Source organism: Eschrichtius robustus, chromosome 3 (genome assembly GCF_028021215.1).
Source record: "Eschrichtius robustus isolate mEscRob2 chromosome 3, mEscRob2.pri, whole genome shotgun sequence".
Lineage (NCBI taxonomy): Eukaryota > Metazoa > Chordata > Mammalia > Artiodactyla > Eschrichtiidae > Eschrichtius > Eschrichtius robustus.
The window spans coordinates 75,065,390-75,137,478 of NC_090826.1; the positions used below are offsets into that span (position 1 = coordinate 75,065,390).

At 40.9% G+C, this 72,089-nt stretch overlaps 2 protein-coding genes across 3 annotated transcripts; both read right to left on the reverse strand.

The window, feature by feature from the left end:
* Nucleotides 1-16,054: 16,054 nt before the first annotated feature.
* On the reverse strand, nt 16,055-35,975 carry C3H1orf52 (chromosome 3 C1orf52 homolog). 2 transcript variants are annotated; one of them, XM_068540221.1, is made up of 4 exons: nt 35,674-35,975; nt 34,827-35,025; nt 18,699-18,822; nt 16,055-17,247 (listed from the first exon to the last, which is right to left on the reverse strand). In XM_068540221.1, exons 1-3 carry the CDS (start codon nt 35,947-35,949, stop codon nt 18,725-18,727), a joined length of 573 nt encoding a protein of 190 aa, XP_068396322.1. In that variant the 5' UTR covers nt 35,950-35,975; the 3' UTR covers nt 16,055-17,247; nt 18,699-18,724. The 2 variants fall into 2 exon arrangements, with proteins under 2 accessions (XP_068396322.1, XP_068396323.1); XM_068540222.1 differs by lacking the exons at nt 16,055-17,247; nt 18,699-18,822 and adding an exon at nt 24,250-28,318.
* Nucleotides 35,976-41,563: 5,588 nt separating this feature from the next.
* Nucleotides 41,564-51,657, reverse strand: BCL10 (BCL10 immune signaling adaptor). Its single transcript, XM_068538050.1, has 3 exons — nt 51,345-51,657; nt 44,549-44,837; nt 41,564-42,797 (listed from the first exon to the last, which is right to left on the reverse strand). The coding sequence occupies exons 1-3, from the start codon at nt 51,399-51,401 to the stop codon at nt 42,442-42,444; spliced, it is 702 nt and encodes a 233-aa protein (XP_068394151.1). The 5' UTR covers nt 51,402-51,657; the 3' UTR covers nt 41,564-42,441.
* Between the last annotated feature and the right edge of the window lie 20,432 nt (nt 51,658-72,089).

A 72,089-nucleotide genomic window follows, 5' to 3' on the forward strand; every position in this document is an offset into this window, starting at 1 on the left:
CAGGATCTGGCAGGTCTTACCAATGAGTTTACAGTCCAGGGATAGAACCAAAGAACATGCCTCCCTATTAAAAGGGAACAACTGCTTTCCCAGCTCAAGGAATGAAGAACTACAAAGAACCACCCCCTCTTCCTTGTCTCACCTTCCTCTTTTTTTTTGCCACCCTGCACAGGCATGCGGTCCCCCACCAGGGATCCAACCCACGCCCCATGCAGTGGAAGCACAGTCTTAACCTCTGAACCACCAGGGAAGTCCCTCATCTTCCTTTTTTTAACTGACTAAGGAGGTGAATTTAAAAAAAATACTATACAGGCTAACTGTGAGTGGATCATCCAAATACATGTACTGGTTTCCAGTTTTTGACCTCTTGCCTTCAAGGAATACACAAAAATTGTTTCCAGAAGAAAGGAAAGTTCAGTGCCATAATTTAAAATAACCTATTGTCAACCCCAGTATCCAATGGTCCAGTGTCTATGTTGATGATCAAATTTCCTTCTCCTGCCTTATTTCTCTCATTATAATCTCAGCATCAGCATAAGCTTCATGAATTTTATGGATAGTAAGTGGTTTTACTTCACCTCCTAGTCTGATTCTCACCCAAAGTCTTTGGGAGTAGGTAGAACAGAGACTGTCATAACCACATTCAGATGAGACCCCTGAGACCCAGGGGGAAGACATTTAATGATAGTTATTCAGGACCAAGGAGGATGCAAGCCCAGTTTTCCAAGCTTCTAACACAAATACCTTCATTTTTAAAAGCATATTTGAATCTGATGAGAATGATTATTTCTTTAAAACCATAGATAACTTGGAAAATATAGAAAAGCAAAGATAAGTGAAAAAAATCTCATGTAACCATCCCCCCCACGCACACATAACTGTTAAAGTGGAATTTAACTTCACATGGAGGATAGTTACTGCTGGGAAACCATGTTTTTCAATATTTCAACAACATCAATAGTAGTATTGAAATACTATTCTGGTAATACAGAACAATTATCTTAGAATGTGATGTTTTATTATAACAGCAGCATGGTACTAGCGAGTGTATTTGATCTAATATGTCTGAGGAAAGAAAAGGTAAAAACTTACTTTACAACAAGAATTTCAAATGACCCAATAGGGAATGTCATTTTTACCAGGATCTCTGTGAAATTACATTGAAAAAAAAAGTCTTTCTTTAAATGCAGAAGTTCACTAATCTGAAAACTTTTTTTTTTTTTACTCTGTACACCAGTCAGCAACCTCTTAATTCCATACCCAAAGATTGTTCAAATAAAAAGGGAACAAAACTGTGAAACAAAGTTCAATGCATAAGTCAAGACTGCCCAGAGGTATGAGAAGTTTTATGTCTCTGCTTACCCCAGGAGTGAATTAAATAAATGCATATTTAAAATATGAATCACAGTTATATTTGCTCCAAAAACTACACATGGGAGAAACAAGAGAATTCTTTCTCAGATATAATTTATTAATGAAAACTGAACGTACACCCACAGGTCTAGGTGGATCCCCCTAGAATGCAGTCGTGACAAGTACAATAAAATATCTGTGAAGCAAAAAGGCAAACTAGGGTCTTGGGTAAAATGTACACTCTTATCTCTTAATTATAAAGCATGAACAGAATGCATACAACACCTGTTTGAAAACTCTGAAGTGTAAATAGTAGCAGGTGGATTGGGGAAGATCAGAGTTCAAAGGACACCAAATTGGTGGTGAGTTTACCTTTTTTTTAAATTCCAGTACCCCTTGACCTGAATGCAATGTAACCTCACACCTGGAAGTGGGCACTGGGACCCAAAAAGGGAGACCTCCAGGAGAAGCCCTGTAGTCTGTCTCATGGAGGTGGAAGGGAACCCCAAATGCTCAGAGAAAGTATAGAAATCCCTGGGGTTTTTTTCTTCTTTCTGTTCTCTTGTGCTCCAGAAACCAAGCAGTCCTGTGGTAGTGATGGTAGAGGCCACAATGGCAGCTAAAGAAGCCAACACTGTAAGGGAGGGAAACTTTTCACTTTGAATGGTGGAGCTGTAACCCCCCAAGAAGGTGGGACAAACCCCCATTGCCTTTTTCTCTCTCTCCATCCTTCTGCTGCTTACCCTGGATGCAAGCACAGTCATAGAAGTAGCAGCAGAGAGATGTAACTAACGCCTCAGCTTGGTGGTGCACAGACCAAAAAGTGGAGCACCAAGGAAATGAAAAGGACCTGAGGGGTTGTGCCATAGAATGGATGTGTGTGAGTCCCCAAAATTCATATGTTCAAACCTAATGCCCAATGTGATGATATTAGGAATAGGCCCTCTGGGAGGTACTTAGGTCATGAGAGTGGAGCCTTCATGAATGGGATTAGTGCCCTTAAAAAAGTGACCCTAAAGAGCTCCCTCACCCCTTCCACCATGTGAGAATACACAGTGAGAAGACAGCCACCTATAAATCAGGAAGTGAGCCCTCATCAGACATCAAATCTGTTGGTGCCTTAATCTTGGACTTCCCAGCCTCCAGAATTGTAATAAATAAACTGTGAAAATAAATGTTTATTGTTTAAGTCACCTAGTCTGGTATTTTTGTTATAGCAGCCTGAACAGACTGAGACAGATTGTTCATGAACTCCTGGGCTCACCATGAGCTATGCATATGTGGATCTGATCCTAATCAGCATATCAAAGACTTTGAGAACTGAACTAACAGGTACATCACCACCCATGCCCCAAACTAACAGATGACCTACATGTGGGACAGATCTGAACAGTGTTGCGAAGTTTTGAAAAACTGACCTTACATTGGAAGCAGAACCCACAGAAAGTTGGTCGAAACTTGCAGCCTTAACCTAGCCAGATTGATTATCTGTTAAAAAAAAAAAAAAATCAACATTTTCTATAGGATTTTAACAAGACCCAGAGTTTCAGAACATAAAATTCAGTATGTGCAAGCTATAAGCCAAAATTACTAAGCGTACAAATAACCAAGAAAATCTTAACTTGCATAGGAAAAGATGATCAATAGATATAAATACCAACCTGACACAGATGTTGGTATTATCTGACAAAGACTTTAAAACAGCTATTACATAAATTCTTCAACAAACAATTGGAAACATTCTGAAGTAAAAAAATTAGAAAGTTTCAGCAAAAAAAATATAGAACACATAAAGAAGAACCAAGTGAAAATTTTATAATTGAAATATATAGCAATCAAAATTTAAAACTTCACTGGATAGGCTCAAGAGAATGGAGATGATGGAGAAAGAATCAATGAACTTAAAGATATATCAATATAAAATTTCCAATCTGAACAACATAGAAGAAAGATTTTTAGAAAAATGAACAGAGGCTCAGAGATCTATGAGTTAATAACAAAAGATCTAACATTCACATCATCAGAGCCCCAGAAGGAGAGGAGAATGTGATGATGAAAAAAATATTTGAGGATGAAATGACTGAAAACTTCCCAAGTTTGATGAAAGATATAAACATAGAGATTTAAGAAATTCAGCTAACTCCCCAAAAAAATAAATCTAAAGAAATCCATGCCCAGACATCATAATCAACCTACTGAAAACTACAAAGAAAAGAATCTTAAAAGCAGCCAGAGAAAAAATTATGCGTTATCTCATTACCTATCATTGGACAATGGTTCTAATGATTACAGATTTCTCATCAGAGCCATGGAGATGAGAAGAAAATAGCACAACATTTTTCAAGTGTCGAAAAAACTCTCAACTCAGAATTGTATACTGACCTAAGCCATCCTTCAGATTCCTAAAGGGAATGGTGACATAAAACATTCTTAGATGAAGAAAAACATTGCCAGTAGACTTGCTCTAAAGGAATTTTTCAAGTTCTTCAGACATAAGAGAAATAATACCAGAAAGAAACTTGATTAGAGTATTCATTCCATTTACATTTCATGAAATTATTTATGTATTTGGATTTAGTCTACCATTTTTTTCCTTATTTTTTGTGTTTCCTCTGTTTCCCATTTTTTCTCTTCTTTTAGGTTTTTTTTAACACTTTCTAGTATTCCATTTTAACTTATCTATGGTGATTTTGACTCTATCTCTTTGTAATGATTTTTGGTTGGTCTTTCTAAGGATATAATATATCTACTTAACTTTTCACAGTCCACTTAAAATTAATATTTTGCCACTTCAAGTGGAATGTGGAAGCAACCAACATATAGGCCCTCTTACCCTCTCCCTTTATATTATAATTGTCTTATCCCTTACATATACCTACATTGAAACCCCATTAGAAATGTTATAATTTTGACTTCAACCTTCAAATATATTTTGAAGAATTTAAGAGGAAAAGAATAGACTATTACATTTACCTAGACATACACGATTTCTGTTGCTCCTCCTTCATTCCTTCAGTGAAATGATCTGGTAGAATGAAGTGGATGTTTTCCCCTCAACAGGACTGACCTGGTTACCAACTGCTGCCTAATCTGCCATCAGCCTCATTCACACTGTCTTCAGTGTGGCAACGTTCCTACGGGGAGCGACCCAGCGCTTTGGTGGCAGATCGACTATGTTGAACAACTTCCGTCATGTCCTCCTTGATATGACAACCTTTGGCCTCCTAGAACACTTCGGCCAGCACCACCATCCATGGACTTACAGAAGGTCATCTTATTCTCTGTCATACCTTTGATTCCACATGAGGAATTCATGATACAAAAGCAGTGTGGCACAGGATATGTGCTCAGAGTTCATGGTCTTATCACTTATCCCATCACCCAGAGCAGGTAACTTTCTAGAATGGTGGAATGGCCTACTGAAGGCTCAGCTATGGTGCCAAGGGGAAGACAATGCCCTGTGAAAGGATGATGTTATAGGATGCAGTATATGCTTTTTATCAGCATCTGGGACTACTTATACAATAGCAAGAATATACGAGTCCTAGAATCAAAGGATAGTGTCTTAGTCAGCTCAGGCTGCTATAACAAAATACCATAGACTGGGTGGCTTAAACAACAGAATTTTATTTCCCACAGTTCTGGAGGCTAAAAGTCCAAGATCAAGGTGTGGCAGATTTGGTGTCTAGTTAGGGCCCACTTCCTGCCTGGTAGACAGTGTCTTCTTGCTGTTGTGCTCACATGGCCTTTCCTCAGTGCATGATCCTTGAGAGAGAGAAAACCCTTGTGTCTCTTCTTCTTCTAATGAGAACACTAATCCCATCAGGAAGGCACCACCCTTGTGACCTTATCTAGACCTCATTTCCGCCCAAAGGCTCTACCTCCAAATATCATCCCACTGGTGGTTAAAGATTCAACATATATGAATTTGGGGGGAAGACAAGCATGCAGTCCGTAATAGGTGGAAGTAGCAGGGAGAGATTTCCTCTCACTATTACGTCTAACAACCCACTCTGCCCCCCCTTCCCCAACACACACACACCATATTTGCTTTCTGTATCTGAAACTTTGAGCTCTGTTGGGGAGATCATAGTCCCCTTCAGAAGAATGCATCCATTTTGTGTCAAGGGACACAAAAATGTTTCCACTGAATTGTAATTTAAAACAACCACCTGGAAATTTGGGGCTCCTCATGCCACGGAACTAACAGATAAGAAGGATGGGGCTTCCCTGGTGGCCCAGTGGTTAAGAATCCGCCTGCCAATGCAGGGGACACGGGTTCGAGCCCTGGTCCGGGAGGATCCCACATGCCGCGGAGCAGCTAAGCCCGTGTGCCACAACTACTGAAGCCCATGTGCTACAGCTGCTGAGGCCCTCGCGCCTGGAGCCTGTGCTCCGCAACAAGAGAAGCCACCGCAATGAGAAGCCCATGCACCGCAACGAAAAGCGGCCCCCGCTCGCCGCAACTAGAGAAAGCCTGCGCACAGCAATGAAGACCGAACGTAGCCAAAAATAAATGAATTTAAGAAAAAAAAAAAAAAAAAAAAAGGATGGTGTATCAGTCAGCAACTGCTGCAATAACACTGCACAACAAACAACCATGAAATCTCAAGGGCATACGACAATTATTATTTACTTTTTGCTCATGGGTTTGCAAGTCAATTGGGGCAGCTCTGATAAGGCTACAGGTCAGTTTAGCTATACATGCCTCATTTTGCTGCCTGGCTGAAGGAGCAGTAGCTACCCCTGGCATGTCTCTTATGGCCTAGGCTTGGAGCTGACATTTTATTTCTGCTCACGTTCCATTGGTCAAAGAAAGTCACTAGGCCTAGCCCAAGGGTCCACATACTCCATTTTTCTAATCCCTGTGCTTTGAATTTCTAACTAGTTCCTACGGGCTGTCCTGATTTTAGTCTTCCTCAAACCCCGCTATCACACTTGATACCACCGGGTATTCCATTGCCTGGGATAGCTATTGACTTCCCTCCATAATCTGCAACTCGCAAGTCTCCTCACCCTTCTTCTAGTTGCCTATCTACTTTGTTCCCAACTTTGTACACACTGGAACCTCACCTGAGTTTCTACATGCTGGTAGGAATTCTAGACCAATCCCTTGCTTCTCTTCCACGTAGAACTTAATGGAGGAGAACTAGCATTTATGGAGATCCTACTCTGGCCAACAGTTAATCATGTACCTTTTCATTTACTCCTCATAACTCTGAGAAACAGGACTCACTACCCCCACTGCACAGACGAGAAGCCTGAAACTCAGGGAGGGAAAGTTACTTGCTCAAGGTCACAGAACTGGTAAGTAACTGTTAGAATCCACACCAAAAAAATTACATCTGATTCCAAAGCCTAAGCTTTCCCTCTATCATCTGTTTCTTTCCCAAATACCTGGCGGTTTTTCTCCCCATTCTAGCCACAGGCTTAACCCTTTGTTTGTCAAATGATTTCTTGGGTTCTAACTGTTGTTCTCAGGAAACCTGAACAGGTCATTGCATGGTCTTGGGAAAAATGCCCAATTAAAAGTCAAACAAAGTCTTGTGATTAAAGGGTTCTGAAAAGACTTGGTGAAGGAGGCAGGAACGAAAGTTGGCTGGCTAGAAATGAGTGGGGAGGGCATCCTTGCTAGAACTCTTTTTTTGCTCATGCCAACAGCATGAGCAGAGGCAAAGGGATGGGAAAGTTCAGCTTGTGCTTGGGAATGGCAAAGGGTCTGCTTCAGCAAGAATGTGAGATTAGCTGATAGATAAAAGGAAGAGAGACAAAAGGACATCCTATCAGGAGGAATGTCTGAGGCAGGGTTGTGTATGAAAAGAGAAGTGAGTGCTTTTTCTCCAAATGGAAACCACAACGAAATAAGTAGTAGTCACTGCCAAGTCCTGTCAGGGCTGAAGGGGAGCAGAGATTTCATTCCATAGCATTTATGTTAACAGAGAATGAGCCAAACTATAAACGAATCGAATTCTCCATGTAAATATTCCAAAACTGCCCTGGGAAAAAAAACAGGGAACTTGGCTTGCTAAAGGACACAAGAAAGTGCATGGATTAGGTCAATTACAGGTTAAGACAGAAAGGTAAAGGGGAATTAGGAAGAGGAGTTATAACTAAAAAGGCCACCAGTGAAGAGCCCACCAGAAATCCCCCTTTCGGATGCTATGGAGCAGGTATTCGCCAACATCAGCAAGATAAATAACAGCAAGTGCAAAGGCTGAACTTGAACTCATAGTTTAATGAAAGGTTCTTAGACAAACACAGCAGATTTATCTCCAAACACCTAAGCATCCTAGAAACATAAAACCCTATCCTGGGGTCTTCCCTGGTGGTTCAGTGGTTAAGAGTCCGCCTGCCAATGCAGGGGACATGGGTTCGAGCCCTGGTCCAGGAAGATCCCACATGCCGCGGAGCAGCTAAGCCCGTGTGCCACAACTACTGAGCCTGCCCTCTGGAGCCCGCGAGCCACAACTGCTGAGGCCCACGTGCCTAGGGCCTGTGCTCCGCAACAATAGAAGCCACTGCAATGAGAAGCCCGCGCACTGCAACGAAGAGTAGCCCCCGTTCACCGCAACTAGAGAAAGCCCGCGCGGGAGCAACGAAGACCCAACACAGTCAAAAATAAATAAATAAATAAAAATTAAAAAAACAAAAACAAAAAAACCCTATCCTGGTAATGCAATTTTGATACTCAGAAATGGGTGCTTTTGCCACAAGTTATCTCCTGTACCCTTTAAAGAGGCAGACATTTCTGAACCAATAAAAATAAGAAGGATCACTAATGATTTCTGATTACTTGTGGCCAGAGAAAAGGAAGGGAATGATATTGTTCTGTGTCCTCTGAAAGACTAGCCATGGATCCAAGTCACTCACTTGGTTCATTTAATATGTCCTCTGAGCATGATAAATTGATTTCAAAACTATGGGTTTGGTTTCACTGAGATAGTGCGGTGTTCCAAAGCGTTGGACTTATGGGGTTGTCAATTTTTTGACTAAGCTGCTTCACTTAGTCATCAGATCCACTTGCACACAAGATTCTAAATGTGGGGCTCTTTCCTGAATTTTAAAAGTTTTACCACACTTTTTCATATCTCCACATCTTTGCATGTGACTGTCCCTTCATCGTGAACACCCCTCCCCTCCACATTCACCTGACCCTCCCCTGCTTAAGCCCTTCAGGGTCTTACTGCTCATATAAGATATTCCAAACTTCTTCCCTCAGCCTATGAGGGCCTGTATGATGTGGCTTCTGCCTGCCTTTCCATCCTCACCTCATCCCACTCTCCCCACTCTTCAACCATGCTGACCACCTTTCTGTTTCTCAGACCCTCACAGCATTTCCTGCTCAGGCACTCTGTACAGGAATTCCTCTTTGCAGAGAATATATAGCTGGCTCTTGCTCATCCTTCAGGTCTCAGCTCAAACAGTACTGCAACAAAGAGTCTCTGATCATAACAAATATCACAAATTGTAATTATCTTTCTTACTGATATATTTTACTTGTTTACTGTCCGTCTCCCAGACTAGGATGTAAGCTCCATGGGGGTAGGGACCAAGCACAGATAGAACCCAAATTATTTTTCAAGTTTCAGCTCAAATATTGTTCTTTCTATCCTCAGAGCATGGTACATGCTCAATAGTTGGTGAATGAATGAATGAATGGATGGAAAAATGGAAAAGGAGTGAGGAAAAGGCAGTCGTCTTAACATAGAAACATAAATTAGACTGAGACTGTGAGAAAAAAGGACTTCCGAAATTGAGACAACACTCCAAGAAATCCTTGGTATCAATAATATGGTAACATTTATAAACCTTGTAGCTATTTATTGTAGGATAAACAGGGCACCTGTTGGTTCACTCTGTTACAAAATAAATTGTTTCAAAGTTGTTCATTTAACATTAAAAATTGTGGCCACTTAAAAAGAATCTGAAAACCTGACAATACTACTAGCCTCCTTCCCTCCATCACAGAGCTAATTATGAGAGCAAATAATTGTTAAGTCCTTCCAACTTAAATACAAACCTCTAAATAATCTCTTCAAAAAGACTGTCTTTAAAAAAAAGGATGGGTAAATATGTCATTGTTTAACATTGAATAATTAACGATTTTCCACCACAAGGGAGCCAGTTCTATTGAAGTATACCTCTAAAGAAGAGGGTGCCTTGCCATATATATTAAATACTAAATATTTTTAAAGTAACTTGTTAATATAACTTCTGTTTACTTTATAGAAATATTAACATTAATAAATAATCAGTGAAATGCACATTAGGGAAGATAATGTTTTAATAGTTTATATCATTCATGATAATTAGCTGAGACTTGATATGACAGAACAGAATGACCCTGTTGTTACTCTCCCCACTTCAAAAGAAGAATGCTATTCTGACAAGGGCTTTTGTTATTAGAAAGTGCTAACTGCTGGAAATATTTAAAATATTTATATTATTTGTTGAATGGAAGTCCTAATCTCTCTTCTGATTACTTTTTCCTGCAAATAACCTGCCAATGGCCTTCATAATAATGGCTTACATTTTCACAGCACTTTTCATTTGTTACCCAATTTGTCTCCATTTTCGGAATAAAAAAAACAAATCTTAGGGCTTCCCCGGTGGCGCGGTGGTTGAGAATCTGCCTGCCAATGCAGGGGACAAGGGTTCGAGCCCTGCTCTGGGAAGATCCCACATGCCGCGGAGCAACTGGGCCCGTGAGCCACAACTGCTGAGCCTGCGCGTCTGGAGCCTGTGCTCCGCAACAAGAGAGGCCGCGACAGTGAGAGGCCCGCGCACCGCGATGAAGAGCGGCCCCCGCTTGCCACAACTAGAGAAAGCCCTCGCACAGAAACGAAGACCCAACACAGCCAAAAATAAATAAAATAAATAAATTAAAACAAAAACAAAAACAAACAAACAAAAAACACAAATCTTAGCTAGGAATTTACTTCCCAACTGTGAATATCAGAGATTACTCCAATTTTAGAGAGTGGTGTTTTTTTTTCACAAATTGAAAACTGTTCTCTGAACTATCAAGAAAACATTAAAAATTAAAATAGGTTTTAATGGAAGCATTAAGATCACAAATCATGGTGGGTAGAATTGGTAAAAGTCATCTCAAATGAGTGAAACGCAATCCCCAAGAACAGAACACTTGGGCTCAGCCTAAAGGGCATGTACCTAGTACACGTGTTGGTTTGTTATTTTAGGGCTGCTCTTGAGACCTGGGGTTATAGGAAGGGACTTGTTCTCATTGGCTACTAAAAATAACTTTGAATCATTATATCATCTCTTAGGAGGGTTTTATAGAAATACCAGGCATAGTTTCAAGTATAGCAATTTATACAGGTACCTTTCTAAATATGTGTCTTGGGATTGTTGCTAAGCCAGGTAATAAGGGGCATTACCACTTTTGCTAAGGCATATTTGTGTGACAGATTAGACCCTGTGTAGGCACCTATTTACAGGTCAAAGCCTGCAGACCTTGAAAGGAGAAAGCTGGGAGCTCACCCAGCCTGGCCTCCAGCTCCCAGGCAGCTGTGTAATCCCACTGAACCTGTTTGGCAGCTCGATCAGCCACTGCTGCAGCTTGCAGATAAGACCCTCTCGGAAAGCCTGATAGCCCTTGTCAATAAGGAAACTGCAGAAAGCGACTGGAATTTTCCAAAGCATCAAAACAGATTCTCCAATTTGAAAAAGCATTGACATCCAGTCATTACAGAGAGCCCTTTGAATAAGATTTTTGTTATGGAAAGATAGATGACAATTCTTTGCTTCTTTAGGTCATATGCAAACCTCAAACTTATCTTGATCATCAGCAACGATTGTATTTTTACCTGTTGCATCACTGAAACAAAATGAGTCACAGTAGCGGTAGAAACAAGACTAACGTTGGATTTCCGCAACTCTTTCAGCAATGGGTTGGAAAATGCTACAAAAACATGGCTTAAGTTTTACAACTTCCCTATTGGATAAGTATTGCAGATCCCATTTTTCACATCAGCATGAGTTTTCTTGCCTCTAGAAAGGCAGAACGGGCCTAAGTCAGGGAGCAAAGGAGTGCCCTACCCACAACTCATAATAACGTGAGGCTTCCTGCTAGCGAGGAGTGGAGCTGTCTAGCGCTGACCTGATCCATGGTTTCATACTAACACTTCCCTCCAGGGACCAGAGAACGTTTGAGAAATTCAGCTGTGCTTATACTTTTTGCTTTTCAATACACTGGTCACTAAAGAGAGAACACATTTATTAAAATTAGATACCAATAAGCTTCTCATTGTGAAAGAAAATTTACTGGAACATAATACTCAAGAAAACCATGAAGATGTTTCAGTCAAAGAAGAAAGAAAAAGACTGAGTGGGTAGACAATGGTGAGAGGGCTGGAATGTAGAAGCCCAAGGGAGCCAGAAAAGAGAAAAATGTGGTGTATGTGTCTAGTTAAGCTGTTTGAAACAGTGCCCGTATCTCACCGGTCTAATCGCTCGCGGGTTTATTCTGATAGTGCTTTTGCTGCCTACTGTTCTTTCCCTATAATACCGCTTTTTTTTTCCTTTTAAAAAAATGATTTATTTATTTAAGTTTTACCGAAGTGTAGTTACTATAATATTATATTATATGTTACTATAATACCACTTTTTAACGTAAGGGGTAGAGGTCCTTTCAGGATTATAATTTAGCTTTTCATTTATAAACAGCTTTTCAACTGTTTCATATACATATGAATGGACTCACAAGATAAGAACTGAAAACACTATAAATCCTTTGTGTTGAGACCATAAAGAGACAAAGTGTGCTAATAACAAGCTTGCTATAGTAATTTGATTACCACAAAGTATACAGTCCAATTTAAGGAAGCAGGGTGGGGGGAATGAAACCATTAAATTAACAGGTCTCCAGAAATGAGGAAAACACCAGGATACAAGGAAGTGACCCATTAAAGAAAGAAAATTAAAGGATTTCATTAAAAGTATGAAAAGAAAACTTTTAACAAAATCTTTTAACAAAAGTTCTTTTGAATCATGATGAAAAATTTCTCTCTGAATAACAAAAACTCAGGTCAAATGACCTGAGGTTTTTGCTACATTTTATTATCTAAGGGAGAAAACTAGAACAAAATCTTTAAAAGATACTTAAATATTTTTATTGTTTTAAATCAAATTTAAATATATTAGGAGATTATTCAATATTACTTAGGTGTTTCTATGATAACATTTCAAGTTTCTCCCTAAATTAATACTTAATTTAACTAGAAGTTTGCTGAGGATTTTCATTCCTTTATTTATTTCCCAAATAATGAAAATAGTTTTATGTTTTTCTGATTGTGTAAGTAATACATTTTAAAAATCAAAAAACAATATACAAACATGAAAGGAAGAAAGTAAAAATGACCTGAAGTCTCATCACCCTGTCTGAGATAACCACAGTTAATATTTTGGTGCTCATCCTTTTATGCATCTCACTTATCTGTATATAAATTTACGTAAATGGAATCCCATATGCACATGCTATTTTTATTATGGCACTTAAAATTCTTTTTTAAAAAATTGCTTCTTTGGTTGTATTCTCTTCTCAGGGAATCAATATAAAAATACGGTATGGATATGTCCTTTTCTTTCCCCACATTCATATGATCAGATACATTTATGTTGTGCTTGTATGCTTGTGTGTGTTTACAACAGGCATTTCTCTGTATTTCATCTGTCTTATCTAAACTATACCATGGAGATCCCTTCAAGAAAACTGGTATAGCCCTAAACACATTCTTTTTAATGACTGCATTATTCTTCCATTGAATGGATGAACCTAATGCCTAATTTTTACTTTTTTTCCTAATGGCAAACAAGGATGCGATAAACATTCTTGTACATATACCCTTTCACACTGGTGCTTCTATTTAAATGGAAAAATTCTTCATATGAATAGGATTGCTAGGAAAAAGGTATGTATATTTTTTATTTTAATTTTGCTTTCCAAAATACTCTAACACTTCACATTTCCACTAGTAATGTGTGAGTGTGCCCCTTTCCACATATTCCTGAAAGCAGTAGATATTATCTCTCTTTTTTATTGTTGCCAATCTGATGTCTGTAAAGGGATATTTCATGGTTACCTCAATTTGTAATCCCCTGACTCCTTATGAGGCAGACATCTTGCTATCTTTGTCTGTGTTTAGTGCCCATCTTGGTTTTGCTCTTACATGAATTGGCCTTTTTATATTTTGTCCATTTTCCATTAGGTTACCTTTTTTTTTTTTCTTCAGCTTTTGTATAATAAAACTCTTAACCCTTCGTTTGTCACATGCATTGTAAATATTTTTCCTAATCTATCGTTTGTCTACTGAATTTGTTTGTGGTATTTTTTTCCATACTATATATATATATATATATATATATTTTTTTTTTTTTTTTTTTTTTTAATATTTGAGTAGTTATCTGTCGCTACTTTTACAGCTTCTGGGTTTCCTACTAAAGGACTCTCCAACCAATGTTTAGAGCCAAATTTTCATTGTTACATTTTTACACTTAAATCTCAAATCTGTCTGATATGTACTTTTATATAATATAAGGTAATGGTCGTACTTTTTATTCGACCTTATATATAACGAGGTGTTTGTCAACAATATATGTGAAATTGGGACTTCCCTGGCGGTCCAGTGGCTGAGACTCCGCCTTCCAGTGCAGGGGGTGCGGGTTCCATCCCTGGTCAGGGAGCTGGGATCCCACATGCCTCTTGGCCAAAAAGCCAAAACATGAAACAGAGGCAATATTGTAACAAACTCAATAAAGACTTTAAAAATGGTCCACATCAAAAAAATATTTTTAAAAAACCGAACAATATGTGTGAAATAAATCATCCTTAATCACTGAAGTACAACATTTTGCGTGTACTAAATTTCCATATGCCATGGGACCAAGGGTGTATTCAAAATATAAACGATCAAAACTGCATGAACACAAGCCAGGCAGAACAGGCGCTATCTGTACTTCACTGCTACAGGGACACCATGCAAGCCAAGTGGATAGCAGTTGTGTCTTGCATCTATTTCTGGGTTCTCTATTGTGTTTCAATGACTTATTGGTCTATTCCTATGCCAGGATCATATGGCATGATTTCTAATTTCAGTAATCATTAGATTATTAGAAATAATCATCAGAATAATAGTTAACACATATAAGACTATGTGTCATGTGTAATCGAAGAACTATACATAAACTTGTTTAATCCCTATAACAACCTTTTAAGTGAGGTGCATTAAACCATTTTATAAATGAAGAAACTGAGGGCCAGAGAAGTTAAGGAATTTGCCCAAAATAAGAAATGAAGTCGGAATTCAAACCTAGGCAGTCTGACTCGAAAGTCAGACTTTCTATGTAATAAAATGCGTAAAAAATCATCTCAGTACAATCAGTCACAAACTATAATAGCTTTTCCCTACACTACCAGTGGCTCTAATCATGGAACCTCCATATTAATCAGTCCTGGAACTTTTTTATCTCTGTGTGTTTGTTAAAGCAATTATTAAAATTTCTATGTTTTAAATCACCTTTAGGAATTTTAGTCATGGAGATTTCAAGCAAGGGCCAGTCGTAGTAGACAGATGGTGGGCACATTGACATTTCAATTCAGTTCAAAGGCTAGGTATTTTGGATATTATGGTAACTTGGTCATTACCTGTTACATTAGAAAAGGATAGGTAATGTGATAGTGTATTCAGTGTCAATACAACAAGATTTATTTCTCATCCCATATGTCCAATGTGAGTAGTGGGAGGTCAAGGGTGGGAAGTGGACTTACTCTACATAATCACTCAAAGATCTAGGTCAGTGGGGGTTTCATCATTGTTTGATGCTGCCAGCTCAACTAGGGGCTTCAGGGGAAGAGAGACCAGGGAGAATTCACATTCACTCTGAAATACAATGCACCAGAAGTCATATACATTACTTTGACTCACTGCCCCTTAATGAGAACTAGTCATGAGGCCCTAATTGCAAGAGGGCTGGGAAGTATAGCCCTCCAGGGTTCCCAGGAAAGACAGGAGAACTACACAGGGCAAAGAGTAGAAGTTTCTCCCACATCCAATCCCTCACCCTTCACAGGGATTTCAATCTATTGTGATGTTTTTATCTGTTAATTCTTTAAAATGATGCTATAAAGCATATAGTCAGAATGTGGATAAAACTTGTTCATACAAATAGTATTAAAGTTGGGATTTATATTCTTTTTTTTAAATTTTTTTTATTTATTTGTTTATTTTTGGCTGCATTGGGTCTTGTTGCTGCACGCGGGCTTCCTCTAGTTGTGGCGAGTGGAGGCTACTCTTTGTTGTGGCGAGTGGAGGCTACTCTTTGTTGTGGTGCTTGGACTTCTCATTGTGGTGGTTTCTCTTGTTGCAGAGCATGGGATCTAGGCACGTGGGCTTCAGTAGTTGTGGCACACGGGCTCAGTACTTGTGGTTCGTGGGCTCTAGAGCACAGCCTCAGTAGTTGTGGCACACGGGCTTAGTTGCTCCGCGGCACGTGGGATCTTCCTGGACCAGGGCTCGAACCCGTGTCCCCTGCATTGGTAGGCGGATTCTAGACCACTGCGCCACCAGGGAAGCCCGGGATTTATATTCTTGACAAAGGTCATAATAACAATAACAACCACAATGATAAAAACTACCATTTATTGAGCATTTATTATTAGTCAAGAACTTCTCCTGGATTATCTCACTTTGCGAAAGATTTCCTAGTATTATCTGAATTTTATAGATAAGGAAGTGAGGCTCAGACAGCTTAAGCAATTCACCCAAGGTCACAGGTGGTGAGGAGCAGAGCCAGGAACTGAAGTTATGAGGGCTGAACCCAAAGTCCAGGTCTTATCCATTAGGCCACAGAGCAGCACATGCCTCACAGCTGTGCCCAATGGTATATGCTCTCTAAACGCAGCTTTGCTTCAAAGCCTCTATAACCCTTAAAGTAGCAAAATCAGGCTTTGATTCACATAAATTAACACTGGGGAGCTTCTTAGAGATTATCTAGAACAACCCTTTCGATTCTCTTGAAAAGAAACTGTGTTCATTAGGATAAAGTTAAGCCACCTAGTGGCTTAGAAAAGAAGTTTCTTTTTCTCTCATGTAACAGTCCCGGTGTGAATGTGCAGGTCCTCAGGGCAGCTCTGCTCCTCACTGTCACTCAGGGACCCAGGTTCCTTCGGCGCCTGTGCCTGCTCCCAGGGCTCATCAGCAAAGCCAGGCACCGCATCCCACTCCGGCCAGCAGTCCTTTGTTTTTGCAGTAGGAGGAGAGATTATGGGCTCAAAGTAGGGAATTTCATCAGCCAGGCATTAAAAAAGTATACATCAGAGGACAAAACTGCTTCCCGCCTTTTCCCTTTCTCTCCACTGCTGTCATTACTGAGTGTACTTACGAAGGAGGAAAGCCGGGAAAGTGTTAGAGAGCCAGCACTTCATCAGTCAGTAGAAAAGAAGACTGAAAAGTGGGACATGCTTCTATCCTGAAATTACTAACTGGGATGCTGGGACTGAGAGAGGCTGGTTAATGGAACTTTCAATTAGCCATTAGTTAATCAGAAATATCTTTTGCTTGTTTTGTATTTTTAATTAAATTAAAAATTTAAAAGCAGGTGATGCAGTCACATTGTTTGACAATCTAAATGATAGAAAAAGATTTATCCAGAGAACTCTCCCACCTCTATCTCCATGCCTATTGTGAAAATGCAGTGGACAATTAAAGACTTCATTCTGGCTATTATGATAGAGAGAATGTTCATTAATGAGGAATGCCTCAAAGAAAAGGAAGGTGGCAGGTAAACAAGGAGTCATCCACAGGAATCTCATGGGTGTTCCAAGGAAGGATGAAGATGGGCCTTATTTCAGACAGCAGGGCAGTCCTTTGCTGGTTCCTGGAACACAGGGCTCAGGTAAAGTTCAACATTGTCACTGTCTACCCCAAACTTTCCTTGCCCTCTTATAGGTGACTACTTTACAGGATTGGTATTAGTATTACCTTATACTAACACAGGCAAATATGAATATATATTCTTTTTTTCAAGACTTTTTTTTAAACAGAAGTTTTAGGTTCACAGTAAAATTGAGAAAAAGGTACATAGATTTCTCTTGGGCCCCGTGCCCCACCACACGCATAGCCTCCCCCATTATCAACATCCCCTACCAGAGGGGTGCATTTGTAACAACTGATGAACCTACACTGACACATCATAATCACCCAGAATCCATAGTTCACATTACAGTTCACTCTTGCTATTGTACATACTATGGATTTGGACAAATGTAAAATGACGTGTATCCATCATTACAGTATCATACAAAGTATTTTCACTGCCCTAAAAATCCTCTGTGCTCTATTCATCCTTTCCATTCACACCAACTCCTGGCAATCATTGATCTTTTTATTGTTCCCATAGTTTTGCCTTTTCCAGAATGTAATATAGTTGGAATCATACAGTTATTTTCAGATTGGCTTCTTTCATTTAGTAATAAGCACTTACGTTTGTTCCATGTCTTTTCATGGCTCATTTCTTTTTAGCACTGAATAATATTCCATTGTTTGGTGAAATATATATTCCTAACCTTCTCTTTCTTACACAAAAAGTAAAAAGTAGGATAGTATATATACCTTCTGCAAGTTCCTTTCTCAAATTTTACAGTGTATCCTGGATATCTTTCCATATCTATACAAAGAGCTTCTTTACTATCCTTATTTTTTCCCACTGTATACTATTCCACTGAGTGGATAAATCATAGGTATTTAACCAGTCCCCTATGACACTAATTTACTTCCAGTATTTTGCTATTATAAACAATGTTTCAATAAATAGTCATGGATATCATGTACATATTATACATGATATATATGTATGTATATATCATATTGCACATGTGTAGGCATATCTACAGAATCATTTCCAGAAGTGAGATTTCAGGGTCAATCAGTAAATATATTTGTAATTTCTATAGATTTTGCAAAATTGCTCTCCATAGAGTTTGGATCACTGTACCCTATTACCTGTGTTGTATGAGCATGCTGTGTCTCTGTGGCCTTTTTAACAGAGTGTGTTGTCAAGTGGAATTTTTCCAATCCCGTTGGTGAGAAATAATATCTCCTAGTAGTATTAATTTGCATTTATCTTAAAAATATCTTTTTGATTCAACAACGGTGTTGAAAATTAATTTAGAAATAGACTCTACTGAAGCTACTGACCGCTTGAGTAATCAATGATCAACCCCCGTCCCCGTCCCCGCTGGACCTCCTCACCAGGGTAAACGCAAATGAGTATTGTCATTCCACATGGTGGAGAGCAGCATGTCTTCAAGCTTATTCCGCAAAACTTACCAGCTGTCCTCGAAAGAGTTCTGCGCTCAGATAAGTTTGAGACACTCGGGCCAAGAAGGTGAAGAGGCTTCTTCATTGAATGGCCCCTCAATGGCTTTGTAACTGTCAGGTTCAGTGTGAATCTCTAGGAGGGAAGAATGATAGACTTTGTCAATGGAGCTCTTTTTTTTTTTTTCAGAGCACATGAAAGTAGTTTTCTTGGAACACACTTCTTGTTTAGGAGGTTGGGTTGTATTTATACCTAGTCAACGGCCAACTCTGAAAAGTGGTTTTAGTTGTTTTATAAAATAAAAAATTTCTATTCTTTTCTTACTATTTTTTTTTTCTAAAAATTGAGGAAGTGGGGGTGAGGATCTCAGTTAATTGAAGGTTGTTAATACTTGGATTAACTGAGATACAGGAATCAGAATGTGGACTTGGTGAGCTTCCCTCAGGGCCAGCCCAGGGAAATAAGGACCTTGGTAAACTGCTCTGTACTAGTCCTCTTTTCCCTTGGCTGCTTTGCTCAGCCCCCCATCGAAAATAGGCTGGCAGGAAAAGCCCTGAAAACTCATTTGCTCTGAGATGCTAAGAGTTTCTTTTTTATTATTCAATTACTCATTGAACAATTTCTAAATGTATTGCTTTGTGCCGGATCTTTGAATTTGCCCCACAAGAAATGTGAGGCCCTGCTGGCTTTGCAGCAGCCCCTAATCCAGTTAGGAAGATAAGATATGCCAGCAGTGAGGTAACAATGTAAGTGTGATTAAGTGACAAGATGAGAGGTAGGATAAGGTTACTTCTCCCAGGGAGCTCCTCTCTTGGGAGTCTGCTGTTTAACCCTCTGGTAAAGCTTCACTGGGAGCTCCCATTGTGGAATTTCCCCAATTCCACAAGTCACGATAAGGAGGCATTTTCTTTCTGCCCTTTTTTTGGGAGCTGCTCCCTGGCGCTCTCCCTTAGTTGGTTGGCTGCGGGTGCCTCCTGCAGTGGGGCAGGCCAGCTGCTGTGGGGAATCTGAGAAGCCTGGCCGGCCTGAAACCAGAGGGTATTTCTTCAGTAGCTTTTGGCTCCACTCAAGGTTTTTCTCTGTTAATTGCATTAATATTGTCAATAATGCAGAAGTGGGGGAGAAAAGCTGAGTCTGCTTTATTTTTTTCCCTCAGTCCTCTTTTCACTTCCACATTTGTTTTAATTCGTGTGGCCACCAGTTCCTTTTGCTGAAGGCAAAATAACCAGGTTCTCAGTTTGAACACTGGTAAGTAGCTTTTTAAAATCTGAATAGCTTTTTGGAGCATTCTAAAAGGAAACGTGGTTTTTCAGAGCACCTAAAAAGAGGATGTATTAGAAATGCCAAATTGCTATTACAAAAAGCTGGCTTCTGGCAAGGGACTTAACATTTAGGACTTTCAAGGAGATGTACAAAAATTTTGAAAACACTTGTTTAAATGTGGTCTCAAGAGTTTAGGAGCACAGTGGGGGAGGGATGGATTGGGAGTTTGGGATTAGCAGATGCAAACTACTGTATATAAAATGGATAAACAAGGTCCTACTGTATAGCATAGGGAATTATATTCAATACCCTGTGATAAATCATAATGGAAAAGAATATGAAAAAGAATGTATATATATATATATATATATATATATATATATATGTATAACTGAATCACTTTGCTATACAGCAGAAATTAACACAACATTGTAAATCAACTATACCTCAGTAAAATAAATTAAAAAAAAAACAACAACGAAAAAAATAAAGCAATAATGATAACAGAAAAAAAAGAGGTTAGGAACATTAAGTCAAGCAAACTGGATAACTTTACATATGACTCCATCTTGAGTTCTTACTCACAGAAGTAGTTCTACAGTCAAATACTACAACCAAATACTTAATTACAAAGATGTTCATCTTAGCATTATTTATAGTGCTGAAAAATATGGACATGATATTGTTATAACAATAAATAAAGATAAATAAAATAAAAATTAGGTTTTTGAGGAATTCTTAATGGAATTGATAATGCTTAATGTTAAGTAAAATATGAAATATCTATATTGTGTAGAATATGTACACATATGCATAGGAAAAGACTCTAAGAAAATACTGTATATCAAAATGTTGACAGTGGATTTCTCTACTAAAACGATTTCTCTTTTATTTTTGTTTTTTCCAGAACTTCTACAATGAGCATGTATCATTTTCATAATCAGAAAAATTTTAAATGAACATTACTATTATATAGAATTTATGTCTAACATTAATGTTATGAGAATGAATTAAAACAATGTGATAAATATAATGAATTGTTACTGTATTTTTGGTGTAAACATTGTTCCTGTCCTTGAAAAGACTAAATATATTTGTAGTAAAAAAAAAGCTTAAAAGTTTTTGTTTTCTGTGCTTATGAAACACATGGACTTTTTTTCCTTACTTTTGGCACTTATGCGAGGCAATTGAAAATCTATTCTCCAATTTCAACTCTTGTACAGACAACACATTCTCAAAATTTAGTGCAATAAAGTTGTAATTTCTCTTAGAACACTAAAAAAAAAAATCTGTTCTCCATCATTGTTTATCACATTTTCACAAATCCCTGTTGGAAAAATTAGCTGAAATCATGGTAAATGCTAAGAAAATCTAACCCTCCTTCAACTAATTCTCCTGGGCTTAAAAAAGAAAAAAATTAATACTAGGCTGGGTGATCTAAAAAAACCTTCAGGGCAAAAGATTAAATTAGGAACTTTAGTTTAGCTACCTAGCAAGACTGATATAGGATAGCCTTGCTACTGTTACAGTGGAAACAAAAGTGGAAAAAGAATAGAAAAACCTAAGCAGCTCATAATTAGCCAAAGTAACCAGATGAATTCAGCAACTTCTAAATAAGTTAAAAATACTCAGGGCCCTGGTCAAATTATCTAAAAAAAGCCACTTACTGTCTAAGGTTTGAAGTCAACATCTCCAAGTTGGCGCCAGAGGTACTACCTGGCAATCCTATTTCTTTAAAAAAGCATCAAAATCTTTTTTTTTTTTTTTTACAGTCCAAGCAGCAAGGCCGGGGGAGCCTCTTTCATGTTGTAGTAGTAAATTCCAAGTGCTTCAGTTCAGAATTAAGTCACTTACCTCCAGGGTTCCGGACAGTCTGGAACCCCCAAAGTAAACCCTTCTCCTGGGTGGCAGCTTGCTGTACAGAAAAAAGACCTTGAAAACGCAAAAGCACCCTACAAATGTAAGGGCTTATCTTTCTTCGACAACTATGGAGCAGTCTGGAGAAATTAACCCTCTCATTTGTTAACCTCAATAACGGGCTTTAACAGATCTGTAGCCCTGGATGGCTCAGATAATTGCTCTAATTAGTTTGGTATGGAGGGAGGCGGGGCAGGGGGATTTGGAGCTCAAGTAATTAAGCCTGAATTAAAAGAAAAACAATGAAGAGTTTATGCCTTAAGGATTTGACCTGTGGATTCCAGATGTTACGGAAGAAATTTTACTGCTATGCTAAGTCTTTTAGGCCACTTTTTGTAGTTAAGGAGAGGACCGGAGGGGAAGGCCTGAAGGCAGAACATGGTAAAAAGAGAAGGTCCCAATGACTCTCTGTGTGTGTGTGTGTTATGTGTGTCTCCAGATTGAAAACTAGCAAAAACTAGCACCAGGGTCTTAAAAAATCCCCCTGGTGTGGGAGTTATTTCTGAGTTGGCTTGCTTATAGCTTTGCTGGCAGACAAGTCACTTCCTTAGTTGGAAGTGATTGTTTTGTTATTTCATTGCAGTTTTTCTCAGGGATTCTAAATTCAAACTCCACAGTCAGCTGGGGAAGTTTGCTAGAATTTTGGTCCCGTTTAGAAATGGACACAGGTAATTATGCCAGGAATAGAGCTGCACTTTTACTTCAATGATAATGTACCAAATCCTCTGTTTCTTCTCCTTTTTCAGAAAATGGTAAACACAGGGAAAGGAACAGGAGGAGTTCCAGACCTCGGGTACCAAAATATTACAGACGCACAGGAAATGACCTTTCAAATCCAGCCTGTAAACCTCTCATTTCGTGGGCTTGCCTGTGAGCCTAGAAAAGAGAGGAAGGATCACAGAGAAGACATTCCTATGTTCTGGGAAGGCTGTACCAGAGGACCTCTGGAGGCCTTCCCATGCCCTGGTGCTATGACTCTAAACTCAAGCCATAATTTGAAACGTTAGAGAAAACAATGAAATTTGAGGCACAATTTGTGGCTTAAAGCTATCTCGCTTTGCTAAAAAAAAGTAGACTTTGAAAAACAAGTGAAAAGCTAAAATATATTTTTGAAGGGAGAGGTGTATATTCCCAGCCCTATTATTTTATTTTCAGGCTTTCAATTAAAAACACTCCAACTATGTGATAAATAAGCTACTAAATCACTGAAATAGGCAGCAGTCTTCCTAAAACATTTATGCACTGACTTTCCTTTTACATTAATCTGATCCATCTGAAAGATGTTTCTGGTGTATTAAACAAATGCTGGGCCTCCAGTTAGTGAACTGGTTTTGTATTCATTAATTCTCCAAGTATTTGTATTCTGAGTGCCTTCTAGGGCTAAGAAGAGTCCTTGAGTCAAATACACACCAATCTATTGACTCCAGGGCAGTGAGGAAGGAACCTGGAGCCACACGGCCTGCCTTTCCCAGCTCTCCCACCTTGAGCAAATCACTTAACCTTTCTGTACGTGTTTTCTCCCCTGAAAAGTAGGGTTAGCACCTACCTGATCAAATTAAATGAGTTAATACATGGAAAGCGCCGAGAACAATGCCTGCCTGGCACATAGTAAGTACTTAATAAACGTTGGCTATTTGTTTAGTACTGAGCATAGGGAAAACCAACTTTCAGGTGCAGATACAGAGATAAATAGAACAAGGTGAATAAAGGAGGGAATACTTGAACTGCTTCTTGGAGGGAAAAGGGGAGTTTCACTAAGCAGATGGAGAAGGGCCAGGCCAAGCAGATGGTACAAGTGAAGGCACAGAATGATTAAACTAAATGGTGTATCTGGGGAACTGTAAATAATTCATTAGAGCTGGATTAAGAAGTGTGTCAGAATGAGGGGAGAGAAGCCTCAGGATTTACTGACCAAACCGACATGATGGGAAGGAAGTAAGGCAGAAGGCAGGTTTCTGGGTTGACTGTGATGCCATTAACCTGAAACGAATTATAGGAGGGGATGTGGGTTTTGACTCGATGTGTTTGTTTGGTTTTGGACATACAGTATGTGAGGGGACTTTGAGACCCAAGCAGAAATGTACAATTGGATGCATAAATTTGGGGCTTTACAAGAGCATTCTGGTAAGCATACAATGAAGGGAACCATCAGGGTTACTGATTGTGGTAGCCATGAACTTGGCTGACACTGTCAAGAACCGGTGTAGAGAAGAGAACAACGTAGGGTACACTGGCATTTGAGGGCAGTTGGAAGAGAGGGGGCCAGAGAGAAGAAATAAAGAGAACCAGGAGAACACGGGACCCTGGAAGAAACCAAAGGAGAAAAAAGTTTCACATCAATTAGGATATTTTTGACGGAAAATGACACAGAACTTAAACTGGTTTAAATTCTCAAGATTTATTGGCCCATACAACTGAAAATACAAGCCTCAAGAGGATCACCCATAAGCCCGGGTGAGGAATTCTCCTTACCATCAACACTTTGCAGTTATACTGAGTGCTACTATGTGCTGGCACTGTTCTAGTCAATGAACAAAACAGGCAAAATCCCTCCTCTTTGGACTGTACATAACAAACGCTTCTTGGTATCTCTCTCTCTCTCTTTTTGCATTAAAATGCAAATGCGATACCTCAGATTAGGAAAACTGTGTGGAGGGAGATGAAGAGAGAAAACTTCAGAATATTATGCAAAGTTCAAAACATTTGCCGCGAGCATAACGCCTTTTTGTTGGAATGTCTGAACTTCTGCACTAAGTGATAATGGAGGTGTGAAAGCAGTTCACTACGGATATGAAACTCTAAAATCCAAAATACCACCAATGATATGTTTTAAAGCCCAGTGTGGATTTAAATGTCACCGTTTTTAACTTATCAAAGTTGCTGGGTTCACTCAGATACCTATAAAAATAATTACATTTTTCAAATATCCCCAGCGGGGCTTTGTTTCTAACTGAATTGTATAGCAATATGTTTTACATGTAGGTCATGTCCAAACCTGCATTGCTACATTCATATTTTAATTAAAAGTACATAGTTTGCAATAAAAGGTAACCTCACTCTCAGCCATTATATCCAACTAAGCACTATCCGTTTCTCAAATCAGTGTCTCTTCTCCAATGCCTTAGTTCACTCAGACACTTATCACTCTATTTAGACTACAGCAACTAGTCTTTCTGACTCGACTAGTAACCTACATATCCATCCTCCTCATGGCCGCCAATGTGATTTTGCCAAAATGAAGATGAGTCCTTTGTTCTTATCATAATGTCTTGCACCCAACAGGTTCTCCATAAATTTTGCGTGGAACGGGATGCAGATTCTAGCCTGAGCTCTGAAGCTAACTCTTGGTGTATCCGTGTATTGCTTCATCTTGCTGGGCCTATTTTCCATTCTCTAATTTGGAAATGATAAAACCTACCCCATTAGGTTTTTGGCAAATAAAATACTACTATATGATTGAACTCTGTGAATTCAAAAGCACTACACAGCATTAAGGGTTAAGATTAGAAGCAAGTCCAACTAATATTAGTATCTTAATGGCTACAAAGCAGGGTAAATTTTCTCAGTAACGTTCTTTGATTCCAGTTTTCCATAAAACTCTATAAAGTTATTTATACTTTGAATTTTAATACATGGCCCACGAATGCTTAGTTCTTTTCTCAAATTTTGTCTTTGCGCAGAAGTCCTTCATGCCTGATGCGACCTAACTTCCTTATCTTAAAGATGAGGAAACAATCAGAAATATCAAGTGACTTGATTCTCTAAAAAGGAAGCAACTTGGATAGAGGATTTTCCTAATCTTCATGGATTTTTAGAAGATCCTTCTCCACTGGGTTTTCACTATCTGAACCAAACAGCACCTTATCTACAGTACCCACATGGACACTTAGACATGTTCCCAGGACATCTCTGAAGGGGGAAAAAAAAATCCATTCTCTAATGTGGTGATAGATGTAGAGAGTGACATGAAAGTCCATTTTCCAACCAGGGATATTTCTGCAGAAGGTGAAGCAATCCATAAGCAAGTTCATTTCCCCTTCTGTTACTTGGCCATACTTTGAAAAGAAACCTGAGATACAAATGGCTGAGTCAGACTGCCCCAAAATATTTAGCCTCCTTCTTCCTAAATTCTCTCTCCCACGCCTAAATTAAAACTGGCTTCACCTGTACTCACATAGGTGCACATCTTCCAGCAGTTGCTTAATCTCACAAGTGTAGCAACTTCCTTTCCTGTTTAAAATACCAGAATATTTACCCCCTCCAAGGAAAAGTGGTATTTTGTTTCTCCCCTCCCCAGTTCTGCTACCGCCTAGAAAAGAGGCTCAAAGCACCACTAGAGACTGATCTAGTGATCTTTTGTTCTCTGTCACAAACTGATTGATACAAGATAGGAGTTGAAACAATGAGTGGTAAAAAGAGGTTAAAAAGATTTTCAGACAGTGGCTTGCTGGTGTTTTTTTTTTTTCTTGTATGAGGTTCATTTTCATGCTAGTTTTTTAAATCTTGCAATATTTCAGTAACTTCCGAGATATCTGTTCCACCAATACATTCATCCAGACTATAGATTTTTCCAGATTTGGGAATCACAACCTCATATTTCCATTTGTTTGTCACATTGGACTCATGCGTTACCAGTTGATGCCACTCCCTAGTACATGATACCACTGCCCTCCCAATTATTCATGTACAAAGATTTCAACCTTAAATTAAAAGTTTCTCATCAATTACTTCAACTTTGGGATTCAGATACCTGTAAACCTAGAGGATAAGCAGCTGTAGAACTGGATTTGTACGTTTAAGATATAGTGGAAGCCATCATACTCATGTCCCTTCCTCAATCCACAAAACACTATGACTGGCACACTTTTAATGACTTTTACAAACTTTAATCTACTTGATCCATGTTCTCAACAAATTTTATAGTTTTTCAAATGTTGGTTTCCAGTATGGGGAAAACAATCAGACTGGGGATTTTTAAAAACTGAATAATGTCCTGTAATTAACTCTTGTCTCTTAAAGGCATGTAAGAATCATGGAAAGACTGACGCAGTATATAACCTCTCTTTTTTATCTTTCAAAATGTTACAAATAACTTCACTGCATTTTGGACTGCAGAAGTCAAATCTAAGATTACAATCTTCCTAAATACCCCTTGTTGATTTTATCACTATGTGCAAAGCATTAAAACAGGAGCTGGATAGAGAAAACACATAGGAGTAGGGTTGCCAGACAAAATATAAGATGCTCAGTTAAATTTGAATTGCAGATAAATAAATTTTTACCATAAGTATTTCTCAAATATTGCATATACTAAAACATCATTTGTTGTTTATCTAAAATTCAAATTTAACTGGATATCCAGTAATTTCATTTGCTACATCTAGCAACTCTTTGTAGAAGATCCTTATCTTTGGCAAGCTTACTATTTAACAGGGAAATTAATGATCATAATATAAGGCATATATGATAAATGCAGTAATACAATCAGGGGAGAAGATCTCTACTGATTACCACAGAAGAGTACCTGGAAGAGATGGCAACTGCAGTTCCTAAAAGATGACTTTTTTTTTCAGTAATATTTTTAATGGTCTTCAGGACATATAGATCATTACAGAAATAAGGAGGGCAGAGGAGTTTCCTCCTGAGCGAAGAGGACTAAATTCTGATTGGCAGATAGGTGGTTTAGCGTGATATTTTTGGAGTTCAAGTGTCCTGAGTTAAATCTCAAATTCATTGCTCACTAGCTGTGTAACCGTGGATAAATTAATCTCTATTATAAAATGAGGCTATTAATACCTGCTTTATTAGGCTGAGGATCAGAGATAATATATGCACAAAGCACTTGGAACACAGGAGGCACTCCCTAAATGGTAATACCCACTATCAGAATGTCACATGGCAAAGAGGGTACTTGTCACAAATATTCAAATGTTAATGTTATGCAGTAATAGTAATATTGGTAATTTTATTTCTATGATCTATTTACACTGTACAAACACTGCTGAAAAGCACCCTACAAGTTCACAGTACAATATATTTACTTTAAAAATACACTCCTTTATAAAAGGTTCATAGAACATTGGCATGTCAACATGGGATGAAACTCAAAGCATGTCACCAATTCTGTGGTAGCAAGAATGCTTCCAAGTGTTGTCAATTTCACAATCACAAGTCACCATTTGAGTTTTAAATACATATAAGTTTTAAATAAAAAATGAATTCTACAGTGGAAGGTTCCTGCACCAATACTCATTAGCTAATTGACATATACTTTCATGGAGACGTTGTTTCATAATAATTTACAATATCAATTTAATCTGCCAAAAAAAATCATTTCAACAAAGTTTCACAGTCCAAAAATTCTTGTCATTTGTTTTCTATTTTTTCTTCTTTGTTGGTTCTCCCGGTTCTATTTTGCGCTTTTTAGAAGTATGCTCTTCTTTTTCATCATCTTTAAATAGGAAAGGAAGAGTTTCAATCAGTAATTTAAAAAAAAATGTTAAGCATTAAAATTTCATTGACTCTATACCAAAATCATTATCCTCAACTAATGTTTCTTTCAAAGTTTTCCAATAAAAAACACAAAAATAACTTACAGAACTCTGATTTTAAATTGCAAGTAAAAATAAGGAATTTTTTGAACTGTAGTGTCATACAAAATCTACAGCGATCCTTTAGTGCTATATTAAGGTAGCTTAAAATGAGAAAATCAAAATTTGTTCTGATAAAGCTATTCTCAAATATTCTACAGTATGTACATGGTGGATATTTAAATATATAATCTACACGTTAAGAATGGAACACATTCTGTTTTTTTTTTTTTTTTTTTTTTACAAAAAAAGATGTCAATTTAACCATGACATTATGTACATGTCTATCAGCTAGTCTTTCCCCTCCAATCTGCTTTCCCTCCCCCACAAACACCTCCCCCCATCTCATCCCCCCACCCCCACACATGCATTTTGAAGTTAAAAAGGCTCTCACAAGTAGATGTTTCACTGAAACTGTATTTTCAATTTTGTCCTATGTAGGTAGTTCTACTTTCTCCCCCATTCCTAGGATGGTCAGAATATTCCAATGGCAAGAGAAAAACAGACTTCTTCCCCCACTTCATATTATGGAGAATTTGGGCGGGAGGGGAGAAGAACCTCAAATTAAAACCATGTCCTTTATACTTTTCTAAAATATTATTAGTACCTGTATTCACAGAAAATTTCCAATTAATAAATAAAAATACTGTAAAACCTGAAACAGTGGGCCCTTTTATTCAATTGAAACAATCCAACTACATGTTTCAACAAAACACAGGGTAGCACAGAGCAGCTGCTAATTCCCATCTCTCTGAACAATCGCATGGCATTATTTTAAGAACTCCATGTAGATGGAATAAATAACATGTAGAAAATGTTATGATTTATAAAATACAAATTTATTTTAAGCACATTACTGAATTCATTGTACTTTATTTTCTCAATCAACAGATACTCAAAGTTCAATAACTACCATGTGGTGGCCTATAAAATATTTTGATGTTGAAAGGGGACTTCATATTAAAAAACTGGGGAAGCCATTGATATCAGAACATAAACTTTTTTTTTCTCATTTCAACTTCCCTTTTATTAACAGTCAAAAAAAAAACAATGCCAATTTTATTGTTATTACTTAACACTTCACATCACAAAAGGACTTTACAGTCATTTTTTACATGTTATTTCTCGATATTCCTCTTATAGAGACTGGGGAGCTCTGTCCTATTCTTTTTTTTATCGGATTATAATTGACACACAATATTAGTTTCAGGTGTATAAACATAGTGATTTGGTATTTTTATATATTATGGAATGATCACCACAATAAGTCTAGTTACCATCTGTCACCATACAGAGTTATCACAATCTTATTTACTATATTCCCTGTGCTGTATATTACATCCCTGTGCCTTACTTATTGTATAGCTGGAAGTTTGTACCTCTTAAACCCCTTCACCTACTTCACCGGTCCCCCAACTCCTTCCCCTCTGGCAACCACCAGTTTGTTCTATGTTATCAATGAGTCTATTTCTGTTTTGTTTTGTTTGTTCATATGTTTTGTTTTTCAGATCACAAACTCATTAGGGGAAAAATAAACTTAAAACCTTAATTAAGCCTTCAATTCCCTTCTGCTAACTACCATACTCAGAATATTTCCTTTGTTGATGTGGACAATAATTAGTATCAACAGCAGGTAATGCATCTTCAAACACAGCATGGTGATGTTATTCATATAGTTCATAGAGCACTACAGATTTATGTAGCTAGTACGATAAAATACAATTCAGATCAACGAATCATCCCAGGAATTTACAAAGCAAAGTTTTAAACATTAGTTTATCATGTATACAAAAATAATACTTGTTCTACAAACCAAATGATGAGGCACACAGTTTAAACAAGCCAAGGCCTTTTTTTTTAAATTGGTGCTTAATTATCATTATGCTTGACTTTTGAGATTATTTTCAGTAGTAATATAAAAATTGAAATTACTTTCTAACTCTACTAGAAAATGCACTGTTAACATATATTAAAAAGACCATCCTGAGACACTTCTGCTTTTCATCTGTCACTTATTACATTTACTGAATAACAACAAAAACACAAACTACTGAGGTTGGAAAAATAACTTCCTACCAGTCACTGAACAGAAGAGCTAATGCCATCTAGTGATATAACAAGGCATTGTCTTAAAAAAAAAAAAGATCTTGAAATGTCCGATCATCAACTTTACTGAGCTTCTTACCCTGTGCCATATACTACAGATGCACTTGTAAGGAAACAATTTTTCTATTATGGAATTCATGTCACTTGAGGTAAACAAGCTTAAATTATTAATAGAAACTAAGGTTCTAAATTCTTAAAAAAAAAAAGCATTAGCTACTTTAGTTAGATCTTCAGGATTAATTACATGTTAATTAAGCTACAATAAATATCTAAGCCTTAATCATCTACATTTTTTTTTAAAAATAAATTTATTTATTTATTTATTTTTAGATGTGTTGGGTCTTAGTTTCTGTGCAAGGGCTTTCTCCAGTTGCGGCGAGCGGGGGCCACTCTTCATCGCGGTGCACGGGCCTCTCACTGTCGCGGCCTCTCCTGTTGCGGAGCACAGGCTCCAGACGCTCAGGCTCAGTGGTTGTGGCTCACGGGCCTAGCCGCTCCGCGGCATGTGGGATCTTCCCGGACCGGGGCACGAACGCGTGTCCCCTGCATTGGCAGGCGGATTTCTAACCACTGCGCCACCAGGGAAGCCCAATCATCTACATTTTACAAACACTAAACAAGTGTTGATAAGTAGTAAGGATTTATGATGAGTTTTGAATTTTTCCCAGGTTCTTTTATCTGGAAGGAGTTAACTGGCAAAAAAAGGCCAAAGGGCAGAAAATGAGACGGAAAAATAAAAACAAAGTAATCTGATAATCTAAAAATGAGATTATTTAAGAGTGTGGAGCTTCTGTGACTTCCCTGGTGGCGCAGTGGTTAAGAATCCACTTGCCAATGCAGGGGACACGGGTTCGAGCCCTGGTCCGGGAAGATCCCACATGCCGCGGAGCAACTAAGCCTATGCGCCACAACTACTGAGCCTGCACTCTAGAGCCCGCGAGCCACAACTACTGAAGCCCGCGCGCCTAGAGCCTGTGCTCTGCAACCAGAGAAGCCACCGCAATGAGAAGCTCGCTTGCAGCAACTGGAGAAAGCCTGCGCACAGCAACGAAGACCCAGTGCAGCCAAAAATAAACAAACTAATTAATTAAAAAAAAAAGAGAGGGACTTCCCTGGTGGCGCGGTGGTTAGGAATCCGCCTGCCAAGGCAGGGGACACGGGTTCGAGCCCTGGTCCGGGAAGATCCCACATGCCGCGGAGCAACCAAGCCCATGTGCCACAACTACTGAGCCTGCGTGCCACAACTACTGAAGCCCACACGCCTAGAGCCTGTGCTCCACAACAAGAGAAGCCTCCGCAATGAGAAGCCTGCGCACCGCAACGAAGGGAAGCCCCCGTTCGCCGCAACTAGAGAAAGTTCTCGCGCAGCAATAAAGACCCAATACAGCCAAAAACAAATAAATAAATTTAAAAGATATATCCACCTGGAAAAAAAAAAAAAAAGAGAGCAGATTGCTCCATCTCATATTGAAAAGAAAAAAAAAGAATGTGGAGCTTCTAATACAAGATATTTTATGAATTAAAAAAAAAGAGGTAAAAAAAGATGTTGGGAAATCGATCTGTGAACATAGTATGGGAGTTTGAAATGGCAAAAATCACTTCTAAGAAGGAAAGTATTCACTACAAAAAGAAGATAGTTACATTCAACGACCAACATTAAAGTCAAAATTGAAGATTTCAGTATTATCTTTTAATCTTATGATCCAGCTTTAAGCTGGCTGAGCACGGGGGTCCTTTTGTTTTTTGATATTGCCAACATCCACTTTCTAATGGAGGACCATCGTATGATCAAAAGGTCAGAAATTACCTGTGGGAATAGCAGCATTCTCTCACGCATATTTCCTGCTATCCGAACTTAAAAGGCAAGCTGGAAAAAAAGATAATTCTTTCTACTTGCTTGTCCTGGTATATAAACCTTGCCTTTTCCACATAGGAACAAAGATAGGAGAGCACCAGCCTATGACACCCTAGATTGAACATCAACTCTAGTGGCCTTATTGCCATTCTTCCCACAGGACAGCTACTCCTCAAGCACTCTCGCTTGCAAAACATCAAGAGACTAAACCCCAGTTTAATATGGCATCATTTCCATTTAAAGATCTGAATTTGAATTCCTATTCTGCCTCTTCCTAGCTGTGTGAATTTGGGCAATTCTTTAATCTGAGATTGTCTTCTTGTCTACAAAACAGTAATAATGAATCATGTACCACTTCTGTACTAGGTTGCTAAGAGTAACAAATTAGAAAACTTGTGTGAAGGTACTATTTTAGAGCTCGGCATTTTCTAGTTTTGTGATCTTGGACAAGTCACATAAGCTCTCATTTTGACATTTCCCTATCTGGTTTCACAAGGTGTTGTAAGGATTAAATGTAATTTATGCAAGTGTTTTTTATTAATTATATAAAGATACTATAAAATATGAAGTACTTTTAATGTCCACTTCATTTGGCATGTCCAAAAAGATGCCATTTATTGAAGAGGTACCTTCACTAGTGACTTCTAATTCACACTGGGAAGTCAGGGAAAGAAATGGGAAAGCCAGGTAGAATCAAAACTGGAGAGTAATATCCTTTATAGCAAAAAAAGGATACACTTCAGAATGTGTATTGCATTTAATTGTCACATCTCTTTAGTGTCCTGTAGTCAAAAACGTTTCCTCCATCTTTCTTTGACTTTCATGACCTTGATACTTTTGAAGATTCAGCTAGTTATTTTGTGGAATATCCCTCAATTTGGGTGTGTTTGTGTTCGGCAGGAACATCACCAACGTGATGCTGTGTTCAAGTGACACTCAGTTTTGATTTGTCCTGTTATTTATGATGTTCACTTTAATCGCTTGATTAAAATGGTGTCTGCCAGGCTTCCCCACAATGAAGTAACTCCAAAATGAAGTTACTATTTTTTTCCCATTTGGAATTAACAAGCATTAATTTTGTGAAGAGATACTTTAGATCTGAATTAATATCCTATTCCTTAAAAAAAACACAAACAAAAAACCAAAAATTGGAGTAAGAACTCCTACCAGTTTGTTACCCTAAGCTAAGTAAGTAGCAGTTGTATTAGGGGAAGATCAGAAATTTGTTTAACAAAACCAGCACACTCTTTCATAAAAATGATAGTCAAAAATATTTAGTCCAATAATCCACTGAATACTCACAATATACTACAAACTGTATTACAAACATAAATGACACCTGGACCCTGCTGTTTAAGGAACTCATCTTCATAAAGCAGACAGACTTATGAACAAAAAATCACATAGAAGGTGGTAAGTGCCATCAATAGCATTAGCACATACAGGGTACAGAGGAGCAAATAATTAACTAGAGGAAGGTAATATTTGAGATTTAGATATTACCAACTCTCTTTTTCTTAGAGTTGGATTTTAAAGGATGAATGAGTTTACCAGCCAAAGAGGGAGGGAAAATCATTCCCGACTAAGGTGGAACATATATTAAAAGGCATGGAACCATAAAATAGCATGGTCTATTCAGTTTTGAAAGGGGGCCATCTGAAATGAGGGTGGAGAAAAAGGCAGGGCCTATCATAGAGGGCTCACTCTGCTGCTGGTGAAGGGTTTTAAGCAAGTGGGGTAAGGGGGTGGGTGGGTAAAAGTACGGAAGCAGAGATTACTGTGATTACTTACAGTCTAAGCCAGAGATGGAATTATGACATTATGAACTAAGGCAAGACAACTAAGTCATTATCTTATTACTATTTTTCATCACTATGTAGTAATACTCAGTTAAGTTCATTTTGTGACACTAATTTTGGCTCTAAAGCACAATTGCTTTAATATAAGATGAAGCCATCAGCACTTCACAACCGCAGTCACAACAAAGAGTTCATGAAATAACTCGTGCTGCTTTAATAATAAGGCATCCTAAATCACATATACTACTGGGTGAGACATCAAAGATTTCACTTGAAATCCTGAATACCTTATGACCCTTCTCAAAAACACTGCAAAAGGGAGGGTGGGAGGGAGGGAGACGCAAGAGGGAAGAGATACGGGGATAGATGTATGCATATGGCTGATTCACTTTGTTATACAGCAGAAGCTAACACACCACTGTAAAGCAATCATACTCCAATAAAGATGTTAAACACACACACACACACACACAGCAAAAGACATCCAAAGACCATCACAATCAGTTTGCTAGCTGACTAGATTTAAGTTTCATTCGTGAAACATCCCGTTCTCTTAAAACTCATCACAGGGACCAAAAGGCGTTGCCACTGGAGTCTGACTTTCCTTACCTGATTCCACCGTCTCCTCCCCTTCTGGGAGAAGCCTCGCTTTCTTGGCATTCTGCGGGGCATCATCACCATTGTCCTCATATATGTTAGACCATTTTATTGCCATATCCAGCTCTGGAGGGGGAGGTTTCTTCTCAGTAGAGCAGGTCTCCGGAGGTGGTACATAGCTTGACTTCCATATTTTGAATTCCTTCGGAGGCTGTTAAGCAAACACATTAAGAAACACTGTGACGAACCGAGGTTCCTATAATCGGTATGGGCACATGCACCTCCTTGCCCTTCGCTTATTGTTCAGGCTGACTTTTTTTTTTTTTTTTTTTTTTTTTAAGGTTTAAAGACATATTTTTCCATCAAAATCACAACACTGTTAAGTGAAAAGCCAAAGGGTTCCCTCTACGAATAAAGCTATTAACTTTTAGTTACCAAAGAAGAATCCAGTCTCAGAGATACTACGCCAAGGCTGACCCCTTCAGGAGGCTGCAGCAGACACTGTCTTGGAGGCAGCACCGCAGGCACTTCGGCATCAAAGGGAAGGGGTCTCGGGGAGAAGCTGCAGCAGGGGGGCGGGGGAGTCACCACCGTTAGTCCTCTCCGCGCGGGGTCAGGGCACCGAGCGCGGAGGTTTGGGTCTCCTCACAAGGGGGAGGGGCTGCGGATCCGGTCTGACACCCACCAGGCTGGGGGAGGGGGCCCGGGCTCCCCAGGGTTGGAGGTGGGAGAGGGTGGTGCGGCATCCCGCAGGGGGTGACTGCGTGTGGGGGGCGGACAGCTGGTCCCCAGGAGGGGGCTCAGGAGGAAGGGGGCGGAGGCCGGGGCCTAGATCGGGAAACGGGGTCGGGGACCTCACCTCCTCTGGCGCCTTGACGACGTGCCTCTCCCAGTCTATCTGTTTGTTGAGCGGATTGTAGAGAAAGGCCGGGCGAGTCACGCTCCGGAACAGCTCGTCGGGTCCAGGCAGCCGCTTCTCCGCCTTGTTCCCACAGCCTCCCGCCGACTTCGCCGGATCCGGGGTCTTACGACTTGTCTCCTCCGGCTCGCTGTTATCCTCCTCGTCCGAGGAGCCTGAGCTGCTGCTCCCGTAAGCCGCGAAATAGCTCAGGGGATCCTTCTCTTCCGCTGCCATGACGGCTGCGCGCGTCTACCGATGGCTCCGCCGGAAACCGGAAGCCGTGCCACGGCCCGCCCCGCAGTTGGCCCCGCCCCAAGTCTCGCTGATGGGCCCGGAGTCTGCACCCCCTGGCGGCTGCGCCGTGATCCTGCGGCCGGGCTGAAGGACTGAGGCTGGAGGCGGGGCCCCGCACGTCCTCAATCAGAGGTTTCTAATGCTCTTTTCTGAGGACCCCTGAGAAGAGACAGATCCTCAGGCAGTGGTCCAACCAAACTTTCAGATTCAGTTAAGAATTTATTAAAGGCACAGAAAAGCTAAAAATTTTGTCCTTTCACCGCCACCTTAAAGCCCTTGCCCAGAGAGACCAGGATTTCTTCCTGATCCTGCTGCATCTCTTCCTCGAAATAAAATTACTCTCAATGTGCTTCCCCTCAGTCGTCATGGAAGACCTCTATGGGTAAGTGGACTTACCAAGTCCCAGAGTGAACCCTCTCCTGCTTGACCTCATTCCAGTACACTCTGAGCAACCTCTTTTGATGGTACTTCTCTTGTATTGCATCACACCACTCTTGGGGGTCCTCCAAACTCTCTGGATTCTTACTTATTTACTTACTTACTTACTTACTTATTTATTTATGGCTGTGTTGGGTCTTCGTTTCTGTGCGAGGGCTTTCTCTAGTTGCGGCAAGTGGGGGCCACTCTTCATCGCGGTGCGCGGGCCTCTCATTATCGCAGCCTCTCTGGTGCGGAGCACAGGCTCCAGACGCGCAGGCTCAGTAATTGTGGCTCACGGGCCTAGTTGCTCTGCGGCATGTGGGATCTTCCCAGGCCAGGGCTCGAACCCGTGTCTCCTGCATTGGCAGGCAGATTCTCAACCACTGCGCCACCAGGGAAGGGAAGCCCTCTGGATTCTTAATGTCAGCCTCCTTCCATGCCTGCTTTGCTCTGTATGGCCCTTAAACGCTGGTGTTTCCCAACATATTATACCAGCTTTCAGCAACACTTACTAACAATCTGTAGAGGGTGTTACAAAGTTGCAAGTCAGACCATCCCTTTCCAGGGCATTAACTACCTTAATGCTTGTGACTCTCAAATCCGGGTCTCCAACTCCAGTCTCTCAAGTTCTGGATCAAACCTCCATTTGGCTCTTAAACTTTATGTATGGACATCGTGCTGGGGTCTCAAACACCCACTTAAAGACCAGTAACTTGTCTTTACGTATAACTTGCTTCTGCATTTGTGTTCCCTCCCTTAGTACAATAAATGACATAACCATGTGCCTAGCCACCAAGGGAAACTAGAAATCTTTGACTCCTCCTCGTGAACTCAGAGGGAATTATACCCAAGTGAAAGCAGTAAAGTTGGTATCAGTGTAAAGGTTCACAGGATGCCTGTTCATTTACACGATACACTCACCTCCAGGAGGCAGAAAAGATGTCTATCTTATTCACTCTTTCCCAGTCCCATAGCACAATGTCTGTGAGCTCCTTCAGGGGAGGAGTTGGAGTGTGCTTTGTTCATTTTTATATTCCTAGTACCTAGCTCAGTGCCTGTCACTGAGTAGATGATCAATAAGTATTGTGGATTATAATTTATGAGGGTGTAGATCTGTTTCTCAAAATTTTCCACCCAAGTACCTACATTGACAAAGGAAAATGATGGTCCCAAAGTGCAAAGTTTGGGAGCCTCCAAAACCATCCTCAGGCTTGGTAATTTGCTAGAAGCACTCACAGAACTCTCTGAAAGCTGTTTTACTCGTGATTATGGTTTATTGTAGCTAAAGGATACAGATTAAAATCAGCCAAGGGAAGAGGTGCAGGGTGCAGAGTGCTGGAGCTTTCCACATGCAGGGCTTCCGGCTGTCTTCTCCCAGTGGAGGTGTAGACAGTACTAACTTCTGCGGCAAAGACATGTGACAACATGCATGGGGCCATCTGGGGAGGCTCACCCTAAACTTAGCATCCACAGTCTTTACTGGGGATTGGTCATGTGGACATAGCCTCCAGCCCCTCCAGAGGTCAAGCTGATACAGTATGGCCCAACGCCCCTTGAGCATAACAGTTTTTTAGAATATAGTATAATACCCTGAAAATGTATGCAAATGTTATATACTAGTCCCTAATACAGCTCTTTTATTTCAATATACAAAAAAGAAAGAAGAAAATCCAAACTTCTCACAATGGTCTGTAAATGCTTCCGTATCTGATCCTCGCTATCTGTGAAACCTCATCTCAATCCAGGCTCCTGAGTTCCCTAGTCATCCCTCATACTTACGTTCCAGCCATACAGGCCTGTGTGGTCCTCACTAGCTCATTCTTGCCTCAAGGACTTTTGCACTCGATGTTACTTTTGCCTAAACTTCCTACCAGAACTTTACACAGCTGGCTCCTTCCTTCTTATGGTTTAGGTCTCAGCTCAAATGTTGCCTGCTTTGAGAGGAGTTCCCTCACAATGCTATAAACACTTTGGTCCAAGTTACTGTTTAGCTCATACATGCCCTATTTTGTATCCACAGCAACTAGAATTATCAGGGTTTCCTTGTTTATTTTCTAACTGTCTCCCCCAACTAGAATGTGAGTTCTCTATGAGAACATAGACATTGTCTGTTTTGTTTATCACTGTATCGCCAGCACCTAAAATGATAGGTAATCAATAAATATTGAATTATGAGTGAAAAAATACACAATCTCCACCCTTACCTTTCTGCCGTCTAGGAAATGTTAATAAGAGAGCATGGAGTTGTAGGAAGAACACTGATCTTGGAGTCAAACTGCCCTAGATTTTAATTCTAAAGAGCTGTGCCACATACTTTGAGCCATATACTTTATCCTGAGATTGTTTCTCATCTGTTAAAAAAAAGTAACAATAAAACCTTCCTTGCAGAGTTGTTATTAGGATTAAAAACAAGATCACACATGTGGAAACACCAACCACTGTATTTGGCACCCAGTAAGACTGTGGTTTCCAAACATTGTTGCACGTTGGAACCACCTAGAAATTTTTACTCACTTCTGATGACTGGCTTCCACAGCCTGGCATCCGGATCTTTAAAAGCTCTCCAGGTGATTCTGAAATAGGCAGCAAAGTTTGGGAACCACCACAGTAAAGGGCAACTGTCTGATAATTAAATAGAGTGGCAAAATCAGAGTAAGGCCTTTAGGAGCAGCACTCAAGTTGCCCACATATTGTTTGTGCTTAAATTTAGCTCTTCTTTCAGAAAGCCCTCAAAAGATTACATTTAACAACAAAGATGGAATCGCTGCTTGGTTAGCTATTTTTTTTTCCCTCCAAAATCAACAATGTACTTATTTATGCAGTGATACAAGATAAGGACAGAGCCTGAAACTTCCTGCTCCCTTTCACGCTGCTTAGGTAAAAGGACAGTAGCCCCAAGACTTAACTTCAACTTTATACTGTACACAAAATTACTTTGTAATGGATCATAGAGCTAATTGTGAAATGAAAACAACTAAGTTTCCAGAAGAAAACATAGGGGATTATCATCACAGCACGGGGATAGGCAAAGATTTTTTTAAACAGGAGACAAAAATCACTAACCACAAAAGAACTAATCATTAAACTAAATTAAATTTTAGAAAATGTTTATCAAGGGACTTCCCTGGTAGTCCAGTGGTTAAGACTCCACACTTCCAGTGCTTCCACTGCAGGGGGCACGGGTTCCATCCCTGGTCAAGGAAGTAAGATCCCACATGCCAAGTGGTAAGGCCGAAAAAGAAAAAAATGTTTATCAAAACAAACCAAAAACCTCCCAAATAAAATTTAAAAATTCGAAACAACAACAAAAAAAATTGAAAGCAAAAAAACTGCCATTATCCTGGTAAGTTCCAAATTTGCCAGTGTTTGCCCTTGCGCTAGGAATGACATGCTGACCAAAGATGGAATTAGCTCTTGAAAAAGTGACCATGAAAAGACATGCAGGAAATGTAAATGCATATTGCTAAGTGAAAGAAGCCAGTCTGAAAAAGCTACATATTGTATGATTCCAACCATTCAGTATATGACATTCTGGAAAAGACAGAGCAATATAAACAGATCAGTGGTTGCCAGGGCTGGATGGGAAGGGGTGGGGCGGGGGGCGGGGGGAAGAGGAAGGGATGAATAAGTGGAACACAGGGGATTTTTAGGGAAGTGAAACTATTCTGTGTGGTAATATAATGGTGGATGCATGTCACTATGCATTTGTCAAAACATGTAGAACTGTATAACACAAAGAATGAATCCTAATGTAAACTATTAACTTTAGTTAATAATAATGTATCAAGACTGGTTCATCAATTCTAATAAATGTACTAATGTGAGATGTTAATGTAGGAAACGGGGTATATGGGAACTCTGTACTTTCTGCTCAAGTTTTCTGTAAACCTAGAACTGCTCTAAAAAAGTCTCAATTTTTTTAAAAGCAATTTAAAAAAGTGAGCTCGAAGGTGTTATTTTTATATTAAGTGATAATTTTCACTGCTGCATTAATCAACCCAATAACCAATTGCACTATATCATGTCACACTGTCATTCAAATTTATACATTTTTGGCAACAGCTGGTTTTCAGTGTTTAAAGGAAAAATAAACTGATTTCATAGGATTCAGAAAACCAAAAGCCTAAGTTTGTTAAAACCTTAATTTTAGGGCTTCCCTGGTGGCGCAGTGGTTAAGAATCTGCCTGCCAAGGCAGGGGACACGGGTTTGAGCCCTGGGCTGGGAAGATCCCACATGCCGCGGAGCAATGAAGCCCGTGCGCCACAACTACTGAGCCTGCGCTCTAGAGCCCGCGAGCCACAACTACTGAGCCCACGCACCACAACTACTGAAGCCCGCGCGCCTGGAGCCCATGCTCCGCAACGAGAAGCCACCGCATGAGAAGCCCGCGCACTGCAACGAAGAGTAGCCCCCGCTCGCCGCAACCAGAGGAAAGCCCGCGTGCAGCAACAAAGACCCAACACAGCCAAAAATAAAATAAATTAAAAAAAAAACAAACCTTAATTTTATTGTCTACATAGTTAGTCAACAGTCTGAAAGAAAACTATAAATATAGGTGCTACACCATATCTAAATTATGATCTTTGATTCCAAATAAATCCTATTTAAATTTTTAAAAAAGTAACTGCATATCAAATTTTATTTTAATGAAATGAAAAGCTTGCTTCTGCTTTTGAAAAAGGTTTCTTTAAGTATTATGCCACTATTTTTTTTTCAATTGCCACTATTTTGTTATGCTACCCTGGAGGTGAAACATATTTCTCCATAATCATTAGAAAATGTTTATACTACAAAAATCACCCAGTCTTTAAAATTTTTTTAAAGTCAATATGCCAATCTTCTTCATGATTGATAATTTCATGAGTCCATCCAGAAGTGCAACTCCATCTCACAACCTGAATTAATGTTTCCTATTAAAATTGGTACATATAAAAAAAGTTTTAGGTATTTATTTCCTATTGAAAAATTTGAAACTTCCAAAACACAGCACTACAACTTAACATTTATTCTTAATAGCATATTTCCATCTCTGCTTTTTGCAAGTAGTGGAAATATATATGAGACAGATATCTAGAAATAGATATAGTTTAATGAAAACAATGAAAGATTTATAAATTTGTAAAATTAGTCAAACTTTGTCATAGAACAAAAAGACATATCTAGCTAATGGCCCGCTTGTTCCAAATAGTACTAAAAACAGAATTGTCACATATACACACACAAAAACCATTTTGTTCTAATTATTTCAACTGTACAGTGGTCCTCATTAAAAGGGAACAAAAAGTACAGAAAAAGTATTTTTAAAATCTCATTAAATTATATGTAATAACTGAAGTTTATGCCAAGATTTTTCTTTAGGAATGAAAATGATAAAGCAAAGAGTGTGAAAATCTTAAGAAAGTAGTATTAATTAGTAAGATTAATAAGAAATGTATTTTGGCAAATTGACACCATAGGTGGCTCAAACTCCATTAGATAGATATTCCTCTGAATCAGAAGGGGACTTTCTAAGTGCCTGTAAGCCCAGTTGAGTGGGAAAAAGATTCTTTTCTGTACGCTGGCAGTTTTCCCAGCAGTGATTGGCTTTACTACCGAATACGAACAGCTTAATTCTGAAAATGTACTGTTGAATGGCTGGAAAGGACTATTAGACTGTGAAACTTATTAGCACAAATGCACAGAGAAGAAACATTGTTCCCAGCCTAAGACTCTATTCTCAAATAGGGAAATGTTCTCTATTAAAATTAGTCTTAAAACATAAAACAAAAGTGAAAACACTAAATTACCTCAAAAATGAAGAGAAAATACTGGAGTACATGATCAACACGACTTACTTTAGCTATCTACAAGTATGCTTCTTTTATTCTAAAAAATTATATTTACAAAGTATGTTTACGTTGCATTTTAAGACATGTATCAAATGTTAATAAGTCATTACAGCAATTTTATAAGATTCATATCCTTTCAAATATTTTTTGTCATCATTAAAAAAATTAAAAGGCAGTAAACTGTCATTGCCGCAAAAGAGCACGTGATCTTAAGGGAAGAAACATCTCACTAGAGTTTCCACAAGTTCCTTCTTCTTCTAACTGCAGCTCTGGTGGCAAAGGAGGAGCCCCAGGGTCCCCAGGTCTAGGAAGCGTAGTTGAAGAGAAGGTGGGGTTTTCAGTTCTGCCTACTTCTAGGACAGGCAAATTCAGAGAAGAATCAGTAGAAAAAAAGGGGGCTGTGCTGGATTCTCCTTCTGGATGGTATATGACGGTGGATGCTCTCAGTTTTTCAGAGAAATTACTGTCATCTGAATTTGATCTGGAGATGTTGTTTGTGGCTCCATCTGGAAAAGGCTCACAGCTGCTACATTTCAGTCCTACAATAAAATTATTCAGATGTAAATGAAAAGTAACTAGAAAACTGAGTCCACACCCATCTTCGAACTTTTTAAAGATTACACAAATTTAAATAGCAGTTTATAAATTGTCATAATCCATTTCACATTTTATCTGCTTTTCCTGACAATCATGAAGCATACTATTATTTACATTTTCTAGATATAGAAATAATCTCAAGGAAGCTAAATGACATGCTACAATTCACATTTAATTTGTGTACTTATACTTAACCATTGAAGGACCTGGAAAAAATAAAGTAGTCCCTAAAATTATTCATAAAATAAGAAATAGCTTTCACAACTAAAAAATATTCTTTAGCACTCCAGCACAAAAAAAAAAAAAAAAAAAAAATTTACCCCAATTTTAAACTGGGTATATGCTAAAATTCTATGAGTTAATTACTTCCAATTCTTGAATCATGGGGTGTTACAAGTGGAAGGGATTCTACAGGTCATTCGGGATAGCCTCTCACTATTAGAGACGAGAAGACAGAGGCCTGGAACAGTCAAGTCATGCCCAACATTCCAGGACTACTTCATGCAAGGGGGACGGCTAGAACCCAGGTCTCCTCTTCACATTAAATAGAGAATGTCCTGGTTCTCAACCTAACAGTTTACTTAAATGACAGAGGTTGTTCTGAACAAAGAATTCTATCATATCCAAAGGGTATAGCCAACAATTAGCCTCAGCGTGGAAAGAATAAACACAAACACAGTTTATCTTTCTGTTAGGCTTAGCAAATATTCAACCCAATGGTCTACAGGCACAGAACTTCCTGAGTTGACAGATTTTAGGCAAAACCTGCAGAGTCTGTAAAGTACATTTGTACGTCAATTTTTTCCACTAGTTTTTCAACTTCACAATACAGTCAGCATTTCTGTCCCATGGAAGAGAAACTATTTTCTTAAATATGGCTCAAGGGGAAACTTCATCTGTGTTCCAGCATGGATTTATAGACTGAGTTCCTTAAGGGAAAAGCCCTAAATTACTAATTTCTGTTTCCCTTGCCTAGAACAGCTGGAATAGAGCTGTATCGCATGCACATTTATCTTAAGTGCTCTGTAGAGAGAGACAGAGAAAGATGGGGGTTTGGAGGGAGAGGGGGATTTAAATCGTGCAAACAATTCTACACAGCATTCCAATTTAGTGAGTGTGTGCTCTGGGGTGAGGGTGAAACGGAAGAGGTAAATCTGCTACTCCCTTAATCTCAGTTTTATGCCTCTCTCATTTTACAACACTGAGTGTGATTCTAGTGTTTAAAGTTACATATAACTTATACAAGATGATTCTTATCAACATAAGCCACTACTTCATCGTGTGATCAACTGGTGGGAGAAAAACTATCAGAGTTTATCAAAGGTAAAATACTTTACCTATACACTGTTCTTTATGCGTGATATGCATTTTCAGGGGTTACTTCTGACCAGATTAATCTTGCATTCTGCTGACTTTAGAAACAAACTCCTGTGTATACTGGGATTTCATTGTAGTTGTTTTCTATAAATGTGTTGTTAAACAAATATAAATACAGAACACTGAGTGATATTTCACTTTTGCAATGTAATGACATCAAATAAGGTAAAAAAATGCAAACTGAATGTAATTCTGAAGGTTGAACTTTTTGAATAAAAGCAAAATGATCACTTCTAGGTTTTTGTTTTGTTTTGCATTCTACTTATAAAAGCATTGTTACATTTAAATAAACTTTTGGATAACGAAGATATCTTACCTTTCAGATGTTCTAGTTTTATATTTCTAAGTTTTAGCACTTCATCTGTAATCTTCTGTATCAGGAAGTTCTGTGTTTTTTCTCGCCGAATAGATTCAACCAGGGTATCTAGTCCTTTGGGGTTTTCTTGTAAGTAGTCTAACAATTTTCCAGCCCTTTTTCTACTTGATGTTCGGCAAGAAATTTCTTCAGTGTCTTCTCTACTGAGTATTTTTTTTGCACGTAGATGATCAAAATGTCTCTCAGCTATGATTTTTTCACACAGGTATACACGCAAATTTTCTAAAGCCTAAAAGATATAAAAAATGCCTCAATGTATTTTTTTTTTTTAACACCTAAGGAAATCACAAAGGTGACTGATTAGTTAGGAATCTGACTGGTGAGAGAAAACATCCTGAAGTCAGGAGGCTCAGCCCTACTAAAGGCATGCTATTAAAATGAAGGTCCGGTTAGACAGAAGTAGGTCCCTGACTAGATATTCCTCACTGCTTCTGAACTGCTCTGATCTCATCTTCACATCTATAAACCAAGACCAAACTGTTGTGAGGAGGGGGCCAGTCTAATCTAGGGGGCTTGGGTCTGTGGAAATAGGGAGGTCTGCTGAGGGCCTTCAGAGGTAAAGTTGAGAGCAGAGGTTACTGTACATTTTAGTTTCCATTTAGCAAGGAATCCAGGATTAGTCAGGACCAGAGAGGATAACTCACAGTTTGTAACTTTCTCATGTTATTAATTTCCCATCTTTCTAGAGTGAAACCACACACACACACACACACACACACACACACACACAAAAGAGAGAGAGAGAGAAAGAAAAAGAAAGAACCTAAACCAAAAGGGACCATACTGGGTCTATCTTTGGAGTCAGTTGGCAAGACTATAGTCTAACTCAGCCTTGGTAGAAGGAAGGTAAAAAGGTATGGGGGGAAAGAAACCTAAAGGAATAGTGGATATTGGAAAAAATTAAAGAAATAAAAGAAATCACATAAACAGGCCTAGACCTGAGAAGTGCCTAACGAGGCTTAATTAGTCAAAAATCAATGTGGGGCTTCCCTGGTGGCGCAGTGGTTGAGAGTCTGCCTGCCAATGCAGGGGACACGGGTTCGAGCCCTGGTCTGGGAAGATACCACATGCCACGGAGCAACTAGGCCCGTGAGCCACAATTACTGAGCCTGCGCGTCTGGAGCCTGTGCTCCGCAACAAGAGAGGCCGTGACAGTGAGAGGCCCGCGCACCGCGATGAAGAGTGGCCCCCACTTGCAGCAACTAGAGAAAGCCCTCGCACAGAAACGAAGACCCAACACAGCCATAAATAAATAAATAAATAAAAATTAAAAAAAAAAAATCAATGTGGGTCCTAATAAATGGTATTAACAATTTGATGTGACTGTATTATAGCTCCTCCATTTACTAAATATGCGATCTTGGGTAACTTAAATCCTCTGTGCCTCAGTTTCCTCATCTGAGTGTTATGAGAAATAAATTAACACACGTAAAGCACTTGAGAAAGTGCCTGGTACATAGTAAGTGATGAGTAAATGTTTGTGATGATAACAATGACGACTAACTTGATTCACATTGACAATGATGAACTAAAGACAATGGAAAATCTTCAAAGTATATGAGAGTATATGGTGGCAGAAAAGTAGGTTGGGTGAAGGGTTCCTACAGTTCTCAGTCCACTGAATTCCCACGCGAAACATTTCACATATCTAAATGCCAAATATGCCAAGTGCTGAGCAGTGGGTATGCAAAGATGTACAAGACTTGAAACCTGCATGCAAAGGGCATGTGGTCTAGTTGAAGAATACATTATCAACTCAAGCTAAAAATTATGAGACAATGGAATATGACCTGGAATAAAAGATATAGGTCAAGTACTGGGGAAGCAACCAACTCTGCCTCCAGGACCTGGGAAATTTACAGAGACTACACCTGAGCTAGAGGCATGAAAGGTAGGCAATGAGGGAAATTACATTTCCCTATAGTCAAAACCTCATCAAAGGTTTATAATTAAGAGGCAATAAGAAAACTTTTACAGAGGGTTGGGGGAAAGCAAAAATTGGGGTCAAAGGAGAGCAATTAGAAGACTGCTGCAAGATCTTACATATGATAAGCTGAGTGCATGAATTTAAGCTGTGGGGATGAGGAGAGAGAAAAATAGATTTAAAAGATGAACTCCTTGGAAAACCTCATTTGTTGTCATTTCTACCATACGTTGATGATTCCTAAATTTTCCTATGTGATCAAGACTTTCTCCACCTAGAGATCCCAATGGTACTTACAATTCAACATGTCCAAAACCAAATTTGTTATCTTCCCCTATCGTTTTCCTCTGACATTCTCAACTCACTTGCGAGTACCACCATCCATCCAACCATGCTATAAACCTACAACTCATCCTTGACTTTTCCTCTCTTTCACTCACTTGGCACATTCGATCGACCACCCACCCACCAAGTCCTGCCAATCTACCCCAATATTTATCTAAGCTGCCCCTTCACTCCATCCCTATGATTAGCATTGCCCTAGTTCGGGTCCCTATATATATCTTGCATCGACTATTAACAAGACACCTAGCTGTACTTCTTCCTTCTCTCCCCACCCCGCTCAAATTCTTCCTTCACACATCTATCAGACCTTCCAATTTTTCAAGAAAAAATGGAAATCTGGAGTGTTACATGAATTCTACCAATATTGAAATGTTGTTAGTTAATTTTTAAAAAATTTAAAACACTGTGTTCCACCTCGACTTAAAGGATGAAGTTTCTCAACCATAGCAGAAGAGCAGAGAAGTGAAGAGCATGGCTCTGGACTCAGACCAACCTCAGTTCAAATCTTGAATCTGCCACATACTCCTGTGAGAGCTGGGGCAAGTTACTTAACTTCTCTAAGCCTCAGGTCCCTTATTGGTAAAACAATAATAAATACCTAGCAGGACCTGCAGGAGGACTAAATGGAACAGTGCATATGAAGGCTTGACACAGTAGGTATTCAATAAATAACAGCTACTTGACGATGGCAGGCAGGTGCTTCATAGTATGGATCCTGCCTACCTCTCCAGCTTACTCTATGTTCTGGAACTTTATGTTCTTCCTAAAACTGTTTTCCACTACATTTCTTTAAGTCGTTACCTTTGCCTTGTTTTCTTCTCCCATATCCCTATTCATCCTTTAAAATTCAGGACAGTGGTCATCTCCTTCAGGTAACTTTACTTAAACTCCCCCAAATGAGTACTCCTCTCCAGCCTTTACAGCACCCAGTGTATACACTTCACTTTTCTATACAACAGGACTCCACTTATATCTCCCAACTCACTCCGAGACATTCTCACTCTGTCCCACTACTCTTCTCAAAGTCACCAAGGGTCTCCTTATCACTAAATCTGATACTTTTCAGTCTTCATCTCACTTCTCAGCAGTGTGAACACAGTTGACCATTCCTTTCCTGAAATACTCTTTTCTTGTCTTATATGAATACCACACTCCCCTGGCTTTCTTCTCATCTCTGCGGCCATAACTTCTTACTTTTAAAAACTTTTCTATGGTCTCCCTTTCCCTTCTAGCTCTCAAGTTCCCCAGGTAAACTCACTTAATCCCACACTTTTATTTCTAGCTCAGATCTCTCTTTTGATCTTCAAACTTATAGGTCTAATTGCTGCTTTGACATTTCCACTTACTAATCTGATTCCACTCTCTCCCTCAACTCCCACATTCAAATCATCACCAAGTCCTATCATTACTATTTAAAAAATGCATCTGGAATTCTCCTGTTCCATCCATCTCCACTGCCTGTACCCTGATCCGAATCACCATCATCTCTCAACTATGTAAATTCCAAGGATCTCCTCACTAGTTTCCCTCTTCTCCCTTTTGCTCGCCCCAGTCCATACATTAGGCAGAGGGATTTTTAAAAATATAATTCTTCAATAGGTCTCCACTACACTTGGGAAAAAAAATCCCACTTTACTACCATCTGTAAGACCCTTCATAATCTGGCACTAGCCCACCATCCTAACTTCACCTCTAGGCACTCTCTGCCTTTTTCCAATTTCCCCAAGATCTTGCCTGCTTTAGATCCTTTGCAAATTCTATTCTGCCTAGAATGCTCTTTCCCAGTTCTGTCATAGCCTTCAGGAATCAGTTTAAAAAATGTAACCTTCCCTGACCATCCTATCTCAAGTAGATTTCCCCTCTTATCTTGTTATTGGCTCAACATCTGTTTGTCTCCTTCATAGTACTTACCACAATTTGGAATTATACATTTATTTGTTTTCAACCTTAAGAACCCACATGTTAAAAGCAGGCAAGAACCAGGTACATTCTGTTCAACTCTATATATCCTGCATTTAGCAGAGTGCTAAGTAGATAATGTTTTGGATGAATGTAAAATTCATTGCACTTATTTTGTGATTTGCAGTTGTCATTTTACATGTCTCCCCCACCCCACAAGAAGTTGAGCTCTTCTCAAACTAAGACTGTGTCTTAGTTTTTAATTTTTGAACTGTTAGAATCAATGGCAGTATCAGTCTCACAGTGCGTAGTCCATATTTATGAAACTGAACTAAATTCAACAAAAAAGAGGTAAACAACTAGATGGAGCACACAGGGAGAAGGAGTACAGTGAAGAAGTGGGAGCCTGAAAAAAAAAAAAAGAAGTGGGAGTTTCCATGTGGATAAGTGGTGGTACAGTCAGTCCTCTGTATCTGCAGGTTCTGCACCCTCGGATTCAACCAACAGTGGATGGAAAATATTTGGAAAAAAAAAAATTCCATAAAGTTCCAAAAAGCAAAACTTGAATTTGCTGTGTGGGTCAACTATTTATATAGCATTTACATTGTATTTACAACTATTTACACAGTATTTACATTGTACTAGGTATTATAAGTAATCTAGAGATGATTCAAAGTATATGGGCAGACGTGTGTGTAGGTTACATGCAAATACTACGCCATTTTATAAAAGGGACTTGAGCATCCATGAATTTTGGTATCAGCAGCCAATCCCCATGGATTCATCACGACAGAGAATACAGCAGAAACAGCAAGTGGCTTTGGGGGAAGGATGATTAAAAAGTTCAATTTTAGACAAAGTGAGGAATCTGAAGGATATAAAAGTGGATTTCCAGTAGATATTTGGAAATAAGCACTTAGAATTGAGAAAGAAGGAAGTCCAAATATGTGGATGATAATTTTAAAACTCCTAAGGTCATAAACCATTTTAAAAACATCATGAAAGAAATCTCTAAGAAAAAAACGTGCACATATTTTTTTTCATAGATGTCCTGAAACATGTCCATGACTCCCCAAGGTTATGGATTTCTTATATAGCTGTAAACTGAAATCATGGAGATGGATAATATCAATGAACTGATGGAAAAAATAAAGGCCTAGAAGCCACCCTTCACATCTGTGTTTATGTACAGGCTTTATATCCTCCCACTTGTAACCTCTCACTACCTGTTTTATCAACTGTAAAATGGGAAAGACAATTATCTGCCTTAGAGGTTGTTGTACAGATTAAAGGGGAACATTGTAAACTGTGTGACACAGTATCTGGAATACAGCAGGCCTAGCTCTTGAAGTTCATGTTTTTACTGGCACAAATCTTGAAAAGCACAACACTCATTTATTCTTTATTAGTTAATCAATGTCCCAGTCTTAACTAGAATGTAAAGCAGGGGCCTGCCATTTTTTATATCTTTCCAGGCCCAAGAACAGTACTTTCCATATAATAAGTGCTCCACAATTATCTGTTGAAGGAGGAAACTAAGGTACAAGTCCCAGTCATAACCAGTCTCCTTTTGCTAATGAGTCATACCAACTGTAATTATGAGTACAGTGTAATAAACCTTACAGGTGAGGGGAAAAGGAAGCACACAAACATTTAAAAAGCTGCTGTCCTGTCCAATTCACAAAGATGATTTTGTATAAGTACTGCAGTGTTAAGCCAGAACACAATTCATGTTCATGTTGTTTTGAATATGAATTACTATAAAGTATTTTAATGGTACTCATATAAGTCTCACATGGCAAAACAAGTTAACTAAAAGCAAAGGAAAAGAGAAACAAGTCAGACCTCAACAGAGTCATTCTTTACGAATAAATACTAAGATTTGTGCACTTCAGCATCCAAGCAGAAGAGCATAATTTAGCTGCTGAATATCTCCAACGTTTACCTGTAAATTAATTCTCCGCTTCATGTATTCATCCCCCGCCCCCCTCCGCGCCCCTTCAATTTAAATACGTGGGCGTTTGCTTACTAGGGGAATTCCGGGTTGTGCTTTCAACTGTCCAGCTTCCCCCAACCCCCTTTGCAAGTTTCACGTATTTGATCCACTGCTTGGGATGCTTTATCTGGTCCAGCTTTTGCTCCAGGTTGAGCCAGCAGCCAAGGCAGTCTGACTCAAGGATGAACTTGAGTCGTCGATCCCTAACAACGCAGCTCCAAAGCGCAGCTGGGGTGAAATCACAAGGGGATGGGTGAGGAGTGGGCAAGAAGCTGACTGTAAAGAAACGCTCCACTGAACAAGCTTTCAGAAACCCAAGCCCTGCTTTTATTCATTTAAAAGGTGGATTAACAGGTCAGCGGGCATCAGATCACTTCCACCAAGGTCCCTCGGATGCAGGGCTCGCCGTGGTCCTGCTGTGCCCGGACGTTTCGCTTCTCCGACCGCGGGCTCCTCCTCCGATTCCGACTCGGACTAGGACGCTGGGTTTCCTCGCCCGCAGGAATGCAGCCCCCCCCGGCCCCGCCCGGCCCCGGCCCTCGGCGGTGCCCGGGCAAGGTTGTGCTACTCACGTCCTTCTTCACTTCAGTCAGGTCCTCCTCGGTGAGGGACGGCGCAGTGGGCTCCATGGTGAAGGCGGGAGATGGCGCTTCTTCCGGGTGCGGGAGCTCGGGCTGCGCCGCCCCGCCCAGGCTGGGGGCTTCGGCCTCCGGATGAAAGGGCAGAAGGGGAGGCGGAGAGGGTCGGGAGGAAGAGGGCTACGCCTTCGAAAACAGATGGACTCGTGGGTCAAACTGTAGCGCTTCCGGCTCTGCCTTTGGGAGCCGAGGGCTCAGCCGACCTAACCTTCCCGACGCGGAGCTCAGGTTCCCGCTCCTTCCCTCTCCAAGAGGCCCAGGCCCAGGCACCGCCCCTCGATGAGGCCGGGCCTTCGGGAGAGCCCGCCCCGTCTCTGTGGGAGCCAATCGGGGCCAGCCCATGGGCCAACCTTCTCCCCGCCCCCCGGCCGGAGCCTTTCAGGAGTGGCTCCGCCCATAGCCTCCAGGTCATTTGCATGTGGCCGCGGGTTGGCCTCACCGAAAGGAATTGTTTCCCTGGTTGGGGAGCGTCGCTGTTCTGCCTGCGGGCCGTCGCCCCCTGCGCAGACAGCTCACAGGCGGAGTCGAGTCTCTGCTTGTCTGTACTTTAGGGTTCCTCCTCTTTTCCCAGACCCTACCCAACGATTTCCTGTTGCTGTGTTTGCCCACTCAAGTTTTAAAATTATTTGGTCTCACACGGACACGCGCACATACACACACAAGACGCATATACAGCCTATCAACAATATTAACGAAATTTCTGAAAGAGAAAAACCGCCTACAATCCCACTACTTTAACACCTAATTTAACGTCTGCATTTTTGGGGGGGGTCACTGTTTATTATAAACACATTTCCTTATTTATTCATCCGTGTAATGAAGCTATGTCTACCTCATGCCTCTCACAGGGCTGCTGTGAGAATTAAATGACATGATATACGTAAGGTTCTTAGAGGTACTGGGCACACAGTACACACCTTACATTACTAAAACATTTATTAAGTCCTTACTAATATGTTCTAGGCATCTTATTCTGTAACAGTTCTCCCATTTTATCGGGGGAGACTGATGAACAGACCACTATTCTCAGAATGGTATTCTAGCTACTAACAGAGGTGTATACAAAGTCATGTGGGTGAAAAGCTCAAAACAGAGCCCTGGGCTCAAGATGGTTGTTTGGACAACATGCTAAATAAACTAGAAATAAAGTAGATGGTATTTGAATCTAGAGTGTAGATAAAAATGACAAGAGGACCAAAAACGAACTTGGGAACCCCAAGGGTTCCCAAGGGTTTCTCTTCTTAAGGGAAGAGAAAGCAAAAGAACCAGAAAGGAACAACGTTGCCAAAGCCACACCAACGTGTTTTTGATCGCAACACGGGGGTTCTACTTTTAACATTAACATTACCTCACATGTCTTTTTCCATATTGATACACAGTATTTTTTCTGATTGCTTAACCTTCCATACTCTTGGTATAACCCAATTTACTTAACTATTTGTTCTTTCATTTCACAAATATTTATTGAATGTCAACTATGTGCCAGAGACTGTTCTAGGTGCTGGGGAAACAACTGTGAACAAAACAGATAAAAATTCCTTTCCTCCTGGAGTTTAAATTCTAGTATATGTGTGTTTGGGGCAGGGCAGACAGACATTTGAAAAATGTTATGTAAATTATTTATTATGTTAGAAAATAATAAATACTAAGAGAAAATGTAAAACAGGGCAATAGAATGAGGGTGTTTGGAGTAGTAAAATTTTAAATAGGGTGGTTAATGAAGACCTCATTGAGAAAGGGAGATTTGAGTTACTACTTGAAGGAATTGAGGGAATGAGCCATATGGACATACGGAGAAAGAATATTAGAGGGAACAGCCAATGAAAAGGATCCAGTGTGACTGGGAAGGGGATGAGGTCCTTGTGTGCCACTGTAAAAGTTTACTTTGACTTTGCTCTGAGTCATATGGGCATACTCTGAGTCAGACGGGAAGCCACTGGAGGGTTCTGAACAGGGGAGTGACATGATCTGGTTTACGATTTGAAAAAGGAGCACTTTCACTGTTGCCTTGAGGGGCAGGAAGATGGAAGAGGGGAGACCACTTAGGGAGCTACCACCATCATCCAGGCCCCGGGAGGTGTTGGCTCAGAGCCGGGTTGGTAGCAGTTAGGGTGGTGAGAACATTTTGAAGAGAAGTAGGGAAGTGATTTCATTTCCTTTTCAAAGAATCACTCTGGCTGCTGAGTAGAGAATAGATTGTAGATGTAAGGGTGGAAGCAGAGAGATCAGCTGGAAGCTACCAGAGTGATCCTAGCAAAGATGAGGGTGATGTGACCAGGCTGGGAGCAGTGGTGAGCACTTCCCCATGGTGGCCTTAAGTTATTCCCAATTTTTCATTGTTATAACAAATTTGTCCGTGAATTTTTCATCTACGTATTCCCCAGGCCTTTTTTCTGTTGAATTATCATTTCTTTTGCATAAGTTCTCAGGAGCAGGAGTACAGAGCCCAGTGAAAGGAATATTCTCTGTCTTTTCATGTATATTTCCACAGGTTCTCTCCAAAGTGTTTGTCCGTCCGTGTGCAGCGACGAACTGTTTTGCCACAACCATTCCTGTTTTGCTGATGAAGAAGGGGATTCAGAACGTATCAAAGCAAAAGGATTTGAACGAAGCCAATTCGCTGCACCCATTTTCATAGGACATTATGAGGTTGCTCTTCTATTGTTCTTTTTTATTTTTTATTTATTTATTTATCTTTAAAAAAAATTATTTATTTTTGGCTGCGTTGGGTCTCCGTTTCTGCACGCGGGCTTTCTCTCGTTGCAGCGAGCGGGGGCTACTCTTCGTTGTGGTGCGCGGGCTGCTCATTGCAGTGGCTTCTCTTGTTGTGGAGCACAGGCTCTAGGCCCGCGGGCTTCAGCAGTTGCGGCACTCGGGCTCAGTAGTTGTGGCTCGCGGGCTCTAGGGCACAGGCTCAGTAGTTGTGGCGCACGGGCTTAGTTGCTCCGCGGCACGTGGGATCTTCCCGGACCAGGGCTCGAACCCGTGTCCCCTGCATTGGCAGGCGGATTCTTAACCACCGCAACACCAGGGAAGTCCTCTATTGTTCTTTTTTAAACAAAACGTTTCAAACACACTAAACTATAAAGAATAATGTTACAAACACCCTGTGTTCATTACCAAGATTTAACAAGGATTGATATTTTGCCACATTTGCATCTATTATGGCTTTTGATTGCCAAATATTAGTGGCAGACATCTTTGATTCTTGAACCTTCTTTCATGACCCTTACTATGCATCTGACTCTTTCCCTGTTGTTGACCATCATTTCATTTCTGACACCTCCAGCTTTCTTCCATCTTCCTTATTCATTCCCTTATTCATTATTTAACTAAAAAGTTAAGTGTCTGCTGTGTGTCAGAAGTGGGAGTTATGAAATGAGGGTCAGGGGTTGGGTGGTAATGAGTGAGAAGTTTAGAAAGTTTTAAAAGCTGAAAGGTTAATATTTTGTTTTTGAGGCAGTGTCTCAATGTTCCCAAGTCACATAGTCTGTGTCAAAGCAGCCACATCTGAATGTCACGTGCCTAATCACAGAGCTAGTTCGCATCAGGCCTTGCCATTCCTAGTCCTGCTTGCTTTCTAGTGCATCATACTTCTTTCATAAGCAAACTCTTTCCCATTTCTCTGCTAAATCACAGGATCAGACATAATGAGGTTCGGGCATATATTCAAGAAAATCGCTCTGCTCATTCTCTACCTTGCAATAATTCTATCTCTTCCCCACCCCCTCCATCCCCACCTCGACTTCTAGGCTCACCATCTGCCTCTTACTGTGACATACAAGGCATCTGATAAACGTACTATGAAGGATACAGTTTGGGTGCTACAAACATAAGGCAGCATATCATAGTGGTTACAAATGAGGATGTTAGGCATCTGACAGACCGAGACTGGTATATAAGTTTCCTAGGGTGGCCGTGATAAATTACCACAAACGGGGGCATAAAACAACAGAAATTTATTCTCTCACAGTTCTAGAGGCTAGAAGTCCAAAACTGGCAGGGCCATCCAAGCTCCCTCTGAAGGCCCTAGGGAAGACTTGCTCCTGACCTCTTCCTAGCTTCTGGTGGTTGCTGGCCATCCTTGGAATTTCTTGGCTGTGGCCGTATAACTCCAGTCTCTGTCGCCATCTTGACATGGCTTTCTCTGTTTTCTTCCTATGTCTCTGTCTCCAAATGTCCTTCTTATAAGGACACTAATCACTGGGTTTAGGGCCCACTCTAATCCAGGATGATCTTAACTTGATTACATTTGTAAAGACACTGTTTTCAAATAAGGTCACATTCTGAGGTTCCAGTGGACATTTTTTTTAAAATTAATTAATTTATTTATTTATTTATGGCTGTGTTGGGTCTTCGTTTCTGTGCGAGGGCTTTCTCTATTTGCAGCAAGCGGGGGCCACTCTTCATCGCAGTGCGCGGGCCTCTCACTGTCGCGGCCTCTCGTTGCAGAGCACAGGCTCCAGACGCGCAGGCTCAGTAGTTGTGGCTCACGGGCCCAGTTGCTCCGCGGCATGTGGGATCTTCCCAGACCAGGGCTCGAACCTGTGTCCCCTGCATTGGCAGGCAGATTCTCAACCACTGCGCCACCAGGGAAGCCCCCCAGTGGACATTTGACAAGATGCTATTCAACTCAGTACAGCTGAATTATAGATTTGCCAATTATTAGCTGTATGAGCTGGGAACAATCAATAAGCATTCCATAAAGATAGCTGTTATAGAAATGCAGAGGGAGGGAAGAGGAAACCATTTCTGACCGATGAGACAACATGAAAGAGGTGCATTTAAACTGGGCCAGAGGATTTTAGTAGGTGAAGTTTAACTGCTGTTTAATGATTTATTCCAACACTTCCTGCCAGATACCAGGTGCTGTGTTGAACAACGAATTCTATTTCAAGTAATCTGAATTATAAATTTCCCCGAAATAGTTGGAGGAGAAAATTGGACAGTTCTGAGCCAGACACTCCTGGGTTTCAATGGCAAGGCGATATGCGGTAGAGTTTAGATGTTTTAACACAGGAGTTTTGTGAAGATTCCAGGAGGTCCTGCCCCCAGGAGTGGCTCGCAGCCTAGGAAGGAAGGACCAGGAGGGTATGGAGTGGTGAGCACGGACCTGAGCAGATACTCTGAGGACATTCGCAAGTGCATCCCAAGACTGAGACATTGCTGGGGCTGATGAGGGAACTGGAGAGAAGGGATCGTTCCCTCTGCCTTCCCACAGAAGACTGATTGGTTTGGAGAATAAGGACAGGCATTTGGTATCAGAGCCCTGCATGTTTATGGGACGAGCTACCTTGGATCTAATCGAGGGGCGGTGATGTCCCATACACCAGCAAGGAGATCTTGAGAAAAGAGCTAGATCTCCTAGTCATACAACTGCCTGGGAAGAAACAATCACTAGCAACTTATTCGCACCCATTCTGAACCAAGCACCCCACCTCTGCTGTTACAATTTAATCTCTATAACAGTCCTTCCAGGTAGGCTTTATTAGCCTCAATTTACAGGTGAGAAATCTGAGGCTTAGATGATATGTTTTGCCCAAGCCCACTCCTCTACCAAATAGCAGAATCAGGATTCCAACTCAGCTCTCTCTGATAACAGGGCCAGTGTTCTTAATTACTAGCTGTAGACTGAGCTAATTGCTTTAGGACATAGTGATTCCGAGGAGGTAGAGGATACTCAAACATTCCTGGGGGTAAGGCAAGGTCTGTTCTCTGTGTCTGAGGTCGGAGAAAGAAAAGCCAGCAAACTTATCATGGGATTTTTAAACTCCCCAAATGCAAAAGAGAACACCCAAAGACTGGCAGGAAGAGAGCTCTTGAGCTCTTAGCGGACCCTGAACTGCAGCCTTATAAGAGCATCCTGCCGTGGGGAAGGCCAAGGAATGCACCCACTGTTCCAGGCCTAGGGATGTCACTGATGGAGCAGGACTCTGAAAGGTAGCTACAGCATAACTGCATAAGGGCAGCCAAAGGTCAGGAATGTAGTAAGAGGACTTCATAGTCTATGGTGAGTTTCTACAAATGTACTGTCCTCTGGTGAATGAAGAGATGGTAACTAGACAGCTTCACGTGAGTTCATAGGTTCGTGGTTCTGTCAGTTGGTACCTCAGGGTGTAGAAGGAAACTTGCGAATGAGAACACCTCGTCCTGCTGATGATGCATGAGGCATTGTGTACAACAGTGGCGACGCTGGAAACCAGGAATGGCTCAATAATGCAAGCGGCAGGAGGAAGAAGGTGGTACTGCAAACTGCGGGTTGGATTCCAACGCAGGCATAATTCTGGGAAGGATCTTTAAATGAGTAGCTCACGCGTGTCCAGAGTGAAAGGGTGGGGATGACCACTGAGAGGCACCATAGCCTCCCTCAAAATCAGTCACTTACCCTGAGCCATGGTTAGAATCAGTGGTTCTTGGTCTGGGCTGCTTATTAGAATCACATGGGTGCTAAAGTCCCACTGCAAACCAATTTTAAAGCCTGAGTAGTAGTAGGGTTTTGGTTTTTTTTTTCTTCTAACAGTTTCAGTGAGATATAATTCACATACCACACAATTCATCTAAAGTATACAATTCAGTGCTTTTTAGTATATTCACAGAATTGTGTAACCATCACCACAATCAATTTTAGAATATTTCATCACTCTTAAAAGAAATCTATGCCCTTTAGCCTTCATCCCTACTCCTCCCATCTTTCCTAGCCCTAGGCAAACATTCATTGACTTTCTGTCTCTATAGATTTGCCTATTCTGGACATTTAATAGAAATGGAATGATACATGACCTTTTGTGTCTGGCTTCCTTCACTTAGCATAATGTTTTCAAGGTTCATCCACGTTGTAGCAGGAATCAGTGGTTCGTTCCTTTTTATGGCTGAATAAACATTCCGTTGTATGAATATGCCACATTTTATTTATGGATTCATAAATTGGTGAACATTTGGATTATTTCTACTTTTTGGCTATTATAAATAATGCTGTTATTTTGAACATTTGTGTACAAGGTATTGTGTGAACGTGTGCTTTCATTTCTCCTGAGCATAGACCTAGGAGTGGAATTACTGGGTTACATGGTAACCCTATGTTTTTTGTTTTTTTTAAAAATAATTTTATTTATTGATTTATTTATTTATTTTTGGCTGTGTTGGGTCTTTGCTGCTGCGCTCGGGCTTTCTCTAGTTGCGGCGAGTGGGGGCTACTCTTCGTTGCGGCGCGCGGGCTTCTCATTGCGGTGGCTTCTCTTGTTGCGGAGCATGGGCTCTAGGCGCATGGGCTTCAATAGTTGCGGCTCGTGGGCTCTAGAGCGCAGGATCAGTAGCTGTGGCGCACGGGCTTAGTTGCTCCGCGGCATGTGGGATCTTCCTGGACCAGGGCTCGAACCCGTGTCCCTTGCATTGGCAGGCGGATTCTTAACCACTGTGCCACCAGGGAAGGCCCGGTAACCCTATGCTTAACCTTTTGAGGAGCAGTGGTGGTTTTGAAAGCTTCCTAGTTGATTGTAATGAGATCATTAGGATCACAGTCAGGGCTGAGAACCAGTGATACTGACAGAATGGTGAATCACAGGACACATGTTGGCTGTTTCAGGGAGACATTTGCAGCTTTAGGGAGACATTTCTAATCCCTTAGGGTCCGTGTAGAAGAGTGAGGATGGTTCATAGATGGTTTTCCAGCTATACCCAAGATGCTAGTGATTGCTGTTGACATGCGGGGAAATATGCCTTAGCGCCCTGTTCTCAAATCTATTCAATTCAACATTTATACTAATGACCTCAGTGGATGAATATCTGGAGCAGGAGTTTTCAAACTTTCTTCTAACTGTACAACCCTTTCTTCCAATGAAATCCTCTGTAGAAGCTTAAAAAAAAAAAAAAAAAAAGGGAAGCTGTTCTTGGGACCACTGAGGAATGGGCAGATTCTCAGGGCCCTGTCTCCTGACCCTGTAGAAGCCTCCTCTCTCACTTGCTCACCCAGGGCTTTATAGAGTATAGTTTGAAAACCAGTGACCCAGAAGGTACTTTTTAATTAATGTATGGGTAACCCGAAACTAAGAACATAAAATACTTTTAATAACAGACTCATCAAGATGAACTCTAACAGGAATCAGTATAATGGTAAACAAAACAAAACAAAAAGGGAACTTCTCTGAAGTGGGTTGTATTGAGAAGTAAAAGGTTTTCTTTCCTGCAAGGTATTCAGAATATCCCAGACAACTTTTTCTATGAGGGAGTTCAAAAACCGGAAGGTGAGGTGGTTGGCCTAAGTGATTTTGACAGTGCTCCCAACTCTAAGCCTCTGCAAGACCGTGGTGTTCATACTGGCAGAGTCACTTGTACCTGGAGGGTCTCTGCTGGGCAGAGGAAGGGTCTTGGCCTGCAGGATAAAAAGTTGTTGTTTTTCTCCTTTATCTTTCCCCTAATTTTCCTAATCCAGCTCCACTGGGGTTTTGCTTTGAAAAGAGCTGGCATTATACTCCAGTAAAGATGTTAAAAAAAAAAAAAAAAAAAAAAAAGTAAAGAGGGGCTTCCCTGGTGGCACAGTGGTTAAAAGTCTGCCTGCCAATGCAGGGGACACGGGTTCGAGCCCTGGTCTGGGAAGATCCCACATGCCGCGGAGCAGCTGGGCCCGTGAGCCACAACTACTGAGCCTGCGCGTCTGGAGCCTGTGCTCCGCAATGGGAGAGGCCACGACAGTGAGAGGCCCGCGCACCTCGATGAAGAGTGGCCCCCGCTCGCCGCAACTGGAGAAAGCCCTCGCACAGAAACAAAGACCCAACACAGCCAAAAATAAATATAAATAAAGAAAAAGACTGTAGAATAAATGTACCTTTAAAAAAAAAAAAGAGAAAAGAGCTGGCTGTGATAGCAGGGCATATCAGATCTACTATTTTTATTGTATAAAATTTAATCATTATTATTCAGTTAGATTGTAACTTCAATAAAGCCAGCACATTAGTTACTTTTTCAATGCTGCCCCTGGAACAGTGCCTGGCCTATAGTATGTGCTATGGAATGAATGTTTGTGAATCCTCCAGAATTCATATGTTGAAATCCCTCAACATGATCATGTTAGGTGGGGCCTCTGGGATGTGATTAGGTCATGAGGGTGGAGCCCTATGAATGGGATGAGTGCCCTTATGACAGAGACTGCCAAGAGCTCTCTTGCTCTTTCTGCCAAGGGAACATACAACGAGAAGTCAGCAGGCTGCCACCTGGAAGGGCTCTCTCTGCAAAACTGGACCATGTTGGCACCCTGATCACAGACTTATAGCTCTAGAACTGGGAGAAATAAAATTCTGTTTTTTATAAGCCACGTAGTCTATGGTAATTTGTTATAACAGCCAAAGGACTAAGACACTAGGTTTACAATAAACACATGTTGAATGACTGATGAAATAAAAGCTATTCGACGTGTATAAAAGTTCAGTTATGCAAAATGGATATGTTCTAGAGATCTGCTGTACAACATTGTGCCTGTGGTTAACAATACTATATTGTACACCTAAAATTTTATTAAGAGGATAGATCTCACGTTAAGCGTTCTTACCACAATAAAATAAAAAATAAATAATAAAATATTCTTAACGTCTTCATGTCAGCATGCTTTTCCCATTACCCCCATCCAGTTCTGCAGCTCCCCCCGCAGCAGCCATTCTCCCTTCTGTAACACACCAGGCCACAGCTCAAGGAGAAGTCAGTGTTCTGTAACTCTTCCCAGCCTTAGCTCTGCACACTTGCCCCATCCCATCCCTTCCTCTCCTCCATCCTGACCTCCATCCTTGTGCTTTCTGACTCACACCTCATTCTCTGGTTTTCAGCCTTACTTCCCTTGGGCTTGAATCATTCCTTTACCATTTACTTTTCTAGTTCAGGCAAGTTTCCTAATTGCTCTGTTCCCCAGGTTTCTCATCAACCCAGAAAAATAGCTTAAATATTGTATGTGAAGGGAAGAGAAGTAAAGGTGGAATGTTGGGAAATACTACCATAAAAAGAATAAGAAATAGTGACATCTGATCTCAGATTGATTGAATGCACATAAAGTGCTTAGTTTCTTGCGTACACCACACAGGCAGTAAATATTAGCAATTATCACTTCCATTATTCTTGAGACTTACTGTCGTTATTAGCTCATGCTTCAGATCTGATGCTTGTCAGCACCTTCTTCTTTTTTTTTTTTTTTAAATTAATTAATTAATTAATTAATTTATTTTTGGCTGTGTTGGGTCTTCGTTTCTGTGCGAGGGCTTTCTCTAGTTGTGGCAAGTGGGGGGCCACTCTTCATCGCGGTGCGCGGGCCTCTCACCATCGCGGCCTCTCTTGTTGTGGAGCACAGGCTCCAGACGCGCAGGCTCAGCAGTTGTGGCTCACGGGCCCAGTTGCTCCGCGGCATGTGGGATCTTCCCAGACCAGGGCTCGAACCCGGGTCCCCTGCATTGGCAGGCAGATTCTCAACCACTGCGCCACCAGGGAAGCCCTGTCAAACGTTTTAAAATAGGAATAGCATTTTGCTCTTGTTTCAAGAGAAAAGATGATTCCATTGTACTTTTTCTAGGTATGATTCTATTGACAAATGAGCCTGCATCTCTCAGTATGTATATTATCAGGGCATCTTTGGTAAGCAAATGACCAACTTCAGGACGTTTATTTTAGGAAAAAGGCAGCGATAGGTTGGATTTGTATTTTAGGGAACAATCCCTTGGGCAGCAAGCTGGGGTGAGGGGGTGGGGGGAGGATAGACAAGTCTAAGACTGGAGCTCGAGAGAAGAGCAGCTTGAAGGCTGAGGCCCTGAGCTCATAAGGAAGGTGTGACTTTGAGAGAATTGGCGGAACTTGCCAGACCCAGATGTGAAGAAACACCCCAACTCTGTTTTCCATAAGAACCCCAATTGTATTTAGCAGCTTCTGATGCTTAGGAATTTACTGACTGTTTGGGGTTACGTTAGGTGAAAAATCACACATCGCCCCACAGTCTCGAGCCTCCAAAGCTCAAGTCCTTTCCTTGCTTCTCCAAAAGGGCAGTTTGGTCTCCATCGTCCAACATACTCTCATTTACTGAGGCTAATGGTTTATGAGGTCTCGCCTGCTATAATGTGAGCTCCACAGGGCAGAGGTCTTTGTTTTATTTTCTGATGTATCCATGGTGCTTATAATAGTGTTCAGTTTATAGCAGGTGCTGAGTAAATATTTATCGAAACAGAATGAACAAAGAAAAGGCTGTTCGATATATTAAATGCTGCAGAAGTTCAAGTAGAATGAGAACACAGAGAAGACCCCTGGTTTTAGGATAGGAGGTCACTGGTGACCTGAGAGTAATTTCAGCAGAGTGTATTGTGAAAGCAAAAATGAAATGTTGCCATTGTTGTCATTCTAAATTCACTTTTTGGAAAAACATGGTTTGGGGAGGTAAGGAAATAAGGCCACAAGATTAGGCTGGTCTTCTGTATGACATTCTGTTCATTTATCATGTTTGGCTCAAAAGGTGAACTATATTGTCCTATATTTGGTGAGGATGATGCCTCGAGAGAAAAATATACCTGGAAATATACAGCTGGTTTCTCAAAGGACTGTTCCATTTGGCCTAAGAGAACTGGAGACAGAGTACAAATAAGCAGAGACGGGTATTTCATTTTCATTAGGTAAATAAACAACAAAAATTTTTGTTAATCTATGTAGACATTTCAGGGTCAGATTTCTTCTAGGGATATTTTAGTGCTTGTTGACATAAAATTTCTCTCTCATCTTTGCTCCATCCCCTGACAGAGATGTGTTATGTGTTAAGTGTTGTTTGACAACGTCTTAAGTCATGCTCTGACTCCTAGAAAACATGCACTTCTTCTAGAAGGAAGCACTTCTTCTAGGGGAATTTATGAACACTGTCAGAGTTGATCTGCAGCTCAACTGGCCATCGTTTTTCTTAGTTGCTCTCAGAGGCATGGATGGAAGATTCTCTGAAGTCATCCTGACTGAGACAGCTGATTGAGACTTAATTCACATGCCAGTCACGTGTCCTGACTTTACCACGCATGCCCTCAAAAATAAAATTTCCTTTTAAATATAAAATAATGGTGGCTATCCCCCCACCAGTGGTTTGGTGGCTAGAAACTGTCCTCTGGCCTGTCCAAGGGTCCCCAGAGCCATCCTGTGGGAAAGCAAGTAGGTCCCTTGTGTTCTTCTGCCCGAGCCTCCTTGTCACTCAGCCACATTGCTGCTGGTGGCCCTCAGGAAATTGCCCCTCTGCTGGGCACAGGTGTCTCTGTGGGTACTGCTACTGCTATCACCACTTTAGACTCTGGGGAGGGGACACCGTTCTGTCCTTTGCTATTCAGGCTAGAAAATAGACAGACCCTCCCCTGAGGTTGTCACAGCATAAAACACACCTTGCTGGAACTTTTAGCATGGATTCGCTCCATGTAAAAATAACAGGAGGAAAGTTCAAAATTGAGAATAATGTAACAACGAATATGAGACGTGCCACTATGTCTTAGGTTATGTTCCCCAGAAGCTGACTCAGAGGCACACATCTGAGTGTGAGTAGTTCACTGGCAGATGATTGGTAGACAGCATTGGTGAAAGTGGAGAAGTCATTCAGGGAAGGGAAGGAAGTCTAGATTGGGTGTATCAATAAGAAGATTACCACTGTGGGCAACTGGGGCTCAGCCCCACTGGGAACCTTTGAGAGACAGTATAGAGCTGCCTGGCCAATATGGTAATCACTAAGGACACATGGCCGCTGAGCATCTGAAATGTGGCTGATCGGGATTGAGATTTACTCTAAATGTAAAACACCATTGAGTTTCCTCACAGTACAAAAAAATGTAAAACATCTCATTGATGATTTTTGTATTGATTACACATTAACATGATAATATTTTAGGAAAATGGGGTTTAACAAATATATTATTAAAATTAATTTCACCTGTTTCATTTTACTTTAAAAAAAGGTGGCTACTAGGAAATGTAAAATTCCATCCGTGATTCAAATTATATTTCTATTGAACAGTGCTGGTGTAGGTCATGCCTCAGAATTGTGCTACCTGCAAATTGAAGAAACTGGGTATATTTATCCACTTGCTCCAAATCATCACTGGCTGAATACTCCCCCGGGCGCGTCAACTCCCTGGTACTTCTGGCTGCCCCATGCAGAGCAGAGTGTGCTTCTGAGCTGGAGAGAGCCCCAGGGAGGGAGTCAGTAAGAAGCAGTGCATGCCAAGGCATTGGGAGGGGCACCAACAGTGCCCAGTACGCTCTCTCCTTCTTACCTCCCAAAGCAAAGGCCATCCTAACCAACAAACTCCATCTCCCCAAACAGGGGGATTCCACTCATGTTCATCCTCAGAGTCTAGGCCTGACTCACCCCAGGGAAAAGCAGAAGGTATTTGCTTATTTTTTGCCCTTCACTCGGCTCTAGGTCAGCTCACCCAAGAAATGATTGACAGGGGAGCCATTGTTACTGGAGGTGAGGTCTGGCATTATGGTCTTCCAAAGACAAAAGAATGCAAAGCCTATCAAGACATTTTCCAAGATCTGGGTTCCTCAGTCAACTTTGCAGCAGGACATCCATAGTTCAGCCCAAATTGTGCTGGCCCAAAGCTACTTTTCCTTCTTTGTCCTCCATATAAGGTCCACAAGTCTGTCCTGCGGCCTTCAAGAAACATAAGACCAAGAACACACAACTCAACAATAACAAGCCTCATATTCTGGACACAACTCCTCATTCATATGGAGTGGGATAATATTTTAAAGAATTACTTCTGAATAAATTAGAAAAAAAAAGAATTACTTCTGTGTTCTCACATGTGCCCCTCCCCCCAATCCTCACAACCCTTCCAATGCTGGGCTCTCTGATTTTCTTCACTTGCACCCTGAGAATCTTCCTCCTAGCCTGGAAAACTAGATATGTCATCCACTGCTTTAGGGGAAGGTTGTCATTCTTAAACCAGAGGATAAAGGAGGCCAATTTATAGCATTTAAGTTCAAAAGTCACTGGTGCAGGTGAAAGAAAGAGCCGGATGCATAACTGCATAATTACAAAGCGAGCGCTATCCCCCAGACTAAAGATTCCACAGACTGGGGGAAGGGCAGAGAAGAAGGACCTCAAGGGCAGAAAGAGAGGTAGCTGTGCTCCACTGGAACATGGTACACGGCCCATCAGCTCACATCCCTGGAGCCCTAACCTGTCCTGAGGACCTAGATTCGATGTCCTGTTCACCTGTGGTGGAGATTGCTCATGGGCTGCAGTCACAGCGGTGATTAGCTTGGTCCAAAGCCCAGCACCTGTGCCCCAGGACTTTATTCAGCTCTCTGCCCCACCCATACCTTGTGTGAAGCTCTTTTCCAACAGCCCAGGACACATAAAAGCCTCAGGATCAAAGTCTTGATCACCTAGAGGTCTTCCTGGAGTAGTACCTGGGCAAATAGTACCATGGGACCAGACAGAATTGGCCCGAAACCTCTCAAAAAGCCAGGCCAGTCGCAGACACACACCTGCATCATTAGGAAATATGTCTCCGTCCACAGTTATGACAACTCCTTACATGAATGTGCAGAGAAGCTTTTCTCCTTGAAGCCACCTTGTTATTAAATTCCGCATCCCCAGGGTATTGAATAGGCTTCCCACAACAGAGGAGGAGTTTGCTCAAAGGTAAATCAATTGAAAAAATAGCTTAAAAAACCCCCAAGGTATGATCTCACCTGGTGTCATCTTGTATCACATACGCCTGGGCTAAATAGCCAGGAAGCTCTCTGGATGAGTCAGAAATAGTCAGCGAGGAAGGCAGAAGTCTGTGTGAGCTGGCTTCATAATTACCCACGGAAACGTGTGTCTTGGGTACATTCAGGATACACTGTCTAGTTTGGTTGAGGTGGTTGGATTCGGTGGGTACATTCCAAGAATTGTTTTCTCAGGCCCCAAGATCGAAGAAGAGGAAAGCGGAAAGCTGCCCCCAGGACTTGTGTAGCATTAGGCATCCTTAGGCCAATTTAGGGCAGTAAAAATTTCTCTGTCATTGACTCATGACTGCTGCTTTAGATCTACTAACACTGGAAACAAGTGTTTAATGCCCTAGTGACCCAGCAAATATTTCCGAGAGCAGCCTCTTATATTTTATGCTTCCAGTGCTAGGTGACTGTGAGTTAATGACGGAGAAGACAGATGGAAAGTATCTGGACAATTGAAAGGAAATGACAATAAACTGCTTCTCAGATATTGTTGGAGCCTGGAGCACACCATCTGTTGCCTAAGGTAAATATCTCTTCGGGTGATCCCCAGCCGCATTTCCCCTCCTCTGCACCCTGAACCGGCTGCCACGCCCATGCAATGTGACCTCCTCACCCACCGCTCACGGGAGGGGCTGTGCACACTTGACTCAAGCTGGACCCATCAGACTCTTTCCCCGTGAAATTCGGAAATGGGCCTCTGAGCCTCTTGAGCAGCGGTATTTGGCTGCTGTGCACAGGGCTGCAGTGAGCGAGGAGAAGGAAGCAGATGCACAGAGTGAAGGAGAAAGGAGGACCATTCAGACGGCTGGGCAGCAGCAGTGCAGCCCCTGGCCCTGCCCTTCCAGGTCTGGCTCCAGGCCTCGTTATGCCGCCTACTCACGGGTACCCTGATGCATCGAAAACAACGCCCATCTCTGCTTAAACTCCTGTGGGCGTCTGAGCAAACCGCATCCCCATTACCCCATCAGAAGCTCCGCATCTCAGGAGCCGCAGTCCTCACAGCAGTCTTTGCATCTTGGAGGACAAACGGCTTGAGACATTCCTCACTTCCCTCACCTGTTTTTCCCTCTCGATGCCTCTGGACCCTGCAGTCTACATTGAAGTGCCAAGGGGCAGGTCAGCAAAGGGCAGAAGAATAGCTCCTTTTTCTCTGTGGAGGTTCCCATCACTCCACAATTTAAAGTTTATTAAACAGGGCAAAAGGGAGAGGGGAGACACTCCCCTCCTTCCTGCCTCTCCTCTGTTTATCCATTCCATGGGAACTTGTTAGGCACTTACCACGCGCCAGGTGCTTATTTAAGACACTAAAGCTGTAGTACCTCCTGGAGGTTACGTTATAGTGCAAGGAGACAGACAATAAATAAACAGGCAGCTAAAATAATTTCAGAGAGTGGAGAGCCATGAAGCAGATAAAACAGGGAAGGAAGATACAGCGTGACTGTGTGTATGTATACATATGTGGCCGAGTGGTGGCTTCTTTAAGAAGGGTGCCAGGGCAGGGCACTCTGAGGGGGTGATGTGGATGGACCTGGGAATGACAGATAGGGAAGGAGCTGGCCGTGGGAAATGTGTGGGGACAGCTTTCTAGACAGGGGTACAGCATATTCAAGGGGACTGGGACCCCTCCATCCTCTCCTGACCTCCCTCACTTCTTTCCGTTCCTTTCCCTTCCCTCAAATATTAGCTGAGCTCCCACTAGGAGTCAGGAGTTAGCTGGAACAGATCAAAAGAATAGGACAGAATTTTTGCCCTGGAGAAATTCACAGAGCAGGTAAGCAGAAAGAGAGAGAAGCAAGTCATTAAAATACAGGCGGTGTGTACATAGCAGAAGGAAATAAAAAGTGTTACTGGGAAGATGGTGGGAGCACAGAGGAGGCTGCAACTACCAACCAGGTCCTCTTAAACATCTGCCAAGCAGCTCGGTCCTCCAAGGAGAAGGCTGAGCTTCTGAAAGATCAGAAAGTTCAGTTCTTCCCAGTGCAATGCCCTTTACCTTGGATGCCTTTGAAGCAGAGTGGGAAGCTTATTGGAACAGTCTAGCAAAGTATGCGTACCAAACACCAGCAGGGAAACCCAGGAGAAAGTTGGAATTGATCCAAGTTGCTGGAAAAACAGGAAAGGTGACTTTTATTTGTAGGACTAGGATGCTGACATTAACACACACACACACACACACACACACACACACACACACACAATGCTTGGAGAACTGAAGGCAAAGGGAGGAATTAGCTGTCCCTGAAAATGCGTAATCCAAGAACAAAAATTTTACAGAACAAGGGAAAAACCTTAACATAACACAGGGTCAGAGTGAACTCTCTGGTACTTACATAACTGATGAAAGGTTTAAAGGAAACTGTGTATTTACTTAATGGTATGACTCATTTAAATGGAACGACTTAAGAAACACACACACACACGATGATTAGGTTTTCCATTTATTGTTGTTGTGGGTCCATGTGACACTTAACGACATTGAAGCCCAAAAATGTGGAAACCGCCAACAGAATGTGTCTATGTGAGGACAAAAGAGGAACAGGTTGTATCATTTAAGCAGTTTAAGAGGAAATGCGAACTCCAGCCACTGTGTCCTGCATGCCTTCAGACGACAGCTGGTGTGAGTAGGTGTTGGATGTTAGGTAAACGGAAGAAGTGACTTCAGTGGTGGGAGGTGTGAATGCCAGACTGCAGCTTGGGTTTGCGGTAAACACCAGAAAGAGGATGGAATAGAGGTATTTTAATCACTATGTGAGAACAGAATAGATCATAGGGTAACCAGATGTCCCTCTAGAAGGAAATTGTCATTTTATAAACATTTGCCCCAAGAAGACTTTGCGGGAAAAGAATAGTCCTTGACCAGGACTGGTCTATGGCAAAGTTCCTTCTACTTGGTGAATTTGGGCGGGAAAACTGGGAGTTTGGCTCGGCGCCTTTTCCCTCTTGGGAGCAGGCTCATTGGCTGGGAGGGCGTCCGCTTCAGCATCGCGGGGCAGGCTCCGCCCCTGCATCAGGAGGCTTGCTCTGGCCCAGCACTGCCTTGGAATGGTGATTCCTAAGCCTGCTTCTCTTTGCCCATAGATACACATGAGCTCTTCCAACCTCACCTTTGTCAATAATAAATGTGATATTTTGGTCTCTAGTTACTTGGTCTTTTGTCTTATTTCTTAATAGGTTCAGGACTCAGGCTGGGAAGCAAGACATCATTACTGAGATTCTAATAGAGTCCTGGGGGGCACCTCAAAGAGTCCTCTGCAGTTGTTGAAATTATTTATTTATTTATTTATTTATTTTTGGCTGTGTTGGGTCTTTGTTGCTGCGCACAGGCTTTCTCTAGTTGTGGCGAGCGGGGGCTACTCTTCTTTGCGGTGCGCAGGCTTTCTCATTGTGGTGGCTCCTCTTGTTGTGGAGCATGGGCTCTAGGCGCATGGACTTCAGTAGCTGTGGCTCACGGGCTCAGTAGCTGTGGCTCGGAGGCTCAGTAGTTGTGGCTTGTGGGCTCTAGAGTGCAGGCTCAGTAGTTGTGGCTCACGGGCTTAGCTGCTCTGTGGCATGTGGGATCTTCCCGGACCAGGGCTCGAACCCGTGTCCCCTGCATTGGCAGGCGATTCTTAACCACTGCGCCACCAGGGAAGCCCCGTAGTTGTTGAATCGGAGATTCAGTCAGAGGCCCATGCACCTGTCAATTTGGAGAGACAAGTCTTAACACGTTAGGACAAAGGAAACACACCGTGGTTTCTAAGGCGATCCCCAAATCAAAAGTCACAAGGACAGATACCCTGAGTGCCAGGTGTGAATTTGTAATTGAGCCACTTCTCATGTGGGCAAGTCTATATAACATGCTTCAGGGTGAGAATTCTCTCTCAGGAAAGTCATGTTTCTATCTCAGCTATGCTAGGAGGACAGCTAGGTTTTAAAAATACCACTAATTCCCTTATGGACCGGAAATCAAAACAAACAGAAATCAGAACAACAACCAAAAAAGCAAAAAAACCTCAAAACCAAAACCAGCCAACCAACCAACCAACAAACAAAATAACCCAAACCACTCCATATAAATAAAACCAGCACTTTAACTGGTTAATGGTGTGTGACACATATATGGTAGTTCCTGTACTGAAAAATAAAACAATAAAACATAAGTTCTATATAGCACTTTGCAGTTAGTGAAGCATTTTTAGACACATTTACTTTGATCTACTTAAAAACCTCATAATACTATGATCCCCACTTTCACGAGAGGATGAAAGGAGGAATGGGAAGGAATAGAGGAGACCAGAGAGAGGGAGGCAGGAATTGAGTTTGACTGGACGGCTGGGGGGAGATGCCGAGGACCACCACGTGCAGCTGTACTGGGCTGTGCACTGCACAGTCATATATAGTGGCCTCAGAGGTATCTGCCAGCTTAGGAACATCATAGCAGTATGAGATTCATGTGTTTAATATCTCTAACCACATCAGGTTCCAAATATAACTTACACTACTGAGTGAGGTAACAATTCTGCCTCTCAGCAAGATACATTGCCTGGGTCTCACGTACAGGGCCCTGAAGACTTGCTGGCCAGAACCGGGGCTTCTCCCATTAGCTGGGCCTGCACACCACAGCTAGATTTTTTTCCCATGTACATTCACATGGGGCTCTCTGGGGCAGGCCCGACCAGGATGGAAAAGTTCCATTTACTCAGCACCTCTAACATCCCACAAACGCACAGAGCAGGAACATGTATATCATCCTCTGCAATCCTCTTCATGACCTATGTGGTAGGTGTCTGCTATCCCCATCTTATAAATGAAGACTCCGAAACTCAGAGAGGCTAACTGCCCTATCCAATCCAACACTGGCATCAGATGGCATCTGAAACCTCCAAGAGGACCTGGACAAACATTCAGACTAATGAAAGAAGTTAGCAAAAGGAAAGGAGAATTCCTGCTGAAGCCAAGGATGAAATAGGTAGAGAGAAAGGTGCAGACACACAGAGTATGATATTATACTTTGATATTCCAGGAACAAAATTACGTGAATACTTGCCAGCGATGGATTGAGTTTGCAGCAACTCCGTGAAGAGCCTGCCTGAGAAGAAAGTTGCCCAAGAGGGAAAAAAAGAAAAATTCTGCCTGAGAAAAAAGTCTCTGAGAGGGGAGCACCCCCCAGATTGAGAGGCTAAAGGCAGTGGCCAGCCAGATACTGAGCATGGGATAAATTTGCTCTTGACGTCACGGTATGGGAAGTGACCAGTTTTCACAGAATGCAGACAAAATTACAGAAATATGGGAATGAGGTATTTTATGAGGCAGGTTAACTGATATAACTAAATAACTTTTAATTTGTGGGATAAAAAATGTACAAAATTAGAAAAGTGTGATGGAACTCTGTGTGCTCATCACCTGCTTCAATAATGATAATATTTGCCATTCTAGTGTCGTCTCTCTTGCCACGCTTTTTTTTCTGGCATATTTTAAGTGAATTCCTGCCATCATATTTACTTTACATGTAAATACTTCAGAATGAATTTCTATGAGAAAAAGGTATTTTTAATACAATCATGCCATTATCACATCTAACAAAACAATTTCTTACTATTATTCAATATTCAGTCTATGTTAAATTTTGATGGACTGTCTTATAAATCTCCTTTTATAATTGGTTTGTTTGAATGAAGACACAAACAAGGCTCACACATTGCATTTGGTGGTCACGTACTGTTGTGGAACTTCTCTCCTATATCTATTGAATACTTTTTGAGCACCACTAAAACCAATGACCCGAAGGCAGTCTGAGGTCAGGGTGCTGTAACCTACGCAAGTTAACCACAATACTACACTAGGAAATCAAACACATGAAGAGGCTAAGAGTTGTAATCAATTTAGAATGATGGATTTAAAAAAAAAATGCCGAAGTATTGCACCCAAACTACTTAATTACAAATGGAAAGATAGGAGTGTTACAATAGAGAAACTCAGCAGACACCA

Excerpts from the sequence above, each read along its gene's own strand:
- C3H1orf52 (XM_068540221.1), bottom strand. The coding sequence starts at position 35,949 with ATGGCAGCGGAAGAGAAGGATCCCCTGAGCTATTTCGCGGCTTACGGG. Across the intron at positions 35,026-35,673 it reads TCGTCAAGGCGCCAGAGGAG|CCTCCGAAGGAATTCAAAAT; the intron begins GTGAGGTCCCCG and ends TTTGCTTAACAG. Across the intron at positions 18,823-34,826 it reads GGAGGAGACGGTGGAATCAG|AGATTCACACTGAACCTGAC; the intron begins GTAAGGAAAGTC and ends CTTCCCTCCTAG.
- BCL10 (XM_068538050.1), bottom strand. The coding sequence starts at position 51,401 with ATGGAGCCCACTGCGCCGTCCCTCACCGAGGAGGACCTGACTGAAGTG. Across the intron at positions 44,838-51,344 it reads TGACTGAAGTGAAGAAGGAC|GCTTTAGAAAATTTGCGTGT; the intron begins GTGAGTAGCACA and ends TATATCTTTTAG. Across the intron at positions 42,798-44,548 it reads AAAACTAGAACATCTGAAAG|GACTGAAATGTAGCAGCTGT; the intron begins GTAAGATATCTT and ends ATTTTATTGTAG.